We start from the raw sequence: 72,089 nt of genomic DNA on the forward strand, positions 1-72,089 counted from the left end.
TGTTGAACTGTCCTTGTGAATCTGGAAGGAATCCATCTGATCATCATGTATAATCCTTTATATGAATTGCTGGATTAATTTGTTGAAATTTTTCGAGGATTTTTGAATCTCTATTCATCAATGGTATTGGATTTTCATTTTCATTTTTATTTTTTTGGGGATTGTCTTTGAGTTTTTTTGTTATAAGGGTAATGGTGGCCTCATGGAATAACATTGGGAAATGTCCTTACTCCTTCATTTGTTAAACTAGTTAGGGGGAAAGGGGTTTTAGTGAAGGAATCCAGGCATTTTGTTCAAAGGGTGTTTTTAAAATTATAAATTTTATTTAACTTATACTGATTGCTCTACTCAAGTTCTCAGTTTTCTTTTTATTCACTCTTGGCAGGCTATATGTTTTTATAAATTTGTCCATTTCTTTTAGGTCATCCAGTTGGTTGTCATGTAACAGCTTATAGTGCTTTCATAATCTTTTTTTGTATTTCTATAATATCAGATATTATTTCTACTGTTTAATTACTCATTTTGTTTGGGTGCAGTCTCTGTTTTTCTTGATAAGCCTGGCTAAATGCTTTCCTGTATGTTAATATTTTAAGAAAAATTAAAGCTGTTGATTTTATGATTTGTAATTTATTTTTCAACTTCTTTATTTATTTTTGACCTAATCATTAAAGATTTCTCGTTCTACTGCCTTTGGGTTTTGTTTGGTCTTATTTCTTGTGGTTTTGGGTGATATGCTTGGAATTTTGTATGGGGTTTTTCTTGTTCCTTGTAGAAGGCTTGATTTGTTCTCAGCTTACCTCTTAGATTTGTCTTTGATGCATCCCAAACGTTTTATGTAGCTGTGTTTTCATTGTAATTTGTCTCCAGGTACGAATTTATTTCCCCTTTGATTTCATCATTGAACATGTTTTATTGATTTTTTTTAAAAGATGTGGTTTTACCTCATGTTTGTGTTTTCCTATTCTTCTTTCTAGAGTTGATGCATAGCTTCATACTTTTTTGTATGGAAAAATACTTGATATAATCTATAATTGCTTAAAATTTCTGAGGCTTATATCATGTCCTAATATGTGGTTAATTCCTTAGATAAAATCCTGTGCTTACTTGAAAAGTTTATATGTTCTGCTTTTCTGATGCAGTGTCCAATAGCTCAGTTAGGTTCAAATGATTTAATATGCAATTAAGACCTCTGTTTTCTAACAGATATTCTTTCTGAATAATCTGATCATCAGAAGAGTGAGGTGTTAAACTCATCTACTATTATTGTTTTATAATGAATTAATTCTTTCATGTCTACTAAAATTTCTTTTTATATTTAGGATATATGCTGTTGGGCCATATATAATTAACTGAACATAATTCCCAAATTTTTTTCTTGATGTAAATTTCTTTATATTATCTCATATCTCTTTCATTTTGGCCTTTATTTTAAAACGTATTTTGTATGAGTTGAGCATTGCTATCTGCACTTTCTTGTCAATTCCATGGTATATCTTTTCCATTTATTTCCAGACTATGTTTATCTTCCACCATAAAGTGAGAATTTTTTGGGGGGAGGCAAAGATGGTCGAGCAAAAAGATGCTCTTAGCTCACCCTTTCCCACAAATGCACCAAGACTCACATCCACAGACCCACTAAGCTAAAAAGAGAACCTGCAGAACTCTGACAGAACATTGTCCTCTTCAATAGATAAAGATGCAAAAAATCTGGCAGTAGAAAAGTAAGAAAGAAAGAAGAAAAGGCAAAACAGAGTGGGACAGGTACCTCGGGGAGGGAGAAGCAAAGAAGGACTGGTGCTCATTCACTAAGTCTCCTCTCTACAACTGAGATTTCGGTAGGATGGAGGGGGAGCATTCAAGTCTTGGACCTGTACAAAGTATAAGTTGACTAACAGAACTATGATAAACAGGCACAGAGGATCCCTGTGAGGCCCAGCAAATGATGTAGCCTGGAAAATGAGGACAGGGCCACACTGCCTGAGCTGTGTGGTAGATGGGGATGGCTGCACTGTGGCAGCCTGGGGGAATGGTGTGGGCTTTGTGCCATGGTTGTGGGTGCACAGGGCAGAACAACCTGGGCCGTCCATAAAACAACAGCACAGATGTGCCCTGTGGGGGGAAGGTTGCATTCCCCATCTCTGAAAATCCACAAACGTTTCTAGGTGAAGAGAGCTGGGGCTCAGACACAGTCTCCATAGCCTCTGGTGCTTTGTGCCCAGGCAGCAGTGCGGCAAAAACTGCATCTACACCTAAGGAATTAGAAGCCGCAAGTGTCAGATGGAGATTTTCTATACCATGAGGCACATAGGATCCTACTGTAATGGTTCCTCAGGGAACTTGTCTGCCAAGACAACAAGGAGCTGGATTTTGGCCCAGACCATGGACAGGGCAGTCCCTCAGTCTTCCCTCAGCCCACTTCTGTTGTGCAAACCCAAGGCAGAGCGTACAGTGTCACAGAGCTTCAGAGTGATTGGCACACTGAGGGGGCGGGTGGCCCCCACATTTTCTGCTGGAATGCAGCCTCTGACGATGGTGCTGGGAGAGGGCGTGATGCCCAATCCTGACTGGTCAGTCTGCAACATCTGACTGCAGCATCAGGCAGGGCAGTGACAAGACAGCCCAGAGTAAAGAGAGCTGCACCTGACCCAGTGTTGGGTTTAGGAGTGATCTGCTTGCCAACATGCCCTGGGAGCAGCACAGATGAGGGCTCCAATGGAGGGCCTCTGGAACAGGAATATGAGCTTCCAAAACAGGATGAATACAGAAAGACTTCACATTAAAAGTACACAGTCACCAGGAGGACACTGACAACCCTCTTGTTTTAATCTGTTTTTACTGGTTCCATTTTCTATTACTCTCCTAATTTCTAATTCTTATACAATTATATATACCCCCATTATAATCCTATGAAATAATTAAAAATATTTTTATTATTAATATTTTTCAAATCTCTGTTTCAGCTTGCTTTTCTATTATTCATTATACAATGTCTTCAAACATTTATTTATCCCTTCTTTAAAATTCTTTATCTCTCTCTCTCTCTTTTCTATTTTCTAACATGTATTATTACATAGGCATTAGGTAGATAAACTCCTTTAGGACCACAGTAGTTAACTGATACTCCAAAAACCACAGTGCCAGAGAGGTAGGAGCAAGACGAAGGAGGAGAGAAACCATTCCCAATTAAAAGAACAGTAGAAATCCCAAGAAAGTATGATCAGTGAAATAGACACTGATATCCTAGTAGACCAATATTTCAAAAAAGAAGTGATCAAAGTACTGAAGGAAATAAAAGAGATAGTGTTTAGAGATAAAAAAATGTCAAAAATGAAATGGAAGCAATAAGGAAGAGCCGAGTAGAATAGATAAACTCGTTCACTGAGATGAGGAATGCTCTAAAGGCGTCACAAAGCTGACTAGATAACACAGAGGAATGAATTAGTGACTAAGAAGACAGGACAATATAAAGCACCCAATTAGAAGATCTACAAGAGAAACAAAGAGAAACAAATGAAAAAAGCACAAGAGACCTATGGGATAATAGAAAGCATGCCAAACTTGGCGTGGTAGAAGTCCCAGAAGGGGAGGGGAGATCAAAGGGGATTGTAAAGGTGTTTGAAAAATTCATGACTGAGAACTTTCTAAACTTAAAGAAGGAATCAGATATACAAGTACAGGAAGCTCAGTGTCCCAAACAAGAAGAACCCAAGCACACCCACAGGAAGACATATAATTAAGATGGTCAGAGTCAAGGATAAAGAAATGATCCTAAAGGCAACAAGGTCATATCAAATAGTGAGTTACAAGGAAATGCTCAGAAGGCTCCCAGCTGATTTCACTACACAATTTCTACAGGTCAGAAGGGAGTGGCAAGATATACTCAAAATCCTGAATGAAAAAAATGATATACCATAGGATACTTTAACCAGCAAGGCTATCCTTTATGGTAGAAGGAGACATAAAGAATTTCACAGACAAGAAAAAGCTACAAGAGATTAGCAACACTAGACCCATGCTAAAGGAAATATTGAAAGGTCTCCTCTAAAAAGAAAAGAAGCAGGATGCTACAGAAATGTGAAACTCACAGCTAGAAAGATGACAACTCATGAATTACAAATAAAATAAACACAAAATTTTAAAACAAGACATACAAATCATTGAGAGTGGGAGAGGGAGGAAGGAAAATAGAGAATTTTTTTTCTTTCTTTTTAAAATTTTTTGTTCTTGGTAAGATGGGTTTGAGATCATGTTACTATCAGTTTAATAAAAGCAGTTATAATAATGTTCTAAAAGACTTATAAAAAAGAGTAACAAGAAAGCAAAACTTATCAGGGAGTCACTAAAACTAAATAAAACTCATAATAATACAAAGGAAAATTACCTAACCATAAAAGGAAGATGAAAGGAACAAAGAGGAAATACTAAATCACCTGGAAAATAAGGTGAAAATGGCAATAAACTCAAACCTATCATCAACTAAAATAAATGTTAATGGACTAAAGGCTCCAGTTGAAAGTCATAGAGTGGCATGTTGGATAAGAAAGCAAAAACCTTCAATATGCTGCATACAGGAGACCCACTTCAGAGAGAATGACACATATAGATTGAGAGTGAAATGATGGAAAAGAGTATTCCATAAAATTGGAAAAGCCAAACAAGCAGGTGTTGCAGTACTGATTGCAGACAAAATACTCTTTAAAACAAAGTCCATAAAGTAAGATAAAGAAGGACATTTCATAGTGATTGAAGGAGTGATACAATATGACGATAGCACACTCGTTAACACATATGCACCAAATAGAGGAGCAAATAAGTACATAAAATAATTACTAACAGATTTAAAGGGGGATGTATATTTGTAGATTTCAACACTGCATTAACATCACTGGACAGATCATCGAGACAGAAAATAAATTAGGCAACAGAGAAGTTAAATAATAAAATACAAATATTAGACTTGGTGGATATTTTCAGAGCAATGCACCCCCCACAAAATAGGATATACATTCTTTTGAAGTGCACGTGGAATATTTTCCAGGATTCATGATGGATTTGGGCACAAAAGAAACCTCAGCAATTTTATGAAGATTGAAATTACCTCAAGCAAGTTTACTGACAACAATGCATTGAAGCTAGAAATCAACAATGGAGAACCAAAAGGGAACAAAAGGAAAACTTGGAGATTAAAAATATTTTATTAAAAAAACAATGGTTTAATGAAGAAATCAAAGCTGAAATGAAAAAGTACCTTGAGAAAGAAAATGAAAGCAAAACCACACAAAATTTATGGGACACAGCAAAACCAGTGTGGAGAGGGGAGTTTATAGCGATAGGGGCCTTCCTCAAAAAAGAAGAACAATCACAAATAAACAATTTAACCCACAGCAGAATGCACTAGAAAAAGAACAAAAACATCACACGAGGCAGCAGAAGTAAGGTAATCATAAATATTGGGGAGGAAATAAGTAAAATACAGATTAAAAACACTATAGGGAAAAATTCAACGAATCCAAAAACTGGTATTTCGAAAAAGAAAGTAAAATTGACAAACCTCTGCCAAACTCAAATAAAAGAAAAGAGAGAGAGCACAAATTAGCAAAATAAGGAAGGAGTATGGAAAAATTACAACAAATAAAGAAGAAATACCGAATATCATACAAAAATATTATTAATATTATATGGACATAAACTGGATAACCTACAGGAGATGGACAAATTTCTGGAAAAATACTGTCCATCAAGACTGAATCAAGAAGAAACTGACCCCTTGAACAAGCAGTGCACTAGAAATGAAATCAAAATAGTAATGAAAAACCTCCCTACAAATAGCAGTCCAGGACCGCACAGATTCACTGAAGAATTCTACAAAACTTACAAAGAAGAACTCATACCATTCCTTCTCAAACTCTTCCAGAATATTGAAAAGGAAGGAACACTCCCAAAGTCATTCTATGAAGCCACAATCACCCAGATACCACAACCAGGCAAAGACACTACCAAAAAAGGGGATTATAGGCCAATATCACTGATGAGCACAGACGCCAATATCCTCACCAAAATAGTAGCAAATAGAATCCAACAACACAGATAAAAGATTATACTCCATGACCAATTGGGGATCATGCCAGGGACACAGGGGTGGTACAACATATAGAAATTAAGCAGTGTAATACATCACATCAACAAGAGAAAGACCAAAATCACATGATCCTCTCAATATAAGCAGGAAAAGCATTTGTTAAATTCAACACCCAGATATGATAAAAAATCTCACCAAAGAAGGCATAGAGGGAACATATTTCAGCATCATGAAAGCAATAGAAAACAGAACTACAGCCAACATAGTACTCAACGGTGAGAAAGTCAAAATTTTCCAACTAAAATCTGGGACAAGACAAGGATGCACACTATCACCACTCCAACTCAATATAATCTTGGAAGTCCAAGGCCCAGCAATCAAACAAGGGAGAGAATTTATAGGAATGCAAATTGGAAAGAAGAGATAAAAGTCTCACTATATGCAGATAATATGTTACTACATATAGAAAACCCGGCAAGATCCAGACAAAATCTACTACAGCTGATCGAAGAATTCAGCAAGGTAGCAGGTTGCAAGATTAAGGTTCAAAAATCATTGGCATATAATTACGCTAACGATTCAGATAATACTATAGAGCTACAGTCACCATGACAGCACTTTATTGGTAGGAAAACACACATATAATTCAATGGAACACAATAGAGACACCAGAAATGAACCCACAAACTTTTGGTCAATTAATCTTCGATAAAGTAGGCAAGAAAATACAATGGAATTGAGACAGTCCCTTCAGCAAATTCTGTTGGGAAAACTGGACAGCAGCATGTAAATCAATGAAGCTAGAACACTCCCAATGAATCTAGAACACCATACACAAAAATAAACTTAGAATGGATCAAAGACTTAAACATAAGGCAAGACACAATAAACTTCCTTTAGGAAAATATAGGCAAAACGTTATCTGGCATATGTCTCAAAAATCTTCTTGTAGAAGAAATAAAAGCCAGAATAAACAATTGAGACGTAATGAAACTTACAAGCCTCTGCACAGTATAGAAATCAGAAGTAAAACAAAAAGACAACCTACGGAATGGGAAAATAATTTGCATATGAAACCAACAAAGGCTTGATCTTCAGAGTATATAAGCAGCTCATCCAACTGAATAAGAAAAAATAAACAACACAATCCAAAAATGGGCAGAAAACCTAAACAAGCGATTCTCCAAGGAAGACATACAAATGATCAAAAGACACATCAGAAAGTGCTCAATATCACTGATTATCAGAGAAATGCAAATCAAAACTACAGTGAGGTATCACCTCACAGCAGTCAGAATGGCCATCATTCAAAAATCCACAAATGATAAATGCTGGAGAGGCTGTGGAGAAAAGGGAACCGTCTTCACTTCTGGTGACAATGCAGTCTGGTGCAGCCACTGTGGAAAACAGAATGGAGATTCTTCAAAAGCCTAGGAATAGACATACCATAAGAAACAGGAATTCCGCTCCTGGGCATAAATCCAGAAGGAACCCTATTTCAGAATGACACTTGAACCCCAATGTTCATAGCCAGCACTATTTACAATAGCCAAGACATGGAAACAGCCTAACTGTCCATCGACAGTTGACTGAATAAAGTATAGGTGTTATATTTATACAATGGAATACAATTCAGCCATATACACCGACAACATAATGCCATTTTCAGCAACATGGATGCTCCTGGAGAAAATCAGTCTAAGTGAAGTAAACCACAAATAGAAAGAAAAATACCATATGAGATGGCTTATCAGTGGAATCTAAAAACAAAACAAACAAATCAAAAAAAGCACATACTCAAAAAAGAAATAAACTCACAGACATAGAATACAATGTTTAGGTTGCCCAGGGGTCGGAGGGTGGGGAGAGATAGACTTGGAGGTCAAAATTATAGAATAGATAAACAGGATTGTAGTGTATAAGACAGGGAAATATATAAAAGATCTTGCGGCAGCTCACAGAAGAAAAAATGGGACAACAAATTTATCTATATTCATCATAACTGAAAAATTGTGCTCTATGCTGGAATTGGTGACAACTTTGTAAAAAGACTTAAAACCAATAAAAAAAAGTAAAAAAAAGAAAAAAACATGATCCTAAATATTACAAGTGCATATATAAATTATAGAGGAAAAATAACTCTGCAACGTGTAGTAAAACAAAACATTTTGTTTTATGTTTTCTTTTTAAGATGAACAAAATCATAAAACCTCTAGCCAGGTGCATCATGAACAAAAGAGAAAAGCACCAAAGAAATAAAGTCAGAAATAAAAGAAGGGAAATAACAATTGTTCCCTCAGATATACAAATAAGTGTTCATTTTGTCAACAATTATATGCCAATAAACTGGACAACTTAGAAGAAATAGACAAATGTCTAGAAAGAGACAGAGATAAGGAGAAACAAATAATTTGAACAAACTGATTACTAGAAGAAAGAAATATTCTGCATTTAAAAAAATCATTAAACATTAGTTCAGAATTAAACAGCTCCCATGGAGAACTGTAAAATATACAAAGCAGGACTTATACTATTCAAAAATATTGAAGATGTGGGAAACCCCCAAATTAATTCTATGAAGATTTCAACACCCTGATAGCAAAACCAACAAAAAAAGTACGGGCAAAGGGAATTTCAAGCCATTATATTTGATAGATTTACAAGCAAAAATTCTACAAAATATTATTAGCAAACTAAATCCAGCAATACCAAGAATGAATCATACACCATGGTCAACTTGGATTTATTGCAGGGTTACAAGAGAAGTTCAACATTCACAAATCAATCAGTTTGATACACCACATTAACAAAACTAAAAGAGAAAATGACGTGGTTATTCCAATAAATCCATCAAAAGCATTTCACAAATTTCAAAATTTATTCATTAGAACAGCAACAACAGCAACAACAACAACAACAACAACAAAAACAGCAATACAAACTCTTAACATAGTAGGATTCAGAAAATATATCTCAACATATCTAAAGTCATTTATTACAGAACCACAGACAACATAATATGAAAACGTGAAAAAAATCAAGCCAAATTAAGAAATACTACCAGGATGCCACTCTCACCATTTCTATTAAACACAGTATGGGAAGTCCTAGCAACAGCAATCGGAATAGAAAAAGATTATTCAAGTTGGATTGAATGAACTACAACTGTTATTATTTTAGAGGACATAAAAATCTATATAGAGAACCCTAAAGATTCTCCACAGCAAAACAACAAAAACAAATAAAGACATTTAACAAACTTGCATGATTCATGATTGATATACAAAAACTGTCACATTTTTTTACACTAACAATGAAATATTCCATAATTTAAAAAAATCCATATGAAATCAGATCAAAAAATGAAAAACCTATGAAAAAAACAAGATAATAAAATCGAAAGGACACTGAAAAATAAATTTGAAGATGATGCAAAGAAATGGAAAGAAATCTCAAGGTCTTAGTTTAGAGGAATTAATATTGTTAAAATATATATACTACAAAAGATGTCTTCAGATATAAAGTGATTCAGATCGAAATACGTGATATTTTCCACAGAAATTAAAACAGTCCTAAGATTTGTAATTAAGTGCAAAAGATCCAGAACTGCAAAAGGAACAATCAAGAAAAAGAACAAAGTTGGAGGCATAATCCATAACCCTCCCAGATCTCAGATTTTATTACAATAATACAGTAATCAAAGCAGCAATGTGCTGGAAAACAAACAAACATTTATATCACTGGAACAGAACACAGAGGCAGAAATAAAACATCACACCTATGGTCAACTAAATAATGACAAAGGAAAAAATATACAATGATTAAAAGACAGCATTCAGCAAGTGATGTTGAGAAAGCTAGACATCTACATGTAAATCAATGAAATTAGAACACTCCTACACACTGTACAAAAATAAAGTCAAAATGTTGTAAATATCTGAATCTAATACATGACACAATAAAACTCCTGGAAACTAACATAGGAAAAAAATAGATAAATTGTAGTAAAACTTTCCTATGTCACTCTCCCAAGCTGAAAACAATAAAAGCAAAATGATCAAATAGGTCCTAATTAAACATAAATGCTTCTACACAACAAAATAAACAGAATGAGAAGATGAACTTCCAAATGGCAGAAAACATTAGGAAACAATGCAATCAAAAAGAGGATAATTTCTAAAATACCCACATCGTTCATACATCTCCATTTCAAAAATCTACAGATCAGCCAGAAAATGAGCAGAAGACAGTTCTCTAAAAAAGACACACAGATGACAAACAGGAACATAAAAATATTCTCACATTGCTAATCATTATACAAAGGCAAGATAAACATAAGATAATGTTTTACCTCACATTAGTTAGAAGGGTTGTCATCAAAATGTCTACAAATAATAAAGACTGTGGAGATTGTTGAGAAAAAGGGACACTCCAACGCTGTTGTTGGGAATGAAAATTGGTGCAACCACTTTGGAAACATTATGGAAGTTCCTTTAAATAATAAAAATAGACCTATCATATGATACAGCAATCCCACTCCTGGGCATATAAAACATAAAACCTGAAAACAAAGAATCCTAGGATAAATATAAGAAGTACACTTGACTTAATTTGATTCTTCAAATGTCTCCTCTGGCAAATGAAGCAGAAGCAAAACTAACAAAATATGATTGTATCAGTCTAAACAGATTTACACTGCAGAAGAAATGTTCAATAAAATGAAAAGTCAACCAACACAATGGGAGAATATATTTGCAAGTGATATTTTCCTATCAAGTGTTAATATCTAAATATATGTTAAATTCATACACAACAATGAAAAAGACCAAACAATCCAATTAAAAAAATGCCATAGGAACTAAATATATAGATCTGAGTCAATTTTCTGTAGAAAACATACAGTTGGCTAAATGACACTTGAAAATATGTTCAGAGTTATAAATTATTAGGAAAGTCATAAACCAAAAATGAGACAATACCTCACACAAGTCAGAAGGCTCTCATTAATAAGAAAACTAATAGATGTCAGTGAGATTGTGGGGAAAATGTAACACCGTGGACACTGTTGATAGGAATGCAATGTATTGATTCCATTGCATATAAACATCAAATTTTCTTCATACATTTTTCTGTCAAGGGATGTTGTGTTTGTAGGACCCTGTCTGAATGCTCTAGAGAATAAGCCCATGGGCTGAATTGATAAACAAGCTCTGAGGAATGTCACATATCCAGGCTGGATAAGAAATGGCCTATTCAATGTATCAAGTATGGATGGATGGAGAGCCTATGCTGAGTAAGATCCTCAGAGGAGGACAACCTTAGACAGACACAGCCAGCTGGATAAGAGATGGCCTACTTAATGTAGTTCCGTGATGAACTTTAAAACAATCCTTGATCATCGAACATTCTGTGATTACTGTGGGAGCATGGGGACATAAATAGCTTAAGATTATTAACATAGTTGTAACTTAGATGATATGTGAGGCATTGTGCATGTGCCATATATACCCTTTTTCTAAGAATCAATAAAGAGAGAACTGCTCCACTTCTGTCCACACAGTGTTTGTGTGTATATGATATCGTGCTACTGACTGTTAATTTAATTTGTTAGGATTATATTAAAAGGATGTTGCATTATATACAATGCTCTTTCTGCACCTATTGAGATGATTATGTGAGTTTTATTTCTCATTCTATTAGTGTGGCATTTGCCCTTTATTGATTTGAATATTTTGAAGTATCCTTAAACACAGGGGAAAATCCCTTTACTCATGTATGTGTATGATACATTAAATGTGTTGTTGAATTCATTTTGCTTGTATTTTGCTGAGAAATTTGGCACATACATCAGGAATAATATTCTATATTTTGCATATAATGTCCTTTATAGCATTGTTATGCAAATAAAGCTGGTATCATAAAACAAGTTTGGATACTTTCACACCCTTCAAATTCTTGGATGGTTTGGGGAAGAATTGTTGAGAAATTTTCTTCAAATGTATCACAGAATTCACCAGTGAAGTCATCTTGTAAATATTTTCTGGTTTGGGAGGTTTGGATTACTTATTTACTCATACATACTTTTGCTGTATTTAACTTTCTAATTTCTTCTTGATTAAGTATTGGAAGACATATATTTCTGGGAATTTGTCTTTTGTTCTAGGTCATTCAAATTGTTGGCTTGTGGTAATTTCTTATGAAGCTATGCATCTCTACATCAGTTGTAATATCTTCTCTTTTATTTATAATTTCATTTGAGTCTTTATTTTATTCACCAAACTATACGTTTGTCCACATTATGTTTAAAACAAACAGACTTAGGAATTTTTTCTATCTTTTCAAATGTTTCTCTTGTTATTAGCCTTAATCTCATTCATTCAATTTTCATCTTTATTCTTTCTGTTTTCTCCTAGATTCTTGATGTTTAAAGTTAAGTAGTGTGAATCTTTGTATTTCTATTATTATTAAATATTATTTATTTATTTATTTACTTTCTTTCTTACTTTCTGATTTACTTATTTATTCATTTATTTATCATTGAATTACTACCATTTACAATGTGTCAAACTGTGGTGTATAGCACAGTGTAAAACTTCATGCGTATACTTGTGTGCCTATTAAAGGTAACTTCACAATATTTAACATACTGCCATGTGTGATACAAAAGAAATTTTGAAAATATCTATTTTTATATATAGCGGAAAACATTTATAAATCTACAGCTCCCAAATATATCCTCTACTATCCCCTTTCAGAAGTAATCATAAGATTATTAATTAGATCTGCAAGTGTGTTTCAGTTTTGTAGATGAAATCATAGTGTTCTTATCCAAATTTTTTTTTAAGGTTCTACATATATCATGTCATGTATTATTTTTCTTTCTCTTTCTGGCTTACTTCAATTAGAATGACACTTATTGGGGACATTCATTTTGCTCCAAATATCATTGTTTTATCATTTTTTATGGCACAATATTTTTCCATTGCATAAATATGGCATAAATCCTGTATACTGTTATCTATTGATGGACACTTAGGGTGCTTCCATGTCGTGGCTGTTGTATATAGCACTGCTAAGAACATTGGGGTGCAGATGACATTTTGAATTAGGGTTCTCTTTGATATATACCCAGAAGTGAGATTGCTGGATCATATGTTAAGTCTATTTTTATTCTTTTGAGGAATCCCCATCCTGTTTTCCACAGTTACTGCACCAAACTACATTCCTAACAACAGTGTAGGAGGTTTCCCTTTCTCCACAGCTTCCCAAGCATTTATTGTCTGTGGACTTTTGAATGATGGCCATTGTGAATATTGTGAGGTGATACTTCATTATAGTTTTGAATTGCCCTTCTCTGATATTTATTGTGAACAATTTTTTTTTCATATATCTGTGTGGCATTTGTATGTCTCTAACGGAGAATAGCTTGTTTAGGGCTTCTGCCCATTTTCAAATTGGGTTTCTTGTTTTTTTTTATGTATTATTATTAGTTTGTATGAACTCTTTATATTTTGGAAATTTAGCATTTGTCAGTTGCATCACTTCTAAATATTTTCTTTAATTCTGTAGGTTGTCATTTTGCTTTGTTTATGGTTCCCTTTGCTGTGCAAAAGCTTATAAGTTTAATTAGGTTCTATTTATTAATTTTGCTCTTACATCCATTACCTGGGTAGGTTGTTCTAGGGGATCATTGCTGCGATTTGTCTCAGAGTGTTTTGCGTATATTTTCTTCTAGGAGATTTACTTTGTCTTCTCTTACATTTAAGTCTTCAAGTCATTTTGAGTTTATTCTTGTGTATGGAGTGAAGGATTTTTCTAACTCCATTGCTCTGCATGCCGCTATCCAGCTTTCCCAACACCAGTTCGTGAAGAGATGGTCTTTTGTCTGTCATATTCTTGGCTACTCTGTCAAAGATTAATTCATCATAGACCTGTAGATTTATTCCTAGGCCCTCTATTCTGTTCCATTGGACCATATGCCTGTTTCTGTACCTATATCATGACATTTTGATTATTGTAGCTCTGCAATAGTGTATGGAGACCAGGCAGGTTATTCCTCCAGCCTCTTATTTTGTCTTCAATATTCTTTTGGAAATTATGGATCTTTATTGTATCTATATAAATCTTATGATCATTTGTTTCAGTCCTAAAAATAAATGTTATGAATAATTTGATAGGAACTCAGATTTAATCTGTGGATTGCCTTGGGTAGTATGGCCATTTTAACAATATTATTTCTTCCATTACGAGACCATTGGGGATCTTTTCAATTCTTCAAATCTTTCTTGATTTCCTCAATCAATGTTTTCTTTTTCTCCATGTATAAGTCATTCACCACCTTAGTCAGAGTTATTCTTAAGCATTTTAAAATTTTGGGTGCAGTTATAACAGGGGTGGTTTCTATAATTTCTTTTCCCCTTGATTCAATGTTAGTGTAAAGAAATGTAATTGGTTTTTGTACATTAATCTGGCTACCTTGCCTAGTTCCTTTTTAGCCTAAGTATATTTTTGTGAAGCTTTTACAGTTTTCTATATATAGTGTCATGTTTGCATATGGTGACAATTTTACCTTTTCTTTTCCAGTCTGAATACTTTTATTCCTTTTTCTTACCTGATCGTTGTGGCTAGTAATTCCAAGACTATATAGAATTGTAATTGTGAGAACGGGCATCCTTGTCTTCTCTCAGGTTTTTGTGGGAAGATTTCCAGTTTTTCACCATTGAGTATTATGCTGTCTATATGTTTGTTGTAAATAGCTTTCATTATGTTGAGATATGGTTGTACTCTGCCTACTGTGATAAGAACTTTTATTGCAAATAGGTGTTAAATTTTATCAAATGCTTTTTCTGCATCTACTGAGATGATCATATCGTTTTTGTCTTCTCTTTTGTTGATACGGTGTTTCACAGTTGATAGATCGATTTGCATATGTTCAACCATCCGTGTGTTCCTGGGATGAACCTAACTTGTCTATGGTTCATGATCTTTTTTACATGCTTTTGAATTCGGTTTGTTAATAATTTCTCAAGGACTTTTACTTCTTTGTTTATCAAAGATATTGGCCTATAGATTTCTTTTTGGGGTAGTGTCTTATTGTGGTTTTGGTATCAGGTTGATGTTGACCTTATGGTGTGACTTTGGGAGTACTCTCTCCATATCAGTCTTTTGGAAGAGTTTGAGGAGGACTGGTACGGATTTTTCTTTGTATGTTTGGTCAAATTCCCCAGTGAAGCTATTTGGTTTTGAAATTTTTTTGCAGAGGTTTTTTATTTTATTGATGATTCTATTCCATTTCTTGTGATCTGTCTGTTCAAATGGCTAATTTCTCCTTGATGCAATATTGGTGAGCTGAATGTTTCCAAAAACTTCTCCATTTCTTCCTGGTTATCCAGTTTGTTTCCATACAGTTGCTCATGGTATTCCCTTATGATACTTGGTAAATTTGTTGTACTCTTTGTAGTTTCTCCATTTTCATTTCTAATATTATTTGTGTTTTCACTTCTTGTTGGTGAGCCTGTCCAGAGTTTTGTTAATTTTGTTTACTATTTCAAAAAAGAGATTGATTAATTTTTTTCTTTTTTTAATCTCTATTTTAATTATTTCTTCCTTGAACTTTATTTTTTCCCTCTTTCTGTTGACTTTTGGTTTTGTTCGCTCTTCTTTTCTTTATTAGTTAACATTGAATGTTAGATTATATTTTGAAATAGTTCTTCTACTTTGAGGAGGGCCTTGTCACTATGAACTTCCCTCTTAAGCCTGCTTTAACAGTATTCCATAGACTGTATAGTGTTTTGTCATATTTCTCAAGATATTTTTTAATTTCTTCTTTTACTTCATCACCTCCACCCCTTGTTTTAGTACCATATTTTTTAATCTGGATGCTGTCTTTTTTTCTCCCAGTTTTTCTGTGATTGATTTCTAGTTTCATGGTATTATACTCAGAAAAGATGCTTAAAATAATTTTTATCTTCTTAAATTTTTTGAGGCTTCTTCTGTGCCTGAGTACATAACCTTTCGTAGAAAACATACCTTGTGCACAGGAAAAGAATTTATATTCTGTTTTGGGGATATATGGGCACTCTTTTGGATATATCAAGCATCTCCAATTATTTAATAATGTACTTTAGTGTCTTTGTTCCCTTATTAATTTTCTGTGTGAAAGACCAGTCCAGTGATGGTAATGGGAAATTATAGTCTCCTACTTTGATTGTGTTCCCAGGGATTTCTCTTTTTTTATCTATTAGTGTTTGCTTTATGTATTTAAGTGCTCCTATATTGAGGGCATATATCTTAATGAGTATAATACCCTCATTTTGATTTGCTTCTTTAATCATTTTATCATGTCCGAGTTTATCTTTTTCTTTGGCCTTTTTTGTAAAGTCTCTTTGAGTGAAGTCTATACTGCTAGTCCTGCTTTATTGTCATGTGCATTTGCATGGAATATATTTTTCCACCTTCTGACTTTCAATTGATGCGTGTTCCTCTTACTAAAGTGGGTCTCTTCTATGCTTCATAATATACGTTCTTGTTATATTATTCCATCTTACAATATATATCTTTTGATTATATTGATAAGTCATTAACATTTGCGATAATTATTGATAGACTAGTGTTTATTTCCATATTGAACTTCATTCTCCAGTTGATTTGGTATTTTTTTTTGTTCATTTCTTTTTGTTTTTGTGGCTTGATAAGTTTTCTTTTATTATCTTGGTTTCTTTTTGGCTTTCTGACTTCATTGTATGCTTTTGACTTATGGTTACTTTGTTTTGTATGTATATTGAACTGTACTATATTTATTTATTTTATCTGATAAGAATACAAACTCAAACCCATCCTAAAGGGAACAGAAACAAGAAGAAAACACTCTGTATTTTCCTACTTCACTCTGTGACTCTTAAAAATTTTGATGTCCTCTAATACAATATCATATTTATTCTGTTGTAAGTCAATGTAGATATTGCCTTTCTAATTATGCTTTCTCTTTTCTATAACATCCTGCTTCTGTTTATTTAGAGTAGATCTTTCTATATTTCTTCTTCTCTTGCTAAATTCTTAAGTATTTACTTGTGTGGAAGTTATTTATCTCTCCTACTCTTCTAAAAGTTAGCCTTGCTTGATAAAGTATCTTAGATTACAGCTTTCTTTCCTTCAGGACTTTGAATATGTCTTGCCACTGCCTTCTGCCTGCTGTATTTGTGTAGGAATCGAGTTTATGTGTATAATGTATATAATAATATATATATGTAAAGAACACATACAAATGAAGTTAACAAATATGGTGAAAACCTATACGTTAAAAAACAGGAAACATTGATAAAGGAAATAAAAACTGATCCAAAGAAATTAAATGATCTCTTACATTGAAGATGTGAAACAATGTGTTTGAAACAACCATACTACACAAAGGAGTCTACATTTAGTGTGATTCATGTGAAAATACCCATGAAATTTTTCCAATAAATAGAACAAATAATTTTAAAATGTATATGTACCCACAAAGAGCATGAATTGCCAAAATAATCTTGAAAAAGTGTATTAAATCTAATGGTGTAAAATTCTCTGGTGTTAAGCAGTCCTACAATGCTTTACTAATTAAAACAACATGATACCGGCTCAAAAACAGACACCAATCAATGGAAGATAATAGAGCAAACAGATATAATTCCTCATACATATGATCAATTAACCCATTAAAAAGGAAGCAAGAGTATAAAATTAAGAAAAGACATTCACCTCAATAATTACTGCTGGGGAGATTGAAAATGTAAAATATAGATTAGTTTATTTCCTCACATTGTTTACAATCCGTGAGCTCAGAATATCTTTCTATTTATTTCATTTACTTATATTTCTTGCAACTGTAATACATAGATCTATGTTTAGAACTTAAATTTCACTTATCAAATTTATTCCTATTGTATTCTATTTGTTATAAATTTACACACAATAGTTTTCATAATTTTTATTTATGATAATGTGTTGTTATTATACAAAAATACAATGGATATTTGTATATTGATTTTGAATTCTGCAAGCTTACTAAATTTGTTCATTAATTGTAACAGCCACTGCAGGAGTCTATGGAGCTTTCTATCTATGCCTAATTATGTCATCTGTAAAAACTTCACTACTTTATTACAAGTTGGATGAATTTTATATTTTTTCTTGACTAGTTGTTCTGGCTAGGACTTCTTGTAGTGTAATTTAGGACTTGTGAAAATGAGCTACTTTTTCTTATTACTGGCCCAGAGGAAAACCTTCCTGTATGTTAACATTGAGCTTGACGTAAGCCATGGGTTTTTCATATATGGCTTATATTATTCTTAGTTACATTCTATCTAGAGTGAATTTAAGAATATTTAAATATTAAAGTTAAGATCAGATCTGTCAATAATTTTTGCTACATATTTTGAGATTGTTATTTTTGAATTCTTTTTTTTTAAAGGGATGTTATCTCACATATTCATTTGTATATGTTAAATAATATTTATGAATCAGAACTAAGTCCAACTTAACTATAGTTTATAATACTTAAAATATGCCATGATTTCAGGTTGCTAATATTTATTTAAAATGGAAATTACAGATACTGAAGGAAAAATTACATTGTAGTTTGAGGGTACATTTATATATTTAAAAATTTTTTCTCTTATTTTGAATTTGGCTTATGTTTAATGGATTTTATATGTAAATAAATAATATAACTTTTGGTTGAACTGGATTTACTGCAGTTTACTGATACAGAACATAGCTATTATTTACAATTAGTGCACAAGACACTTGCCTTAAAATGCCATATTATACTAACAATGCCAACTGTTTCAGGACTGAGAAATGTATTGTTTCCTATAATGCATTACCTGGTCTTTTCCACCCCAACTGACATAAACTGTTATATCTTTGTTTTTTGAATGTTTGTTTGTTTGCCCCTTAATGGAGGCACTGCTTATTGAACCCAGGATCTTGTGCATAAGTGTATTTATCAACATAATTTTGGAACATTTAACAGAAGCCCAAAGAGTATGGATTAGAAAGATGACAAGAAAATTTATTCCTTCTAGGGACTGAAAACCCTCTGAGTGAAAGAATGGCAAAAATAAACATTTGTAAATATACAATAAGATTGTCTCTTTTGCAATTTTAATGTAGAATATTAAATTACATTTGTTTCAATTATAGCACTGAATTACAATTTAAAACAAAAATTCCCCCTTTCTGATTTCTTAAATTTGATTGATTACTTTAGTCTAATTTTATTTCATAAATATTAACAATTTATTTATAAACATACCAAATAAAATGATATTTATTCTACTCATATTTAGAATATAGTGCTACTTATTGTAAAGTACACAGATAAATACCAACTTCCATTTCCAAATCAAATTATGTATCACTTTAATTACAAATGATGATGAAATAGTTATACCTATTCTGTACAGGTTTTATACAAATTTCGCTTTAAATTCCTAAACTTTAAAATTATTTTATATATTTTCTGCAGTATTTATACTCTGTTCACCAATCCGGTATAAATTTCTGTACAAAAGGATGGAGATTGTTTTTATTTAAAAGACCCCAAAATTAAATTCTTTAAAAATATTTTGTGCAGATAATATTTGCAGATCACACTATAAAAATAAGCATCCTATATGTTTCATTTTTACTGGATAAATGAGAACTAAACACTGGCTAAATGGTACACTTGGGTTGCTAGGAGACCAGTCGTTTTGTGATGTGACATATACTCAGATCGAGAATGATTGTGATGGCCTAGCAGTTTATCTGTGCAGTCCTGCCAAAGCAGCATTTGAAGCTACAGTGCTCAAAATCATGCAGATTAGAATAGTAGCTGTAGAAAAATTTATATGAAGTGGCACATGTTTCTTCAGAAAATCAAGATGTGTCTCGTAAAGAAGGGCCTACTGGTTCAGGAAACTCTGGTAGAACTCTATTGTGTGATCAAACATTCTCTGGGGACTTGGACTTGAGGTCTATGATTGAAGAAAATGCTTTTCACACATTCTCTGAAGGATCCTTAATTAAAAGGCCATGTTACACACATTGTGTCTCTGAACCAGAGAAAGATAATGAGTTTCGTTCTCTGACATTCCCAAGAATACTCTGGAAAATGGCAGGGAGTGACCAGTTTAAATCCATCTGTTGGGATGATAATGGAACTTCCATAGTGATTGATGAAGATGTCTTTAAGAAGGAAATTTTGGAAAGATAGGCCCTCTCAGAATATTTGAAACTTGAAGCATGAAAAGGTTACTTAGACAGCTTAATCTTTATGGGTTTAGGAAAGTGCAGCAGAATTTTCAAAGATCTGCATTTCTACCAGACTTACTGGCAGAAGAAAAAGAAGTCTCTGTTTTAAGCAAGGTATTCAGAAACTTTGGCTACCACTTGGTAACTTATATATAAAATTTTATTTTGTACATCAATCTATGGTAATATAAATGTAAAGCTAGATTTTGAAAATCGTATAAAACTACTACGGCTAAAATCCTTTATTTTTTCTAAAAAAATGAGGACACTGTATAAACTATTCAGATTATAAGAAACTTTGATGGCAACTATGAATCTTACCAGAAATCTAAATAAAGGTATTTAAGCTGCTTTTAAAAAGTGGCATTCACCATTACTGCAAATGCTAACTTCTTATATTTGATGACTATACTATATAAATGTGTATTTTCGAAACAAGGAACTTCAAAATGTCGTCAGCAATGTTAATATTTTGATGATATTATCTTTGCATGGTAAACGTGAAATCTGAGGTTTTATAGGTTAGGCTTATTATAGTGTTGTATTTTGGTTTAAATTATTACTAAAATCTTTCAACTTTGGTTGTAGCTACAGTTCTATCATAACCCAAATGTTAAACGAGGCTGTCCCCAGCTTTTAATGAGAATAAAAAGAAGAGTGGTATTAAAACTGCCTCTCTGTTACCTTCATTGGATGAAGATTTCAACAAGAAGCACTATAATGCAGTGGGTAATTTGGATAATAATAATTCTTTTTTTGTGGGTGACAGTAGTGGAGAAAGTGCATTTTTACCTTCTGTAAATTTAAACATGCCACTAATAAGAAAGCCCTCTACTAGCCACATAATTGGTGATACAACTATCCCGATCAGAGGTGAATTTTCTCCTCCATCATAAATGTCAGTTAGACAACCAGAAAATATTACAGTGGATCAAAGTGCTATTTTAAATCAGTTGACCACTCTCCACGGGCACTCTCAAAGCAGCAGCATTGAAGCAAATGGCCGTGTTGTGAACTTCATTACAACTACAACATGTATTTCTCAGTACAGCAACTTGTCTCCCTTGCAGAGGAATTATTTTGGACAGATGGTGGAGACTTCTATTTTTCCAAATAGATATCTCAACATATCTGCCAATGAAGGTCGTTTTTCTAAACTTCAACCAGGGATCAACCCACGGTCTCCAGCGCCAGTGATAGCTGATGCATCAGCTATCTCTCTTTCAAGGCCAACTCATCAGATATCTTCAGTTTATGAAAGTCATCCTAATCAAAACTGATCTACCAGAGGACTGCCAGATTATGCAGGATAACAAGATTAAAACTGATGTCGGCAAATGTCGACAAATATCTCCAATTTTCTTATTTGAACAATAAACATAGATGTGTACCTGTATTTACCTATTTTTTTAAATAGAGTTAAGAGTTAAATGGGAGACTAAGTTAACATTTAAACAAAAACATATATTTGTTTGATATGATCATTTGATAGAACAATATGGGAGTTAATATAAATAATTTTTTTTGTAAGGAATAAGAGAAAATGGAAGAATTTGGAGAAAGACTAAAACATGAAGAGACGGAAAAGTACTAAGTGGTTTCTGGTTCATCCTGGAAAGTATTCAAAGTGTTAAGTTAGGTTAGGTTGGAACAGGAGTTAAAGGCAGGAACCGGCCCAGGGGTAATGGTCTCTGCTATATCATTCCTAGTATCATAACAGTCCCATGATGTAGTCTCAGAAGGCACATTCAGCATGTGGTAGAATTTAAGAAGTAATTTTATCTATGGTGTTCTTTGTGCTGTTCTCAAAGCATTCCAATTGGTGCTTTCATTTCCTGCCCTCAAGAGTCTACACTATATTTTCTAGTCGATACTTTATGTTGCTTTTATGTTCCAGCCAAAGACAAGCTTACGTCCTCAGGGTGGCACTTAATGCCTTTCCAACTCTAAGCACACAAACTCAACTTAGTTTAGTCATTTCTTTATAAATCTGGCATCTGACTACCTTGGCATATCTTTATGTTTCTCTGTAACTGGAGATTCATCCAGGCAAATTCTGGTCAACTGTGTTATATGAAACCTCACCAATTTTGCTCCAGCTCATCCTTGGATTTTGGGTGTCCTGCTTTTTCAAACTTAGACTTTCCCAGTCTCAGCACAGATACCACCTCATCCAGATGTATTCTGTGTATTCCCCTTTCCTTGTCTAACTTGGATACCAGCACAGTAAGCACAGCACATGCCACAGGATGCATTTTAGTATTTATTGAATGAAAAATGCTTGTTGACTTTAAGCAAAATCTACTTTCCTGTAACAACAAAACTCTCATGGTTTTCAAACTATTTCGTTATTGTCTTTACTCTTCACAACAAACTAGCTCTTTTCATAACCCATGGACTTGCCACTCAAGACAGTAATTGGAGGTAGGTACAGAAGACAAAGTATTATTTTCTACTTAATTCACGCCTCCAGAGGCCTAAAGCATTTCATTCTCATTTGCTGGATTTTTTTCTGACACTTCATCCCCCACCCACCCCAAAATAGCTGATTCTCTTCCCCATACTAATAACTATACTGTCTTATTATTAATTTACTTATTAGAATCAGAGCGTGGACCAGAGGAGACAGTGATATTGCAAATATTTAATGTAGGTTTATGCACACTACATAACTTCTGCCCCTTCTAACCTTCACACAGGAAGTATCAAAGAGGTAATAGCACCTTGGTTGGGGTGGTCATATACAGTAACCAAACTGCAATCTAAATTGTGTGGACTAGAAGGAGGTGAGGGTGGTTGAATTAAAAATTTGTCCAACTGCATGAGTAACAATTTTCTGCAGATATTAGGAAATATAAAATATTCATGGAAGACTTTGACTATTTCCCATTATTTTAAAATAAAAGGTGAAGCATTTACAGAGTGTGAAATGCCCTGAAATGCTGGAAAAATTGTAGGCAAGGTCAGGGTTTCTAAGGCTTCTGCTCATAATCATGCAGCCAGTGTCAGCTGATAAGACTGGAATGGCAAAATTGAGTCCTGAAATATGCCACCTGTTGTGAAGGGAGTCTTTGATAATCTGGAGAAAGAGCAAATGCGCCAGGGTAATCTTTTGCATATCCCACCAATATGACCATTACCAAGAGAAGAAAAGAGCCCACTTGCAGTAGGAGATCTGTGTCTGAACAACAGTGGTTGTTCCTACAACAGAAACATCAAGCTTTAAACTTGTCAGCTGAATTATGATGGTGACTATTTTGTTGCTTAAATTAGCAGTCTGGGGTTTAGATCGGTTGCTTCAGCAGCTAATTTCCAGCTCACTTATCAGACAGTGGGTCTTACCGTGATCATCTTAACAAGGTTCTATACTGATTAGTCAAAAGCTTCAGTTTACTTTTAAAATTAGAAATCCTAAAGAAGAATATTGTTGGTTTCTCCATCTCTAATTTTCTACATGGGAAACCTCGACTATTGGCAAAAGTACAAAAGTTCGCTGGTGATTTGAATACTATTCTCTGAGCTCTGCCCACAGAACTCTTCCCACTAACTACTATAAATCTGTCTACCACTGTTTGTGTGTATGCAAATGCATTGTCAAGCAGTAACTAAGTTTGTCTTAGTTGGGTCATCAGTGAATTCTTCTTCTACATCTGGCAGTATCTCTCTGAATTAAGAGTTTCATTGAGCCACCAAATTTTCTTCTGATCAGGGAGAGTTAGGTGGATTATATTTCACCCAGTATACTAATTGTTAACTTTTCATTGAACCCCGAGCTGATGCTAGGGCCAAGCCACTGAACCCTTGAATTGGACTGAGGCATATTCATTCTCCAGTCCCTAGAGCCCAGCAAAGGACTGTGTCTCCTTTTTAATTTAAGCCTATGTCTAATTTCTTTTTCCTTCTAATTCTCATTGTTGACACAACTTATTTTGGCTTTGATCACCCCTTGACAAATTTATAGAGACTAAACCACTGACTTATTCCCGTTCACCTAGAAATTGCAAAAACATTTCTTTCCTTGGACTACCTGTAATAAAGTGAGAATAGTCATCATTTTGAAAGCAGTCCTCAGTACTAATAATGCAGAACCTTTACACTTCTTTGCCCAGCATTTGAGCAAGAATGTTGTGGATCTCAGGGATTATCCTCACATCCCCTAATGCAACCATGAGAAAACACCACATTGTTATGCAAAATCAAGTCTTTATCAATATTGCATTCCCATTGCAAAACAGTTAAGAATTGTAGGAGTTCTGAGATTTTACCATGCTGAGATTTTTAGCAACCTAACATGTTCATTTCTTACAGAATCTGTTTTGGAGTTGAGACCATCAGTCAGAGACAGTGAACTTTATCACTCACAGCAAGAGCAGCCAGTTTTAAATTTGTATCCATTCCCTAATCTCAGATGAATACACAGAGTGAAATTTTGATGCCTACAGAAGCAGTGGGCTGTTAACATGAAGAAAGTTAAAGGCATGGTAAAGCACTAATTTTATTAGTATCTTTATGTATTATTTATTAGAATCACTCTATTAATATCTTTACCTATGTTAAGTATATCATGGCTCAAGTTTACTTGCTGCAGAAACAATCATGAGAAATGACTTGGGAATAAGTGAATATTGAATTTCCATATTTCCTTCCACTTTTATTGAGATATAATTGGCATAAAACATTGTATAAGTTTAGGTGCACAGGAAACTGATTTGATATACAAGTATCATTAAATAAATATCATAACAACTTTATGGAGAATTCATTATCTCATTTAGATACAATATTAAAGAGATACAATTTGCCTTTTGGTTGTGATGAGAAAACTTAGGGTCTACTCCCTTAAGAACATTCATATATAACATAAAGCAGTATTAACTTTAATTTTCATGTTACTATGGGGCATCCCTAGGACACATTTATTTTACGGCTGGTGGTTTGTAACTTTTAAGTGCAGTAAACAAATCGTCCTTTCCCAACACCTGCCTCTGTTAACTACAAATCTAATATTTTTCTATAAGTGTGTTTGTTTTTGAAATGTACTTTAATCCATAAACTGTGTTAGTTCCTCTTACACAACGTACTGTTTGATATTTTTAGTACATTTCAACCTGATCTCCAGAATATATCTAGTTATTATATGTTGCTATTTAAAGATATTTCATAGTTATTTACTATTCCCAATACAGCACATTTCTTGCCCCTGACTCATTTAATTTGCAAGTGGAAAATTTTCTCTCTTAATTGTCAAATATTTCTTTTTCCTCACACAATTACCCTCCTTCTTCTGAACAAGCTGTTACTTTGTATACCTATATCTCATTTTGTGTTGTGTTATGCTCATTTCTTTTAAATTCATAATATGAGTAAAATCATACATCATTTGTCATTCTATTTGTGACTTTTTTCACTTAGCATATTACCCTCTTGGTCTAACTATTGTTTGCAAATGAAGAAGTTATTCTTTTTATAGCTGAGTAATAACCCATTGTATTTTTATCTGTTTGTGTATATATAGATAGATAGATAGATAGATAGATAGATAGATAGATAGATCGATCTATAAAATATAAAAATAAAAAATATAGATGGGTAGATATATATACTATAAACACACATTTTCTTTATCCATCATCTACTGTTGAACAATTAACTTGCTTCTATATCCTCTCTATTGTAAATAATGCTGCAGTGAATATAGGTTTGAATTTATCTTTTCTAGTTTATGTTTTTATTTTCTTGGAATAAGTATCCAGATATGGAAGTGTTGGATTATATTTCATTTTTAATTTTTAAATAAAACTGCATACTGTTTTCCAAGTGGCAGCACAAATTTACATTCACTCCAGCAGTGCATCAGTGTTGTTTCACTTACATCGTCACCAACAATTGTATTTGATATCTTTTTGATAATATTCATTCTGACAGGACTGACATACAATCTTTTTGTGTTTTAGGCTTGCATTTTTTTGTTGGTTAGTGATGTTGATCGGTTTCATATGCCTGTTGATTACCTTTCACCCACTCTATATTCATTTTTTTGTAATGGGCTAAATGACCACAACTGTCTGATTTCATTCTCAGGCATTCTTTGTGTTCAATTATTTTCTTTTTTCTGTGCCACTACCATATTATTTTTATTACTGAAACTTTGTATTATAGTTTTAAATCAGGGAAAGTGATACCTCCTCTTTTTTCTTTGTCAAATATGTTTGTGTTTATTGTTTGTTTCCTTTTCATTTCTTTTTTTTAGTAATTTCAATTCTTTTGTGTTTACATGTAAATTTTAGTATTATTTATTGCAAATTCTGAAAATGCCCATGGTATTTTTATAGGCAATGAATTTATTTAATGTATTTTCTTGGCTAGTACCATCATTTAAACAATAATTTTTTCCTCATCAATGAACACAGTATATCCTTTTGTCTGATTTATCTTCAATTTCTGTTATAAATATTTTATAGTTTTCTGTGTACAGGTCTTTTACCTCCTTGGTTAGATTTATTTCTAGTGTTTTTTTTTTAATGCTACTGTAAATGAGACTATTCCTTCACTTTCTCTATCTGTTAGCTTGTTGTTAGTGTGCAGAAATGCAATATTTCTGTATGTTAATTTTACATTCTGAAATTTTTCCAAATGCATTGATAAGTCCTAGTAGTTTTGAGGTGCCATCTATAGGATTTCTGTTTAAAGTATGTCATGTGCAAACAGATACTTTTACCCCTATTCTTAATTAGCTATAATATATTTCCATTTATTTTGGATAGCTATGACTAGAATTTCCAATACTATACTAAATAAAAGCGGTAAGAGTGTTCATTCTTGTCTTCTCCCTGCTCTTACAGGAGATGCTTTCAGCTTTAAATCAGTGAGTGTCATGTTAGCTGAGTTCTTGTCATATATGACCTTAACTGTGTTAAGGTATGTTTCCTCATGTTCACTTTGAGGAGAAATATAATCTTAAATAGTTAATGAATTGTCAATATATTTTATGACACTATTGATGCGACTATATAATTTTTATTCTTTAATTTCTTTCTGTGGTGTATCTTATTGATTAACTTGTAGGAAATGAATCACTTTTAATTTCTTACTGTGGTGTATCTTATTGATTAACTTGTAGGAAATGAATCACTTTTGCAGCCCTGGATTAAAATGGACTTAATGATAATATATAATTCTGTTAATGTATTTTTTGCTTTGCAAACATTTAGTGATGAGTTTTTCATCAATGTTTATCAGTAGTATTTAACCTGTAATTTTTTGAGGTATTTGTTCCAGTTTTAGTAGTAGTGTGATAAAGAAAGTTGGGGTAGGAAGCCTTTTCTCCACTGCAAATTTTTGGAATTCTTTGAGAAGAATAGGTGATAGCTCTTCTCAAAATGTTTGGCAGAATTCACCTGTGAAGCTATCTAGGCCTGGAAATTTGTTTCATGGGAAATTTGTTTAATTGCTTATTCAATTTCGTTAGTAGTAATCTGTTCATATTTTCTGTTGCTCATTCCTGTATCTTCTTATGATGCTTTGTATTTCTTTGATATAAACTGTAGCTTCTCATTTATTTCTGAGCATATTAATCTGTACTCTTTTTTTCTCACGTGTCTGGTTAACGTTTATCTATTTTATTTATCTTTCAAAAGCCATTATTTAGTTTGATTGAATGTTTCTATTTTTAATCTTCATTTTAATTATTTATGTTCTGACCTTTCAGATTTCTTTCCTTCTACTAACAATTTATTTCTTATTTTGCTACATCTTTTGTTTGTAAGATTATGTTATAAGAGAGAGATGTTTCTTATTTTTATAAGTGGGGTTATTTTGCTATAAGTATCCCTATTAATTCTGCTTTTGCTAAACCCCATGGACTTTGTTTTTGTTGTCCTTTTTCTTTATATATATTTCCTTTGATTTTTACAGCAATCCACAGGTTGTTTAATATTGTATGATTTATCCTCCAAATTTTACTGTTTTTCTTAGGTTTTTACTTTTAATAAATTTCTATTCTCACAAAATCCATATGTTTCTTCTCTAAACAAGGTGAAAAACAATAAAATTTAAAAATAGGAAAGACCCAAATTTTCTAGAATTATCTTTGAAAAATGAACAAAGATGTGGGTATTATCCTCCCTGAATTTATAACGTACTACAAAGCTACAGTAATCAAAACATCAAAATATATCCCTGAAAGAGACACGTAGATCAATGGAACAAAGTAAAGATTACAAAAATAATCCCACACACATAAGGTCAATTAGTCTACAATGAAGGAGGCTAGAGTATACAATGGAAAAAAGGCAGTCTCTTCACCAAGTAGTTCTGGGAAAACTGGACAGTACATGTAAAAGGAAGATTTATGAGCACTTCCTTCCATAGGATACAAAATAAGATAAAAATGGAATAATTTCCTAAATGTAAAACCTGAAACTGTACAATTTCTGACCAAAAATATGAGGAGAACTGACTTTGAGTTAAATCATAGCAATATTTATTGGTGATCTGTCTCCTAATTAAAAAAAAAATTATCAATAATAGTTTTAAATTTATGTAGAAAATATTAGATGTACTTCGGGATACAGGGATTCTACTTCTTGTATAAGTGTGAAGTGTGAAACCATTTGCAGAGCAAAGGAAACATTCTACAAGACATATGACAACACACAGAATAAATGGAAAAATTTCAGACAATGAGATCAACAAGGTGTTAATATCCATAGTATATATGTAGCATATTAGAGTCAATATTTTAAAACACAGGCCCCAACTTTAAACAGTTTAAGAATCTTCATGTAAACTTTTCAAAAACAGACATGTGGGTGATTTTCATTTACGTAAAAAGAAACATAACATTGCTATTCATTAGGAAATCTTAAATAAAACCAGAATGAAATATAATCTCACAGCAAACAAAATGGCTATTAAAAAAGTCTTCAAATGACAAACATTAATAAGAATGTTGATAAAAGGGAACCCAGGTGCATGTTGGTGGAAACATTAATTGATTCATCCACTAATATAAAAGTGTAAACAGTGCACAGAAAACTAGAAATAGTAGTATTATATGTTACAGCAATTCCAGTTTTTGACATAAATCTGTAAAAACATGAAAACATTGACTTTAAAGGATATATTACCCCCAATGTTCTTAACATCATCATTTAAAATAGCCCAGGATAAATACACAACTCAACTGCCCATCAACAGATGATTGGCTGAAGTAGATGTGAGATATAGATAACATAATAAATACTTAGTCATTGTCATATCAAAAAATAAAATTCTTTCGTTTGGAAAAATGTGACTGGACTCAGAGAGTGTTTTACATATGAAAATAAATCACACTGAGAAAAATACTCTAAGTTATCACTTATATGAGGAAACTAAAGATATAAGGGAAATAATCAAAAAGAAACAGGAACAGAATCACATATATATGAGTAGTGTACCAAGTAGTGTTTTCATTTGGGGACAGGCAAGAAGGATGGTGAAGACAGTAATGTGCAAGCTACCAGTTATAAATTAGAGAAGCAACAGTGTTATATTTACAGCACAGAGATATATTTTAATAATTTAAATGATTTTAAAGAGATTATAGGCATATATTTTAGTAAAATGTGCATGTATGTGGGAAAAACAATGAAGAAAATAACCCAGGAAACTCAGAATATTTTGTAGTACTATGACCTTAAGGGAGGTGATTTGTTCACTTTCTTTAATGTTCTTATAATGTTCTAATTAGAATTTAAGCTTTTAAATGAAAATGTATATTCTTTGAAAAAAGTGACATAAGTTTAAACTATTTTTATCTCTCCCCTTACAACTTCAGTTCACATCTCAACAAAAATGACTACATCACAAAACAATACTCCAGAACGCATGTGTAAAGCTGAAGTTTGGTGGGCTAAAACACATAAAGGAGGCTCAACTGAGGGAAGAGCAATTTTGGTGCCTGTAACCAAGGCCTACTTACTAGGGTATCTGAGTCCACAGGCTCAGAGATCCCAGAAGAAACTGCATCTCAGTGGTCACACAGCTTCGGCCTCCAACTGCACCAGTACTCATGGTCACAGGTAACTAGGAGGGAGCCACAATGGAGACAGAAAATCCATCCTTCAGACACTCAGACATTCATGACACTGTCCTAATTCCCCATTCACATTGGTGGAGACAAGTTACCTTGCAAAACTGGACATGGGAAAGGCACTTGCTTGATTCCAAATACCCACCTGTCTTTACACATTTCCTCAATATGTAAACTGAGTCTCAAGGGATATCAGATAAAAGAAAGAGTTCACTATACCAGTGACAACAGTGGCATTAACTACCAGAGAAGTCTAAGAAGTGACAATGAAAGCATATCTTTATCCAGACAGTAGCAACTGGAAAATGACATTTTGAAATATTATCAGAGGAAGCTTAGGTAAGTAAAACCAAAAATTGTGCAATATTGCAAACTACCAGAAAAGAAAAGCAAGGGCTCCAACTCCAGAAGTGTTATTTAGTGTCATCAGAGCAATAATTTACCAAGATCATGACCAATCACTGTAACATTATAGTTCACGCACACACACAGATACACAGCCACAGACACCAAAACAGACACAGACACACACGAATAAGCACACGCACACAGACACACAATGTCAACCGTGCAGAAAACAAACCAAAGTTATGGTATATTGCCATATAACTAATAGAGAATCCAAATAGGTGTCATAGAGAAACTCAATACAAATAACAAAACTCAGATAGCAGTTTAGTGAGCTTAGGAATAAATCAAATGCTGATAAGGAATATATTACCAAAGAGACTGAAACTAAAAAATAACCAAATATTATTGGAGGACCAAATGAACTTAATAACTGAGATGAAGAATGCAACAGAAAGCATTGGGAGCAGACTGCTTCTGTGGAAGAGACTTTAGCAAACTCACCAATACAAAACTTGAAATGATGGAGGAGCGCAGGGATACAAGATATTAAAAAGTGAGGAAATTATACACTAGCCAACAGACTTCTTCAGGAAGTGCACTTTAGACTGAAATCCTGGAGGGAGAAGAAAGTTAGAAGGTAGCTGATGATTTAAAGAAGTAATAGTTGATAACTTTCTGAACCTGTGTAAGGAACTGATATACAAGTCAGTGAGCCAAAAAACACCAATAAGTTTAAGGCAAAGAGAACTCCTTCAAGATACATCATATGCAAGTTGGCTAGTCAATGACAGAGGAAAATTTTAAAGGTAGCCAAAAAATGTTATGATAATCTACAAAGGAACCCCCATTAGACTTTCAGCAGATTTCTAAGCAGGAAACATAGGCCAAGTTTAAATTAAATGGCATTTTCAGACTACTGAAATAAGAAATCTCTCACCCAAGTATACTCTACCTTGCACAGTTATCACTTAGATATAAAGTGAAAATAAAGACTTTACCAGATAAACAAAACATGAATGAGATGAAAAATACAAAACTGAGACACCTTACACGGGGTACAGAAAAGAGCTCTTCTGAGAAAAATAAAATGGCAAAAATATGCATAACATTGAACAAAATGCTAAGCAGACACGAGAAATTTGCAACTGTTTCTTTGGGTATGTTCTTAAATGCTATTATAATATATGGATTAATGAGAGAAAAATAGGATATCAGGGGCAATAAATATATATACACCAATCTGGTAACATGTTCACAAGAGTAATAGAAATTATTTGAGACAGTAATCATAAAAGGTAAAGAGTAAAAATATATCAATATTAAAGGAAGCCTCTATCAGTGGAACAATTACTAAATTATACATGAGATGTTTTATTTTTAATTGAAGTAGAGTAAATGTATTATATTGTGTAGTTTCAGATGTACAGCATAAAGTTTCCAAACTCTTTGTGGATTATATTGCATTATAAATTATTAGAATACCTTTAACATTCAATTATTATAAGTTATTGTGTATAATTCCCTGATCTATACAGATTATCCTTGTTGCTTCTCTCGTTTATGTATACTACTTTATATGTCTCAATATCGTATCATAAAATTGTCCTTCCCTTCCACTTTGGTAATCATAAATTTTTTCCCATATCTTTCAGTCTGTTTCAGTCTTGCCTATCTAATCTCTCTCTCTTTACCCTGTCTCTATCAATCAATCTATCTATCTATCTATCTTTCTATCTATCTATCTATCTATCTACCTTGTATCTATGTGTCTATCCTTCTATTTATCTGTCATCTATCAATAGATACCTATAGATAGATGTAAATATATATTTGTTATTCTTTAGATTCAACATATTAATTATATTAGATACTTTTGTCGTTGTCTAATTTTCTTCACTAAGCACAAAATTTACTAGGTCCATTCAGGATGCTGAAATAGCAATGTGTTGTACTTTTTAATGTCTGACTAATATTCCATTGCATATTCATAGAATCATGATATCTTCTTAAGTCCATACTCTACTATGTACTCTTGGATTGTCTCCCAGTCTTTCATGTTAAAAACAGTGCTGTTGTGAACATTGTTTCTTCTCAATTTAGGGTTATTTCCCCAGATTTTTCCTAGGAGAGGTATTGCTGTTTCATATGGTAGTTCTGTTTTAGGTTTTAAAGAAATCTGAATACTGTTTTCCATAGAAGCTGTACCAATTTACATTCCTACCAAGGGTATACAAGAGATTTCTTACCTCCACATCGTCTCCAACACTTTCCATTTGTAGACTATTTGATAATAGCCGTTTTACCAGTGTGAAGTGATACCTCATTGTGGTTTTGATTTGCAATTACCTAATAATTAGTAAAGTTGAGCAATTTTATCACCTACCCATTACTCATCTGTAAGTTTTCTTTGGAAAAATATTAACTCAGTTACTCTGCTCTTGTCTTTGATTGGGTTTTTGCTTTTCACAATGAGTTGTGTAAACTAAATCCATGTTACATCTATTAAAACCTGGTCACTTGAATTATTTGCCAAAATGTTCTCCAATTACACAGGCAGTGTTTTCATTTCATTCATTGTTTCCTTAGCTGTGCAGAAGTTTTGAAGTTTGTTTTGGTCTCACTTGCTTATTTTTGCTTTTATTTCTTTTGCATTAGGAGACTGATATAAGAAAATATTCCTATGATATTTTACCAATATGGTATCACCTATATTCCCTTCTATCAGTTTTATATGATCAGGTCTTACATTTAAGTCCTTAATACACTTGGAGTTTATTTTTGTGTATGATGTCAGGGAATGCTCTCATTTCACTGTTTTACATGTATATGTCCAGCTTTCCCAACACCAAACATTGACGAGACTGTCTTTATCCATTGTATACTTTTGCCTCTTTTATCATAGATTCATTGCTCATATGTGTGTGGAATTGTTTCTAGGCTCTCTGTTTTTATTGATTATGTCTCTGTTTCAATGTCATGCTGATTTTATTACAGTAGGATTTTAGTATAGTAAGGTATCTGGGAGGGTTGTATCTCCAGATTTGTTGTTTTTTCTCAAGATCAATTGGACTATTTTTAATGGTTTCATGTAAAACTTAGAGTTATTTTTTTCTGCTTCTTTGGAAAATTCTACAGCTTCATAACATTAATTTCACTAAATCTGTAGGTTTCTTTCTGTATTACGGCCATGTTAACAATATGAACACTTTCAATCCAAGGGCACAAGACATCTTTCCATTTCTTTGAATCATTTTTATATACTTTGTCAATGTTTTATTATTTTCAGTGTGTAGATCTTTCACATAGGTGGTTACATTTATTCCAAGATATTCCATGGAATGGGATTTTAAATAGTATTGCTTTAAATGTCAGTTTTAGGGTATTTCATGATTAATGTGTAGAAATGCAAGAGACTTCTTTACTTTAAACTTGTACCCTGCTCCCTTACTGAAATTATTTATTATTCATAACAGTCAGTGTGGAGCCTTTAGGACTATCTGTGTAGATGATTATGCCATTAGTACTGGTGACAATTTTGCTTCTTTCTTTCCATTTTGTGTTTCTTTTACTTCTTTTTCTTTTCCTTTTCCTTCCTTGTATTACTATGGAACAGAAGTGGTGAGAGTTGGAGTCCTTGCCTTCTTCCCTAATTTACCCAGAAGGCTTTCAGCTTTTCCCTCTGAGTAGTATAAATTGTTATAAATGGCCTTTACTATGCTGAGAGATGTTCCCATTATACACACTTTCATGAGAGTTCTGGTCATGAATGTATGTTGAATTTTGTCAAATCTTTTTTCTGTGTGTATTGACCTGGTCCTGTGAATTTTGTCTTTCCTTTATTAGATATGTGTCATGCTGATTGACTTGTGTATGTTGAACCATCCTTGTGACTCTGAAAGAAATCCAACTGATCATCATGTATAATCGTTTCTATGTATTGCTGGATTGATTTGTTGATGTTCTTTTGAGGATTTTCATGTATATTCATCTAGGATATTGGATTTTCATTTTCATTTTTTTTTTTTTGGTAATGTGTTTGGTTTTGTTATCAGGGTAATGGTGGCCTAATGGAATAACTTTGGGAATTGTCCTTCCTCATTCATTTTTTAAACTAGTTGCGGGGAAAGAGGTTTAAGTGAAGGCGTTCAGGCATTTTGTTCAAGGGGTGTTTTCAAAATTATACATTTTATTTAGCTTATACTGATTGCTCTTTTCAAGTTTTCTGTTTTCTCTTTATTCAGTGTTGGTAGGCTTCACGTGTCTAGAAATGTATCCAATAGATTTCGGTCGCCCAATTTGTGGTCACGTAACAGCTCATAGTGTTTTCATAATCTTTTTTGCATTTCTGTAATATCAGATGTTATTTCTGCTCTTTCATTTCTTATTTTGTTTGGGTCCACTCTGTGTATTTCTTGATAAGCAGGGCTAAATGCTTACCAGTTTGTTAATATTTTTAAGAAAATAACTGCTCATGATTTTAGGATATTTAACTTATTTTTTGATTTTTATTTCATTTATTTTAAACCTACTAATTAAAGATTTCTCATTCAAATGCCTTTGGGTTTTGTTCTTATTTCTAGTTATTTTGCGTGGTATGCTTGGTCCTTTGTGTGAGGTTTTTCTTGTTCCTTGTAGAAGGCATTAATTGTCCTAAATTTCTCTCATAGATTTGTCTTTGCTGCATCCCATACGTTTTATGAAGCTGTGTTTTCATTGTAATTTGTCTATACGTATGATATTATTACCACTTTGATTTCATCTTTGACCTTGTTTTATTTTATTTTTTTAAAGGATGTGGTTTAATCGCATGTTTGGGCTTTTCTTGTTGTTTCTAGAGTTGATGCATTGTTTCATACTTATGTGTATGGAAAAATACTTGCTGTAATCTATACTTGCTTAAAGATCCTGAGGCACATTTCATGACATAATTTGTGGTTATTTCCTTAGATAACATCCTGTGCACACTTGAAAAGTTTATGTGTTCTGCTTTTCTGATTCAGTGTCCAATAACCCATTTAGGTTTAAATGATCTAATATATTATTAAGACCTCTATTTCCTTACAGATATTCTTTCTGGATGATCTGGCTATCAGAATATTGAGGTGTTAAATTCATCTATTATTATTGTTTTATAATCAATTAATTCCTTCATGTCTACTAATATTTCTTTATATACTTAGAATCTATGGTGTTGGGTCCATATATAATTGAATGAGTGTAAACCCTATTTTAATATTGATCTCTTTTTCATTATATAATCTCAGATATATCTTTCACTGTGGCCCTTATTTTGAAATGTATTTTGTATGACTTGAGCATTGCAATTTGCACTTTCTTATCATTTCCATGAAATGTCTCTTCCATCTACTTCCAGGCTGTGTTTATCTTCCACCATAAAGTGAGCCTTTTTGGGGGTGGAGGCCAAAGTGGTGGAGTAGAAGGATGCTCGATACTCACCCTTTCCCACAAATGAACCAAGACTCACATCCACAGACTCACTCAGCTAACCAGAGATCCTGCAGAAATCTGGCAGAACATTGTCCACTTCAAAAGGTAAAGATGCATGAAATCTGGTAGGAGAAAAGGAAGAAAGAAAGAAGAAAAGGCAAAACAGAGTGGGACAGGTCCCATGGGGAGGAAGCTGCAAAGATGGACTGGCACTCATTCACTCGGTCTCCCCTCTCCAACTGAGAGTTTGGCAGGATGGAGGGGGAGCCTCCAAGTCTTGGATCTTTACAGAGTATATGTTGACTGACAGAACTAAGTTAAACAGGCACAGACACCCAGCCCAAGATTCAGCCCCGAAGATGAGGGCTGGGTCATGCTGCCTGAACTGGGTGGTGATGGGGATGGCTGCACTGCAGCAGCCCAGAGGAATTGAGTGTGTTTTGAGCCATGGCTGTGGGTGCACAGGGCAGAACAACATGGGCCCTCCCTAAAACAACAGGGCAGATGTGCCCTGTGGGGGGAAGGGTGCAATCCCCATCTCTGAACTGCACAAAAGTTTCTAGGTAAAGAGAGCTTGGGCTCAGACACAGCCACCATAGCCTCAGGTGCTTTGCACCCAGGCAGCAGTGGGGGCAAACCTGCATCTACACCTAAGGACTTAACAGCATCGAGGGCCAGACTGAGACTTGTCGACAGCATGAAGCAAATATGACCATTCTGTCCTGGTTCCTCAGAGAACTTGTCTGCCAAGACAAACAAGGAGGTGGATTTTGGCCCAGACCAGGTACAGGGCTGTTCCTCAGTCTTCCCTGAGCCCACTTCTGATTTGCAGACCTGAGGCAGAGTGCATACTGGCACAGCAGCAGAGCGATCGGCAACATGAGGGCGCGGGTGGCCCCTCAACTTTTGAGCTGGAATGCAGCCCCTGACCATGGTGCTGGGAGAGGGCGTGATGCACAATCCAGCCTGGTCAGTCTGCAACATCTGACTGCAGCATCGAGCAGGGCAGTGACAAGCCAGCCCACAGTAAAATGAGCTGAAGTTGACCCAGTGTTGGGTGTAGGAGCGATCTGCTTGACAACATGCCCTGGGAGCAGCAAAGATGAGGGCTCCAATGGAGGGCCTCTGGAAACAGCAAGCTGAGCTTCCAAAACAGGATGAATATAGAAAGACTTCACATTAAAAGTACACAGTCTCCAGGAGGACACAACCACCATCTTGTTTTAATCTGTTTTTGCTGGTTCCATTTTCTATTACCCTCTTAATTGTTATTTCTTAGGCAATTATATATTTCAATCCTTTGAAATTTTTTAAAATATTTTTATTATTATTATTTTTCAAAACTCTGCTTCAACTTGTTTTAATATTATTCAGTATATAACGTCTTCAAAGCTTTATCTCTCCCTTCTTTAAAATTCTTATTGTCTCTCTCTCTTTTTTCTATTTTCTAAGTTGTATTACTACCTAGGCATTAGGTAGATATTCTCATTTAGGACCACAGTAGATAACTGATACTCCATAAACCACAGTGCCAGAGAGGTAGAAGAAAGATGAAGAAGCAGAGAAACCATTCCCAATTAAAAGAACAAGAGAAATCCCCTGAAAGAACGATCAGTGAAATAGACATCGATATCCTACTAGATGAAGATTTCAAAAATGGAGACATCTAAATACTGAAGGAAAGAAAAGAGATAGTGTTTAGAAATATAATATATGTCAAAAATGGAAATGGAAGCTATAAAGAAGAGCCGAGTAGAATAGGTAAACCCGTTGACTGAGATGAGGAATGATCTAAAGGGTTCACAATGCTGACTAGATAATGCAGAGTAACAAATTTGTGACTTAGAAGACAGGACAATAGAAAGCACCCAATCAGTAGGGTGACAAGAGAAACAATGAGAAACAAATGGAAAAAGCGTAAGGGACCTATGGGATAATAGAAAGCATGCAAAACTTAGCATAATAAAAGTCCCAGAAGGGGAAGAAAGATCAAGGTGGATTGCAAAAGTTTTTGTTGAAATCATGACTGAAAACTTTTGAAACTTAAAGAAGGAATCAGATATCCAATACAGGAAGCTCAGGGTGTCCCAAACAGGGAGAAGACAAATACACCCATAACAAGACATATAATTAAGATGGCCAGAGTAAATGATAAAGATATGATCCTAAAGACAGCTAGAGAATAGCAAAGAGTGAGTTACAACGGAATCCCAATAAGGCTCCCAGCTGATTTCACTACACAAATACTACAGGACAGAAGACAGTGGCAAGATATATTCAAAGTCCTGAATGATAAAAATGTTATATCCTAGGATACTTTACCAGCAAGACTATCATTTCTGGTAGAAGGAGACATAAAGTATTTTACAGACAAGAAAAAGCTTCAAAAGTTCAGCAAAACTAGACCCATGCAAAAAGAATAATTGAAATGCCTTCTTTAAAAAGAAAAGCAGCAGGATGCTACAGAAATGTGAAACTCACAGCTAGAAAGGGGATAACTCATGAATTACAAATAAAATAAACAGAAAATTTGAAAACAAGACATACAAAACATTGAGAGTGGGAGAGGGAGACAGGAAAATAGAGAATTTTTTTTATCTTTCTTTTTAAAATGTTTTGTTATCGGTAGGATGGTTTTGAGATCATGTTACTATCCATTTAATAAAAGCAGTTATAGTAATGGTATAAGGGACTTTTAAAAAAGGGTAACGAGTAGAAAAAAACTTATCAGGGAGTCACTAAACTAAAGAAAATTAATGATAATATAAAGGAAAATTACCAAACCATAAAAGGAAGATGAAAGAAACAAAGAGGAAATACCAAATCAACTGCAAAGATAAGGTCAAATTGGCACTAAACATAAGCCTATCATCAACTAATGTAATTGTTATTGGACTAAATGCTCCAGTCGAAAATCATAGAGTGGCAGGCTGGATAATAAAGCAAGAACCTTCAAATGCTGCATACAAGAGACTCACTTCAGAGAGAAGGACACATAAAAATTGAGAGTGAAAGGATGGAAAAGGGTATTCCATAAAATTTGAAAAGCCAAAAAGCAGGTGTTGCAGAAATGATTTCAGACAAGATAGTCTTTAAAATAAAGGCCATAAAGAAAATAAAGAAGGACATTTTATAATGATTTAAGGAGTGATAGAATATGAGGATAGCACACTCGTTAATACATATGCACCAAATACAGGAGAACATAAGTACATAAAGTAATTACTAACAGATTTAAAGTGGGATTCATATTTGGAGATTTCAAAATTGCATTAACATCACTGGACAGATCATCGAGACAGAAAATAAATTACGCAACAGAGAAGTTAAATAATACAATAGAATTATTAGACTTGGTGGATATTTTTAGAGCATTGCACCACCCACAAAATAGTATATACATTCTTTTCAAGTGCACGTGGAATATTTTCCAGGATTCATGATGGACTTGGGCACAAAAGAAACCTCAGTAATTTTAAGAAGATAGAATTTACCTAAAGCATGTTTACTGAACACAATGCCATGAAGCTAGAAATCAACAACAGAGAAACAAAGGAGAACAAATGGAAAACATGGGGATTAAAAAATATGTTATCAAAAAATAAATGGAAACCAGGCAAAGACACTACAAAAAAAGAGAATTATAGGCCAATATCACTGATGAACATAGACGCCAAAATCCTCACCAAAATTTTAGAAAATAGAATGCAACAACACATAAAAAAGATTATACATCATGACCATGTGGGGTTCATCCCAGGGACACAAGGCTGGTTCAACATATGCAAATCAATCAATGTAATACATCACATCAACAAGAGAAAGGACAAAAACCACATGATTATCTCAACCTATGCAGAAAAAGCATTTGATAAAATTCAACACCCATTTATGAGAAAAATTCTCACCAAAGTGGGTATAGAGGGAACATATCTCAACATAATAAAAGCTATATATGACAAACCTATAGCCAGCATAGTTCTCAACGGTGAAAAACTCAAAAGCTTCCCACTAAAATCTGGGAAAAGACAAGGATGCCCACTATCACCACTCCTATTCAATATAGTCCTGGAAGTCCTAGCCACAGCAATCAGGCAAGAGAAAGAAATAAAAGGGATCCAAATTGGAAAAGAAGAGGTAAAAGTGTCATTATATGCTGACGACATGTTACTATATATAGAAAACCCTAAAAGGTCCACAATAAAAGCTACTAGAGCTGATCGAAGAATTCAGCAAGGTAGCAGGTTACAAAATTAATGTTCAAAAATCAGTTGCCTTTCTTTACACTAACGATAAATCCACAGAAATAGAATGTAAAGAAACAATCCCCTTTAAAATAGCACCCAAAGTAATAAAATATCTGGGAATAAATCTAACCAAGGAGGCGAAAGAATTATACACAGAAAACTATAAACCATTGATGAAGGAAATTAAAGAAGAATTTAAAAAATGGAAAGATATTCCATGCTCTTGGATTGGAAGAATCAATATTGTTAAAATGGTCACACTGCCCAAGGCAATCTACAGATTTAATGCAATCCCTATCCAATTACCCAGGACATATTTCACAGAACTAGAACAAATCATAATAAAATTTATATGGAACCATCCAAGACCTAGAATTGCTAAAGCACTACTGAAGAGAAAGAAAGAGGCTGGAGGAATAACTCTCCCAGACTTCAGACAATACTATAGAGCTACAGTCATCAAGACAGCATGGTATTGGTACCAAAACCGACATATAGACCAATGGAACAGAATAAAGAACCCAGAAATGAACCCACAAACTTTTGGTCAACTCATATTCAACAAAGGAGGCAAGAATATACAATGGAATAAAGACAGTCTCTTCAGTAAATGGTGTTGGGAAAACTGGACAGCAGCATGTAAAACAATGAAGCTAGAACACACCCTTACACCATATACAAAAATCAACTCAAAATGGATTAAAGACTTAAACATAAGACAAGATACAATAAACCTCCAAGAGGAAAACATAGGCAAAACCTTAACTGACATACATTTCAAAAATTTTCTCCTAGAAGAAATAAAAGCAAGAATAAACAAATGGGACCTAATGAAACTTACAAGCTTCTGCAGAGCAAAGGAAACCAGAAATAAAACAAGAAGAAAACCTATGGAATGGGAGAAAATTTTTGCAAGTGAAACCGACAAAGGCTTGATCTCCTAAATATATAAGCAGCTCATACGACTCAATAAGAAAAAAATAAACAACCCAATCCATAAATGGGCAGAAGACCTAAACAAGCAATTCTCCAAGGAAGACATACAAATGATCAAAAAACACATGAAAAAATGTTCAATATCACTAATTATCAGAGAAATGCAAATCAAAACTACAATGAGGCATCACCTCACACCAGTCAGAATGGCCGTCATTCAAAAATCCAAAAATGACAAATGCTGGAGAGGCTGTGGAGAAAGGGGAACCCTCCTACACTGCTGGTGGGAATGCAGTTTGGTGCAGCCACTATGGAAAACAGTGTGGAGATTCCTCAAAAGACTAGGAATAGACTTACCATATGACCCAGGAATCCCACTCCTGGGCTTGTATCCAGAAGGAAATCTACTTCAGAATGACACCTGCACCCCAATGTTCATAGCAGCACTATTTACAATAGCCAAAACATGGGAATAGCCTAAATGTCCATCAACAGGTGACTGGATAAAGAAGAGGTGGTATATTTATACAATGGAATACTACTCAGCCATAAAAACAGACAACATAATGCCATTTGCAGCAACATGGATGCTCCTAGAGAATGTCATTCTAAGTGAAGTAAGCCAGAAAGAGAAAGAAAAATACCATATGAGATCACTCATATGTGGAATCTAAAAAATAAAAACAAACAAATAAACAAAAACAAAGCATAAATACAGGACAGAAATAGACTCATGGACAGAGAATACAGACTTGTGGTTACCGGGAGGGGAGGCGGGGTAGAGGGTGAGAAGTGATAGACTGGGATTTCAAAAATGTAGAACAGATAAACAAGATTACACTGTATAGCACAGGGAAATATACACAAAATGTTATGATAAATCACAGAGAAAAAAATGTGACGAGTGTGTATATGTCCATGTATGACTGAAAAATTGTACTGAACACTGGAATTTGACACAACACTGTAAAATGATTTTGAATCAATAAAAATGTAAAAAAAAAAACAAACACAAAAGCCAAAAAAGACCAACAACAAAAAAAAATCTGCTATCACTAATGCTGGAAGGGCAAAACAGACCCCTTCTCTTATGGTCCTTTCACAAACAATGCTGAGCCCTTTTGGAATTGCCTGGTTAAGGGAAGCACTCTTATTAGAAAATAAAGCTGAAATCATAAGTTAGAAAAATAAATATAAAAATAAATGGGTCAATGAAGAAATCAAAGCTGAAAAAATAAAGTTCCTTGAGACAAAAGAAAATGAAAACAAAACCCCACAAAATTTATGGGACACAGCAAAAGCAGTGCTGAGAGGGGAGTTTATAGTGATACAAGCCTTCCTCAAAAAAGAAGAACAACCACAATTAAACAATTTAACCCATCAACAGAATGAACTAGGAAAAGAAGAACAAAAACACCCAAAAGGCAGTGGAAGGAATGAAACCTAAAATATTGGGGAGGAAATAAATAAAACAGAGATTAAAAAGACCATATGAAAATATCAACCAATTCAAAAGCTGGTTTTTCCAAAAAGTGAGAAAATCCAAAAAAACTTCTGGCCAAACTCAAAAAGAAGAAAAGACAGGGAGCACAAATCACCAAGACAAGAAAGGAGTATATAGAAAATACCATAAAAAATTAGAAATACAGAATATCTTATGAGAATATTATGAAAATTATATTGAACCAAAAAGTATAACCTAGAATAGTTGGACAAGTTTCTGGAAACATACTGTCCACCAAGACTGAATCAATATATAACTAACCCATGGAAAAAGCAGAACACTAGAAATGAAATCAAAATAGCAATATAAAACCTCCCTACAAATAGCAGTTCAGGACTGGATGGATTCACTGAGGAATTCAACCAAACATAAAAGAAGACTTCATAACAGTCCTTCTCAAAATCCCCAGATGATTGAAAAGGAAGGAATACTCCCAAAGTCATTCTATGAAACCACAATCACCCTGATACCACAACCAGGCAAAGACACTACCAAAAAAGAGGATTATAGGCCAATATCACTGATGAAACCAGACGCCAAAATCCTCACCAAAATAGTAGCAAATAGAATCCAACAACACAGAATAAAGATTATACACCATGACCAAGTAGGGATGATGCCAGTGACACAGGGGTGGTTCAACATATGCAAATCAATCAAAGTAATACAGCACATCAACAAGAGAAAGAACCAAAACCACATGATCATCTCAAAAGGTGCAGGACAAGCATTTGATAAAATTCAACACCAACGTATTATAAAATCTCTCACCAAAGTGGGCATAGAGGGACTATATCTCAGCATCTTGAAAGCTATAGATAACAAACCTACAGCAAAAATAGTACTCAATGGTGAGAAAGTCAAATCCGTCCCACTAAAATCTGGATCAAGACAAGGATGCACACTATCACGACTGCTACTCAAGATAGTCTTGGAAGTCCTAGCCACAGCAATCAAACAAGAGAAAGAAGTAAAAGGGATGTAAATTGGAAGGAAGAGGTAAAAGGCTCAGTATATGCAGAGAATATCTTACTATATATAGAAAACCCTGCAAGATCCGGACAAAATTTACTACAGCTGATCAAAGAATTAAACAAGGTAGAAGGTTACAAGATTAAGGTTCAAATATCAGTGGCATTTCTTTACGCTAACGATTTAGATAATACTATAGAGCTATAGTCAACATGACAACACTGTATTGGTAGAAAAACATGCATATAGGTCAATGCAACAGAATAGAGAGCCCAGAAAAGAACCCACAAACGTTTGGTCAATTAATCTTCGACAAAGGAGGCAAGAATTTACAATGGAATAAAGACAGTCTCTTCAGCAACTTGTGTTGGGAAAACTGGACAGCAGCATGTAATTCAATGAAGCTAGAACACTCCCATGAAACTAGAGCACCATACAAAATAATAAACTCAAAATAGATAAAGCACTTTAACATAAGACAAGATACAATAAACCTCCAGGAGGAAAATAAAGGCAAAACGTTGTCTGACATAAGTCTGGAAAATTTTCTCATAGAAGAAATAAAATCAAGAATAAACAAATAAGACTTAATGAAACTTACAAGCTTCTGAACAGTAAAGAAACTGGAAGTAAAACAAAAAGACAAACAACGGAACGGGAAAAAATTTGCATATGAAACCGTCAAAGGCTTGATCTCCAGAGTATACAAGCAGATAATCCAACTGAATAAGAAAAAATATACCCAATCCAAAACTGGGCAGAAGACCCAAACAAGCGATTCTCCAAGGAAGACATACAAATGATCAAAAGGCACATCAGAAAATGCTCAATATCAATGATTATCAGAGAAATGCAAATCAAAACTGCAATGAGATATCACCTCACACCAGTCAGAATGGCCATCATTCAAAAATCCACAAATGACAAATGCTGGAGAGGCTGTGGATTTAAGGGAACTGTCCTTCACTGCTGGTGGCAATGCAGGTTGGTGAAGCCACTGTGGAAAACAGGATGGAGATTCCTCAAAAGCCTAGGAATAGTCACACCATGTAACCCAAGATTCCCGCTTCTGGGCATAAATCCAGAAGGAACCCTACTCAGGTAGACACCTGCACCCCAATGTTCATAGCCAGCAATATTTACAAAAGCCAAGACAAGGAAACAGCCTAAATGTCCATCAACAGTTGACTGGATAAAGAAGTTGTGGTATATTTATAGAATGGAATAGAAGTTATTCTTATAAACTGACAACACAATGCGATTTTCAGCAACATGGATGGTCCAGGAGAAAATCAGTCTAAGTGAAGTAAGCCAAAAAGAGATAGGAAAATAACATATGAGATGGCTCATGAGTGGAATCTAAAAACCAAACCAAACCAAACTAAAAATGCATAAATACAAAACAGAAATGCACTCGCAGGCAGAGAATACAAAGTTTAGGTTACCAAAGCTTGGGGTTGGTAAGAGATAAACTGGGAGGTCACAACTGTAGAATAGATATACAGGATTCTACTGTACTGCACAGGGAAATATATAAAAGATCTCAAGGCAGCCCACAGTGGAAAAAATGGGACAACAAATGTATATATGTTAATTGTACCTAAAAAATTGTGCTCTACAATGGAATTTGAGACAACTTTGTAAAATAAATAAAAATCAATTTAAAAAATATTAAAAAAAGAAAAAAACATAATCCTAAATATTACAAGTGTAAATATAAATTAGAGAGTAAAAACAACTATGCAAAAGTGTAATAAAACCAAAGATTTTGTTTTTTGTTTTCTTTTTAAGATAAGCAATATCAAAAAACCTCTATCCTGGTGCATCATGAAGAAAAGAGAGATGCTCCAAAGAAATAAATTCAGAAATAAATTTGTACAAATAACAATTGTTCCCTCAGATATACAAAAAAGGGATCATTTGGTCAACTCTTAAATGCCAATAAACTGGACAACTTAGAAGAAATAGACAAATGTGTAGAAATAGACAGGGATAAGGAGAAACAAATAATTTGAACAAACTGATTACTAGAAGAAAGATAGAATCTGCATTTAAAAAAATCTTGAAATATTAGGGCAGATATAAACAGCTCACGTGGAGAACTGTACAAAAATAAAAAGCAGAACTTATACTCTTCAAACTGTTCAAAAATAGTGAAGATGTGTGAAACTCCCAAATTAAATCTATGAAGCTTTCATTACCCTGAAAGCAAAGCCAACAAACAAAATACAAGCAAAGAGAATTTTAAGCCAATATCTTTGATTGATATAGAAAAAAAAGTCAAAATAATATTATTAGAAAACTAAATCCAGCAATACTTAAAGTGAATCATACAACATGATCAACTTTAATTCATTGCAGTGTCATAAGAGGGGTTGAAATTGCATGAAATCAATCAGTTGATTCACCACATTAAGAAAAGCAAAAGGGAAAATGAAGTGGTCATCCCAATAAATCGATAAAAAGCATTTCACAAACTTCAACTTTTAGTCATTAAAACAGCAGCAACAACAACAACAAGAAAACCAGAATCAACAAAAACAGAAACCTCTTACCAAATTAGGATTCAGGAAATATAGCTCAACAAAAATAAAGTCATTAATTACAGACAGACAACATAATATGCAAAAGTGAATAACTCAAAGCCAAATTAAGGAATAAATCAAGGATGCCCACTCTCACCATTTCTCTTAAACACATTATAGGAATTCCTGGCAACAGTAATCGGACAAGAAAAAAAGTTATTCAAGTTACATTGAATGAAGTAAAACTGTTATTATTTTAGATGACATGATAATCTATATAGAGAACCCTAAAGATTCTCCACACCAGAACAATTAAAAGTAATAAAGACCTTTAGCAAAGTAGGATGATTCATGATTAATATACAAATACTGTCACATTTCTTTACACTAACAGTGAAATATCCCATAATTTTAATAAATCCATATGAAATCAGATCAAATGAAAAACCTATGAAAAATCCAAGATAATAAAATGAATAGGACACTGATAAATAAATTTGAAGATGATGCAAAGAAATGGAAAGGAATCTCAAGGTCTTAGTTTAGAGGAATTAATATTAAAATATACATACTACAAAAGATGTCTACAGATATAAAGTGATTCAGATCGACCTACAAGATATTTTCCACAGAGCTTAAATCTGTCCTAAGATTTGTATGGAACAGCAAAAGAACCAGAACTGCAAAAGAAACAATGAGGAAAAAGAATAAAGTTGGAGGCATAACCCATATCCCTCCCAGATCTCAGACTATATTACAGAAACAGTAATCGAAACAGCACAATGCTGGAAAACAAACAAAAATCTATATCACTGGAAACGAACACAGAGGCAGAAATAAAACATCACACCTATGGTCAACTAAACTATGACAAAGGAACCAAAAATATACAATGCCGAAAGACAGTCTTCAGCAAGTGATTTTGAGAGATAGACAGCTACATGTAAATCAATGAAATTAGAACACTCCCTCACACTGTACAAATATAAACTAAAAATGCTTTAATTATCTGAATCTAATGCATGACACAATAAATGTCCTGGAAACTAACATAGGCAAAACAAGACATAAATTGTAGCGAAATTTTCTTATGTCACACTACCAAGCTGAAAACAAAAAAAAGCAAAATAATCAAACAGATCCAAATTAAAGTTAAAAGCTTCTCTACAGCAAAATAAACAGAATGAAAAGATGAAATTCCAAACGGGAGAAAACATTTGCAAACAATGCAATCAATAAGAGGCTAATTTCTAAAATACACACATCATTCATAAAACTCCATTTCAAAAATCTACAGCAACAGCCAGGAAATGAGCAGAAGACAATTCCCTCAAGAAGACGTACAGACGACAAACAGGAACATAAATACTTGCTCACATAGCTAATCATTATAAAAAGTCAAGACAAAAATATAATAATGTTTTAACTCACACTAGTGAGAAGGGCTGTCATCCAAATGTCTACAAATAATAAGTACTCGGGAGGTTGTGGAGAAAAAGGGACTCTCCAATGCTGTTGGTGGGATAAAAATAGGTGCAACCACTTTGGAAACAGTATGGAAGTTCCTTTAAATAATAAAAATAGCCCTATCATATGACACAGCAATCCCACTCCTGGGCAACAAAGAAAACAAAGAATCCTTGTGTAAAATATAAGAAGTACATTCTGACATTGGACTTAATTTGATTCTACATATGTCTCCTCTGGCAAGGGAAGCAGAAGCAAAACTAACAAAATATGATTGTATCACTTTAAACAGATTTACACTGCAGAAGAAATGAACAATACAATGAAAAGTCAACCAACACAATGGGAGGAGTGATATTTTCCAATCAAGTGTTAATATGCAACTATATAGCAAACTCATACACCACCACAACAAAAATGACCAAACAATCCAATTAAAAAAAATATACGCAGGAACTGGATAGATAGATCTGAATCAATTTTTTGTAGAAAACATACAGTTGACTAAATGACACATGAAAATATGTTCAGAGTTATATATTATTAGGAAGGTCATAAGCCAAAAATGAGACAAGACCTCACACTTGTCAGAAGGCTCTCATTAAAAAGAAAATATATAGATGTTGGTGAGATTGTGGAGAAAAAGGAATACCGTGGACACTGTTGATAGGAATGCAAAGTATTGATTACATTGCATATATACATCAAATTTTCTTCATCCACTTTTCTGTCAAGGGATGTTTGGTTTGTAGGCCCCTGTCTGAATGCACTAGAGAATAAGCCCATGGGCTGAACTGATTAACAAGCTGTGAGGAATGTCACATATAAAGTCTGGATAGCAAATGGTCTTCTCAATATATCAAGTATGATTGGCTGGATATCCTATTCTGGGTAAGATCCTCAGAGGAGGGCTACCTAAGACAGGCACAGCCATCTGAATAAGAAATGATCTACTTAATGAAGTTCCGTGATGAACTTTAAAACAATCCTTGATCATTTAACATCCTGTGCTTACTGCAGGAGCATGGGGACATAAATAGTTTAAGATTATTATCATTGTTATAACTTAGATGATATGTGAGGCATTGTGCATGTCTTATATAAACCCTTTTTCTAAGAATCAATAAACAGTGAACTGCTTCGCTTCTGTCCACACAGTGTTTGTGTATATATGATATCGTGCCACTGACAGGGTAAATTTAATTTGTTGGCAGTTTCTGAAATGGATGTTGCATTATATATAATGCTCTTTCTGCACCTATTGAGATGATTATGTGAGTTTTATTTCTCATTCTATTAGTGTGGCAGGTCACTTTTATTGATTTGAATATTTTGACTTATCCTTAAACCCAGGGATAAGTCCCTTTACATATGTATGTGTATGATACATTAAATGTGTTGTTGAATTCATTTTCCTTGTGTTATGTTGAGATTTTGGCACATAGGTTCATCAGGGATAATGTTCTATATTTTGCATCTAATGTCCTTTTTTATGCAAATAAATATAGCATCATAAAACAACTTTGGAATCTTTCACCCCCTTCAAATTCTTGAAAGTTTTGGGGAAGAATTGGTGAAAAATTGTCTACAAATGTATGGCAGAATTCACCAGTAAAGTCATCTTGTAAACTTTTTCTGGTTTGGGAGGTTTGGATTACTGATTTACTCATACACACTTTTGATGTATTTAACTTTCTAATTTCTTCTTGATTCAGTGTTGGAAGACATATGTTTCTGGGGATCTGTCTTTTGTTCTAGGTCATTCAAATCGTTGGCTAGTGGTAATCTTTTATGATGCTATGCACCTCTACAACATCAGGAGTAATGTCTTCTCTTTTATTTCTAATTATATTTGAGTCTTTATTTTCTTAGCCAACCAAAACATTTGTCCACTTTATGTTGAAAAGAAACAGACTTAGGTATAATTTTTTTTTATCTTTTCAATTGTTTCTCTTGTTATTTTCTTTGCTCCCATTCATTCAAATTTCTTCTTTATTCTTTCTGTTTTCTCCTAGATTTTTGATGTGTAAAGTTATGTAGTGTGAATCTTTGTATTTCTTTTATTATTAAATATTATTTATTTACATATTTATTTCTTTATTTACATATTTATACATTTATTTATCATTGAATTATGCCATTAACAATGTGTCAATCTGTGGTGTATTGCACAGTGTCCCCGTACAAGCGTATATTTCTGTGCCTCTTAAACGTTACTTCACGATATTTAACTTACTGCCCTGTGTCATACAAAAGAAATTTTGAAAACATCTATTTTTGTATATAGTGGATAAAATTTATAAATATACAGCTCCCAAATATATCCTCTACCAGTCCCTTTCTGCAGTAAACATAAGATTATTAAGTAGATCCGCAAGTGTGTTTCAGTTTTGTAGATGAAATCATAGTGTTCACATCCAAATTTTTTTTTAAGTTCTACATATATCATGTCATGTGTTATTTTTCTTTCTGTTTCTGGCTATCTTCAATTACAATGACACTTATTGGAGCATCCATTTTGCTGCAAATGTCATTGTTTAATCATTTTTTATTGCAGAATATTATTCCATTGTGTAAATACAGCATAACTTCTGTATAATGTTATCTGTTGTTGGACAATTAGGTTGCTTCCATGTCGTGGCTGTTGTATATAGCACTGCTAAGAACATTGGGGTGCAGGTTTCTTTTTGAAATAAGGTTCCCTTTGATATATACCCAGAAGTGGGATTGCTGGATCATTTGTTAAGTTTATTTTTATACTTTAGAAGTATCCCCATCATGTTTTCCACAGTGACTTCACCAAACTACATTCCTACCATCAGTGTAGGAGGGATAACTTTCTCCACAGCTTCCCCAGCATTTATTGTTTGTGGACTTTTGAATGATGGCCATTGTGACTATTGGGAAGTGATACTTCATTAGAGTTTTGAATTGTCCTTCTCTGATAATGATAGTGAGCAATTTTTTTCATATATCTGTGTGGCATTTGTATGTCTCTATTTGAGAATTGATTGTTTAGTTCTTATGCCCATTTTCAGATTGTGTTTCTTGTTTTTTTATGTATTATTATTATTAGGTTGTATGAACTCTTTATATTTTGGAAATTTAGCCTTTGTCAGTTGCATCAATTCAAAATATTTTCTTTAAACCTCTAGGTTGTCTTTTTGCTTTGTTTGTGGTTCCATTTGCTATGCAAAAGATTATAAGTTTAATTAGGTCCCATTTATTAATTTTGCTCTTATATCCCTTACCTGGGTAGTCTATTCTAGGAGATCATTGCTGAGATTTATGTCAGAGTGTTTTGCCTATATTTTCTCCTAGGAGATTTACTGTGTCTTGCCTTACCTTGTAGTCTTCAAGCCATTTTGAGTTTATTCTTGTGTACGGAGTGAATGATTTTTCTAGCTGCATTACTCTGATGCTGATATCCAGTTTTCCCAAAACCAGTTGGTGAAGAGATGGTCTTTTCTCTGTCATATTCTTGGCTACTGTGTCAAAGATTAGTTCAACATAGGCATTTTGATTTATTCCTAGCCTCTCTATTGTGTTCCATTGGTCCATATGCCTGTTTCTGTACCAATATCATGTCATTTTGATTATTGTAGCTTTACAATAGTGTATGGAGATCTGGTGGTTTATTCCTCCAGCCTCTTTCTTTTTCTTTAATATTTCTTTGGAAATTATGGATCTTTTATGACCCTATGTAAATCTTAGGATCATTTGTTACAGTCCCAAAAAGAAAAGTTTTGCATAATTTGATAGGAAATCCCATTAAGTCTGGGGATTGCCTTTGGATGTAGGACCATTTTAACCATTTTGTTTCTTCCATTATGAGACCATTGGGTATCTTTTCAATTCTTTTTTGATTTCCTCAATCAAAGTTTTCTAGTTCTCCATGTATAATTCATTCACCTACATGGTCAGATTTATTCTTAAGCATTTTATAGTTTTGGGTGCAGTTATAAAAGTGGTTGTCTCTATAGATTGTTTTCCTGTTGATTCAAAGGTAGTGTAAAGAAATGTGTTGGAGCCAGCCGACAATTGATCAGGTCCAGAAACCTGTGCTGCAGGACTGAGAAAAGAAAGACAAGACTAAAGACAAGACTAAAAGGTGGGGCTGAGAGGGTCTCACTCTAGCCCGCAAGACGCTAGGTCAAGAGTGGACCTCGAGTTTATTTCCAGCAGTTAATTTATATGCTTTTAACCCATAGGCAACGGTATCGTAGGCAACGGTATTGTTTTTATTATCTATTAACAATGTGTACTAAAATCATTAACTTGTGTATTGTTACATACATCATTATTGTTTATAGTTCTCATCAATCAAGACTAACCGTTCCCCAAGAGCCAACATCATTAATTACGGTTATTGTTCCTCTAGGCTAACATCGTGACTTGTGTATTGGTAACTCAGGTGATTGTTACTAAGATCACTAACTTGTGTGACTTGTGTATTAGTAACTCAGGTGATTGTTACTAAGATCACTAACTTGTGTGACTTGTATCTCTCTTTCCAGAAGCCCCTGTTCTTAATAACTCAATGGCACCTCAGAGCCTGACGCCCCGCACTCTGGGAGTTTAGGCCCAGTTTCTGTGCTCGGCAGCCCTCAGGTCATGAGTGGCCCCCCGCAGAAATGCAATTGGTTTTTTGTACATTACTCTGGGTACCTTGCCCAGTTCCATTTTTAGCCTAAGTTTTTTTTTGTGAAGCTTTTACAGTTTTCTCCATATGGTGTCATGTCTGCCTATCATGACAATTTTACCTCTTCTTTTCCAGTCTGTATCCTTTTATTTCTGTTCCTAGCCTGATTGCTGTGACTAGGAATTTCAAGACAATTTTGAATTGAAATTGTGAGAATGGGCAACCTTGTCTTGTCTCAGGTTTTTGTGAGAAGTGTTTCAGTTTTTCACCATTGAGTATTTTGCTGGCTATATGTTTGTCATAAATAGCTTTCATTATGTTGAGATATGGTCCCTTTATGCACACTGTGATAAGAATTTTATTGCAAATAGGTGTTAATTTTAATCAAATGCTTTCTCTGCATCTACTGAGGTGATCATGTGGTTTTTTGTCCTCTCTGTTATTGATATGGTTTATCACAATTTATTGATTGATTTGCATAAGTTTAACCACCCTTGTGTTCCTGGGATGAACCTAACTTGACCATGGTGTATGATCTTTTTTACATGTTGTTGGATTCTGTTTGTTAATACTTTCTTAAGGGAATTTACATCTATGTTTATCAATGATATTGGCCTGTAGGTTTCTCTTGGGGTAGTGTCTTTGTCTGGTTTTGGTATCAGGTTGATGTTGGCCTCACCGTGTGAGGTTGGGTGTACTCTCTCCATATCAATCTTTTGGATGAGTTTGAGGAGGACTGGTATGGATTTTTCTTTGTAAGTTTGGTCAAATTCCCCAGTGAAGCTATTTGGGTCTGAATTTTTGTTTGCAGAATTTTTTTTATTTTATTAATACTTCTATTCCATTTCTGGTAATCTGTATCTTCAAATGTTTAATTTGTTCTTGATGTAATACTGTTGGGCTGAATGTTTCCAAAATCTTGTCCATTTCTTCCTTGTTATCCACTTTGTTTCCATACAGTTGTTGATGGTATTCAGTTATGATACTATGCAAATTTGTTTTGCTCTTTTTAGTTTCTCCATTTTCATTTCTTATGTTATTTGTGTTCTCTCCATTTTCTTGTTGTTGAGACTGATCAGAGTTTTGTCAATTATGTTTACCATTTCAAAAAAGAGTTTGATTGATTTTTTCTATTTTTTAATGTGTATTTCAATTCTTTCTTCTTTGATCTTTCTAATTTCTCTCTTTCTGCTGACTTTTGGTTTTCTTTGCTCTTCTTTTCATGATTAGTTTACATAGAATGTTAGATTATTTATTTGAAATTGATTTTCTACATTGAGGAGGGCCTTGTCACTATGAACTTCCTTCTTAAGCATCCTTTTACTGTATTCCATAGACTTTGTGTAGTGTTTTGACATATTTCTCAAGATATTTCTTAATTTCTTCTTTTACTTCTTCATCTCCCCCACTTGTTATAGTACCATGGTGTTTAATTTATGTGCTGTAATTTTTTCTCCCTTTTTTTCTGTGAAGGATTTCTAGTTTCATGGTATTATACTCAGAAAAGTTGCTTGAAATAATTTTTATCTTCTTAAATTTGTTGAAGCTTCTTCTGTGCCTGTGTACATAATCTTTCCTAGAAAATATTCCATCTGAACTGGAAAAGAATGTATATTCTCTTTGGGGAGGAGTTCTGTTTTGAAAATATCAACGAACTCCAATTATTTTATCATATATTTTTGTATCTTGGTTTCCTTATTAATTTTCTGTCTTAAAGACAAATCTATTGATGGTAATGGGGAGTTATATTCTCCGACTGTGATTGTGTTCCTATCCATTTCTCCCTTTTATCTATTAGTATTTGTTTATGTATTTAGGTGCTCCTATTTTGAGTGCATATATCTTAATGAGTTTAATAACTTCATATTTTATTGCTCCTTTAATCATTGTGTCATGTCCTTGTCTATCTTTCTCTATGGCCTTTGTTGTAAAGTCTATTTTGTGTGAAGTCAGTACTGCTAGTCCTGCTTTCTTGTCATGTCCCTTTGCATGGAATATACTTTTCCATCTTCTGAATTTCAATTAATCTGTGTTCCTTTTACTAAAGTGAGTCTCTTCTCTGCATCATAATGTAGAGTGTTGTTATATTATCCCATCTGACAATACATATCTTTTGATTGAAGTGCTAAGTCCATTAATAATTGTGATAATTATTGATAGACTGGTGTTTATTTACATTTTGAACTTCATTTCACAGTTGATTTGGTATTTCCTTTTTGTTCATTTCTTTTTCTTTTTTGTGGCTTGATAAGTTTTCTGTTATTATCTTGGTTTCTTTTTGGCTTTGTGACTTCATTGTAAGATTTTGACTTATGGTTACTCTGTTTTGTATGTATATTGACATATTACAATATCTTTTTATTTTAACTGATAGGAATAGAAATTCTAACCCCTCCTATAGAGAACAGAAACAAGAAGAAAATTCTCTGTATTGTTCTGTTTCACTCTCTGACCCATAAAAATTTTGATGTCCTGTTTTATAACATCATGTTTATTTTATTGTAATACATTGTAGATATTGCCAATCTAATTATGCCTTTCTCCTTTCCACAGCATCCTGCTTTTTGTTTCAGAGTAGATATTACATTATTTTTTTGTTGTTGCTAAATTCTTTTAGTATTTGCTTTTGTGGAAGTTATTTATCTCTCCTTCTAATCTAAAGGATATCCTTGCTTGATAAACTATCTTAGATTACAGGTTTCTTTCATTCAGGATTTTGAATACGTCTTGCCACTGCCTTCTGCCTGTTGTATTTGTGTAGGAAATGTGTTTCCAAATATAATATATATAACTATATATATATGAATAGAATATATAAAAATGAATTTAACAAGTAAGGGGAAAATTTATACATTAAAAAAAAGAAAATATTGATGAAGGAAATTAAAACTGATCCAAAGAAATGAAAAGATCTCTTATGTTAATGATGTGAAACAATGTGGTTGAAACAACCATACTACACAAAGCAATCTAATTTAGTGTGATTCATGTAAAAGTACCCATGAGATTTTTCCATTAAATAGAACAGATAATTTCAAAATTTATATGTAACCACATAGATCGTGAGTTACCAAGATAATCTTGAAAAAGTGTATTAAATCTAATAGTGTCTATTTCTCGGATGTTAAACAGTCCAACAAAATTTTAGTAATTTAAATAACATGATACTGGCTAAAAAACAGACACCAATCAATAGAAGAGAATAGAGCAACCAGATATAATCCCTCACACCTATGGTCAATTAACCCATGAAAAAGGAAGCAAGAGTATAAAATGAAGAATAGACATCTCTTCAATAAGTAATGCAGGGGATACTGAACATGTAAATGATAGATTAGAATAGTTCCTCAAATTGAATACAATCCATAAGCAGCGAATATCTTTCTATTTATTTTGTTTACTTATATTTCTTGCACCTATAATTTATAGGTCTATGTTTAGTCCTTTTATTTCACTTAGCAAATGTATTCCTAGTTTATTCCTTTTGGTATAAATATACACACAATATTTTTCCTAATATCACTTTCTGATAATTTGTTGTTACTATATACAAATGCAACAGATATTTGCATATTGATTTTGTATTCTGCAAGTATACTAAGTTTGTTCATTATTTGGAACAGCCACTGGAGGAGTCTATGGAGTTTTCTGTCTATGCCTAATTATGTCATCTGTAAAAATTTTACTGCTTTTTTACAAGTTGAATGCCTTTTATAATTTTTCTTGACTAGTTGTTCTGGCTAGGACTTCAAGTAGTGCAATTTAGTACTTGTGAGAATGAGCTACATTTTCTTATTAATGGACCGACCAGGGAAAAACCTTCCTGTATGTTAACATTGAAGTTGATGTTAGTCATGGATTTTTCATATATGGCTTTTATTATGTTTAGTTACATTCTATTTAAAGTGAATTTGTTAAGAATATTTTTATAAAATAGTAAAGATCAGATCTGTGAATAATTTTCCTACTTTTTTGAGAAAGTTGTTTTTGAATTCTCTGCTTTTTAAGGGATTGTATCACATATATTGATTTGCATTTGTTAAGTAATATTTATGAATTAGGACTAAACCCAGCTAAACTATAGTTTACAGTACTTATAATATGCAATCAATTCTGGTTGCTAATGTTTAGTTAGAATGGAATGTACACAAAATGAAAGAAAAATTTACATTGTAAATTGAGTGCACATTTATTTATTTAAAATTTTTCCCTCATTTTGAATTTGGCTTATGTTTAATGGAATTTATTTCTATATAAAGAATATAACTTTTGGTAGAACTGGATCTTCTACGGTTTACTGATACACAACGTAGCTATTATTTACAATTAGTGAACAAAACACTTGCCTTAAAATGCCGTATTTTACTAACAATATAAACTGTTTCAGGACTGAGATACATATTTCTTCCTAAAATGCATTACCTGGTCTTTTCCACCCCAACACACATATAAAGTTATTTCTTAGTTTGTTGATTGTTTGTTTGTTTGCCCCTTAATGGAGGCACTGCTTATTGAACCCAGGATCTTGTGCATAAGTGTATTTATGAACATCATTTTGGAACACTAAACAAAAGCCACAAGAGTATGGATTATAAAGATGACAAGAAAATTTATTCCTTCTAGGGACTGAAAACCCTCTGAGTGAAAGAATGGCAAAAATACACATTTGTAAATATACAATAAGATTTTCTCTTTTGTAATTTTAGAGTAGAATATAAAATTACATTTGTTTTACTTATAGAACTGAATTATAATTTGAAACAAAATTTCCGCCCCTTGGGATTTCTTACATTTGATTCATTATTTTTATCTAATTTTATTTCAGAATTATTTACCATTTATTTATATACAAAACAAATAAAATGATATTTATTCTGCTCATGTTCTGAATATAGAGCTACTTATTATAAAGTACACAGAAAAATACTTACTTCCATTTCCAAATCAAATTATGTTTCAATTTAATTACAAATGATATTGAAATAGGTATACATATTCTGTACATGTTTTACACAAATTTAACTTTAAATTCCAAAACTTTAAATTTATTTTATATTTTTTGTGCATTATTTATACTCTGTTCAACAATGTGGTATAAATTTCTGTACAAAAGAATGGAGATTGGTTTAATTTCATAGACCCCAAAATTAAATTATTTTAAAAGATTTTGTTAGGAAAATTTTTGGAGATCACACTGTAAAAATAAATGTACTATATGTCTCATTTTAACTGGATGAATGAGAAATAATCACTGACTGGAAGTTAAACTTGAGTTGCTAGGAGACCAGTCGTTTTGTGATGTCACAGCTACTCAAGTTGAGAACCATTGTGAAGGCCTAGCAGTTTATCTGTGCAGGACTGCCAAAGCAGCATTTGAAGCTGCAGTGCTCAAAATCATGCAGATTAGAAAAGTAGCTGTAGAAAAAGTTATTTGAGATGGCACATATTTCTTCAAAAATTCAAGATGTGTCTCATAAAGATGGACCAACTGGTTTAGGAAACTCCAGTAGATCTCTATTGTGTGATCAAACATTCTCTGAGGACTTGGACGTGAGGTCTATGATTGAAGAAAATGCTTTTCAGACTTTGTCTGAAGAATCCTTGATAAAAAAGCCATGTTACACACATTGTGTTTCTGAACCAGGTGAATATAATGATTTTCGTTCTCTTACATTTCCAAGAAATCTCTGGAAAATGGCTGGGAGTGGCCAATTGAAATCCATCTGTTGGGATGATAATGAATCTTTCATAGTGATTGATGAAGATGTCTTTAAGAAGGAAGATTTGGAAAGATAGGCCCCTTTCAGAATATTTGAAACTGGAAGAATGGAAAGTTTACTTAGTCAGCTTAACCTTCATGGGTTTAGGAAAGTGTGGCAGAATTTTCAAAGGTCTGCTTGTATATCTGACTTTCTGACAGAAGAAAAAGAAGTCTCTGTTTTAAGAAAGGTATTCAGAAATTTTAGTTACCACTTGGTAACTTACATATAAAATTTTATTTTGCACATCAGTCAATGGTAATATAAATGTAAAGCTAGATTTTCAAAATTTTATAAATCTACTAAGACTAAAATACTTTATTTTTTTCTAAAAAATGAGGACAGTGCCTTAAGTAGTCTAGATGATGAGAAACTATGCTTGCAACAATGAATCTTTCCAGAAATCTAAATAAAGGTATTAAGGCTGCTTTTAAAAAGTGACATTCACCATTAAAGCAATTGCTAACTTCTTAAATTTGATCAGTATACTATTTAAATGTGTAGTTTTCAAATAAGGAACTTCAAAATGTCGTCAGCAATGTTCATATTTTGATGATATTATCTTTGCATAGTAAACTGGGAATCTGAGGTTTTATACGTTAGGATTATTGTAGTCTTGTATTATGGTTTAAAATATTACTAAAATGATTCTCATTTTGTTGTAGCTGCATTTCTATCATAATCCAACTTTTAAACGAGGCTTTCCCCAGCTTTTAGTGAGAATAAATAGAAGAGTTGGGATTAAAAATTCTTCTCTGGTGTCTTCATTTGCTGAAGATTTCAACAAGAAGCACTTTAATGCAGGGGGCAATATGGATAATCATAATTGTGTTTTTGTGGCTGACACTAATAGAGAAAGTGCATTTTTATCTTCCGCAATTTTAAACATGTCTCTAATAAGAAAGCCCTCTACTAGCCACATAATTGGTGGTACAACTACCCCGATCAGAAGTGATTTTTCTCCTCTGTCATCAATTTCAGTTAGACCATCAGAAAAAATTGCAGTGGATCAACGAGTTATTTTAAATCAGTTGACCACTGTCCACAGGCACTCTCAAAGCAGCTACAATGAAACAAATGGCCGTGTGGTGAACTCCATTTCAACTACAACTTGTACTTCTCAGTACAGCATCTTCTGTCCCATACAGAGCAATTATTTTGGACTGATGTTGGAGCCTTCTACTTTTCCAAATAGATATCACAACATATCTGCCAATGAAATTCGTTTTCCTAAACTTCAACCAGGGATCAACCCACGCTTTCCAGTGCCAGTGATAGCTGGTACATCAGCTACATCTCTTTCAAAGCCAACTCATCAGACATCTTCAGTTTATGAATGTCATCCTAATTACAACTGATCTACCAGAGGACTACCAGATTATACAGGATAACAAAGATTGAAATTGATGTTGGCATATGTTGACAAATAACTGCAATTTTCTTATTTGAACAATAAACATAGATGCGTACCTGTATTTTCCTTATTTTTTTAAAATATAGTAAAGAGTTAAATGAGAGGCTAAGATACCATTAAAAGAGAAAAATAGATATTTGATTGTTATGATATTTTTATTGAACAATATGGGAGTAAATTTAAGTAATTTCTTGTAAGAATGAAGAAAAAATGGAAAAATTTGGAAAAAGAATAAAACATGGAGAGAGGGAAAATTACTAATTGGTTTCTGGTTCAACCTGGAAAGTATGAAATGTGTTAAGTTTGGATAGGTTTGACAGTACATAAATGCTGGAACCGGCCCAGGGATCGTGGTCTATTATGTCATCCCTGGAATCAAAAAGGTCAAATTATGTAGTCTTAGATGGCACATACAGCATGTGGTAGAATTAAAGAAGTAATTTTATCTATGGTCTTCTTTGTGCTGTTCTCAAAGCATTCCAATTGGTGCTTTCATTTCCTGCACTCAAGAGTCTACACTACATTTTCTAGTCAATAATTTATGTTGCTTTTATATTCCAGCCAAAGACAAACTTGCATCCTCATGGTGGCACTTAATGACTTTCCAAATCTAAGCCCGCAAACTCAACATAGTTTAGTCATTTCTTTATAAATCTGGCAACTGACTACCTTAGCATATCTTTAAGTTTCACTGTATCTGGAGGTACATTAAAGGAAATGCTTGTCAACAGTGTTAGTTCCAACCTCAATACTTTTACTCCAGCTCATCCTTGGACTTTGGTTGTTCTCCTTTTACCTACTTAGACTATCCCGGTCTCAGCACAGATACCACCTCCTCCAGATGTTTTCTGTCTCTCAACCTCTCCTTGTCTAACTTGGATACCAGCACAGTAAGCACAGCACATGCCACAGGATGCATTTTAGTATTTAGTGAGTGAAAAATACCTGTTGACTTTAAGCAAAATTTACTTTCCTGAAACAAAAGAACTCTCATGATTTTCAAACTATTTCGTTATGGTATATACTCTTCACCACAAACAAGCTCTTTTCATAGCCCAAAGACTAATCACTCAAGACAGTAATTGGAGGTAGGTACAGGAGACAAGTTATTATTTTCTTCTTAATTAATGCCTCCAGAGGCCTAAAATATTCCATTCTCATTTGCTGGATATTTTCCTGTCTCTTCATCACCCACCCATCCCAAAATAGCTGATACTCTTCCCCATAACAATAACTATACTGACTACCAATTAATTTGCTTCTTAGAATCAGAGATTTGTCCAGAAGAGAAAGTGCCATTGCAAGTATTTAATATAGGTTTACACACCCCACATATCTTGTGCCCCTTCTAACCTTCACACAGGATGTATATAAAATGTAATAGCCCCTTGGTTGATGTGGTCGTATTCAGTAACCAAATTGCAATCTACAATGTGTAGACTAGAAGGAGATGAGGGTGGTAGAATTAAAAATTTGTCCAACTGCAAGAATACCAAATTTATACTGATATTAGGAAATATAAAATATTCATGGAAGTCTTTGACTATTTCCCATTAATTTAAAATAAAATGTGAAGCATTTTCAGAATTGGAAATGCCATAAATTGCTGGAACAATTGTAGGCAAGGTCAAGGAGCCTACTGCTTCTGCTCACAATGATGCAGCCAGTGTCAGCTGATAAGACTGGAATGGCAGATTTGAGTTCTGAAAACATGTCACCTGTTGTAAAGAAAGCCTTTGATAACCTGGAGAAAGGACAAATGGGCCTGGGTGAACTCTAGCAACATGCCACCAATATGATATTTACCAAGAGAAGGATAGAGACCACTTACGGCTGGAGAACTGTGTCTGCACAGCAGTGGTTCTTCCTATAACAGAAACATCAAGCTTTAAGATTGTCAGCAAAATTCTGATGGTGGCTATGTGGTTGCTTACATTAGCATTCTGGGGTTCAGATGGGCTGGTTCAGCTACTTTCCAGTTCTCTTATCAGAGAGTGGGTCTTACCGTGATCATCTTAACAAGGTTCTATGCTGATAAGTCAAAAGTTACAGTTTACATTCAAAGTGAGAAATCCTAAAGAAGAATCTTGTTTGTCCATCTGTAGTTTTCTACCTGGGAAAATCTAGACTATTGGCAAAACTACAAAAGTAGGCTGGTGCTTTGAAAACTTTTCTCTGAGTTCTGCCCACTGAATTCTTCCCACTAAATACTACAGATCTCTGTACCACTGTGTGTGTGTGTGAAGATGGATTGTTAAGCAGTAACTAAGTTTGTCTTAGTTGAGTCATCAGTGACTTATTCCTCTGCATCTGGCAGAATCTCTGTGAATTAAGAGTTTCATTGAGCAACCAGATTTTCTTCCGATCAGGGAGGGGTAGGTTATATTTCTCCCAGTATACTAATTGTTACATGTTCATTGAATCCCAAGCTGATGCTATGGCCAAGCCCCTGAACCCTTGAATGGGATTGAGGCATATATTTTTTCCAGTCCCCAGGGCCCAGCACAGGACTGTATCACCTTTTTAATTTAAGCTTATGTCTGATTTATTTCTTTTAATTCTCATTGTTGACACAACTTATTTTGGCTTTGAACACACTTTGACTAATTTATATAGTCTGAACAACTGACTTATTCCCGTTCACCAAGCAATTGCAATAATCTTTCTTCCCTTGGTCTACCTGGAACAGAGTGAGCACACTCATCATTTTGAAAGTAGTCCTCTGTCCTAATATTGCAGAAATTTTACACTTGCTTGCCCAGCACTTGAGCAAGAATGTTTGTTGTGGATCTCAGGGATTATCCTCACATTCCCTTACGCAACCATGAGAAAACCCCAAATTGTTATCCAAAATCAAGTCTTGTCATTATTGCATTCCCATTGCAAAACAGTTAAGAATTGTAAGAGTTCTGAGATTTTACCATGCTGAGATTTTTAGCAACCTAGCATGTTCATTTCTTACAGATGCTGTCGGGGAGTTGAGACCATCGGTCAGAGACAGTGAACTTTATCACTGACAGCAAGGGCAGCCAGTTTTAAATTTGTATCCATTCCCTAATCTCAGATGAATACACAGATTGAAATTTTGTTGCCTACAGAAGCAGTGGTCTGTTTACATGAAGAAAGATTTAGGCATGGTAAAACAATAATTTTATTCGTATCTTTATGTATAATTTATTATAATCACTTATTTATTAGTATCTTTAGCTTGGTTAAGTATATCATGACTCAAGTTTACTTGCTGCAAAAACAATCATGAGAAATGACAACGGAAAAAATGACCATTGACTTTCCATTTTCACTTCCGCTTTTATTGAGATATAACTGGCATAAAACATTGTGTAAGTTTAGGTGCACAGGATAGTGATTTGATTTATAACTATCATGAAATAAATATCATAGCAACTTTAGGGAGAATTCATTACCTCATTTTGCTAAAATTTTAAAGAAATACAATTTATCTTTTGGTTGTGCTGAGAAACCTTATGGTCTACTCTCTTAACAACATTGATATAGAACATAATGCATTATTAATTCTAATTTTCATGTTATTACATGGCATCCCTAGAACACGTTTATTTTATGGCTGGAAATTTGTAGCTTTTGAGTGCATTAATCAAATTCTCCTTTTCCAACCCCTGCCTCTGTTAATTACAAAACTAATTTCTTTTTCTATAAGTATCTTTGTTTGTTTTTGAAGTGTACTTTAATCTATAACACTGTGTTAGTTTCTCCTACACAACATACTGTTCGCTATTTTTAATAAATTTCAAACTGTTCACCAGAATATATCTAGTTATGATATGTTGCTATGTAAGTATATTTCATAGTTTTTGACTATTCCCCATACAGTATATTTCTTGTCCCTGATTCATTTAATTTGCAACTGGAAAATTTTCTCTCTTAATTTTCCTCAAATTTTTCTTTTCCTCACCCCATTTCCCTCCTTCTTGTGAACAACATATTGCTTTCTATGTGTATAACTCCTTTTCTGTGTTCTTATTTTCATTTATTTAAAATTCAAAATGTGATTAAAATCATTCAGCATTTGTCATTCTCTTTCTGGCTTATTTCACTTAGCATATTACACTCTTGGTCTACCTATTTGTTGCACATGACAAAATCTTATTCTATTTGGAGCTGAATAATAACCCATTGTATTTTTATGTGTGTGTGTGCATATATATATATATATATATAGAAATATAGATAAATCTGTAGTTAAGATGGGTAAATATATTATAAACACTCATCTTTTTATCCATCATCTATTGATGAACAATTAATTTGCTTCTATATCCTATCTACTGTGAATAATGCTGCAGTGAATATAGGGTTGAATTTATCTTTACTAATTAGTGTTTTTATTTTCTTGGAATTAGTATCCAGATATGGAAATGTAGTATTATATTTCATTTTTCTCCATGTTGCTTTCCTCAGTGGCAGCACATATTTCCATTCACTCCAGCAGTTCGTCAGGGTTGTTTTTCTTACATCCACACCAACACTTATGTTTGTTGTCTTTTTGATAATAATCATTCTGACGGGAGTGACATAAAATCTCATTATGTTTTGGACTTGCATTTTTCTGATGGTTAGTGATGTTGATCGGTTTCATGTGCCTGTTGGTAACATTTCCCCCACTGTATATTCATTTTTTCTAATGGGCTAAATGATCATAACTGTCTGATTTCATTTTCAGGCATTATTTGTGTTCCATTATTCTGTTTCTTCTGTGCCACTACCATAATATTTTTATTACTGTAGCTTTGTATTATAGTTTTAAATTAGGGAAAGTGATACAACTTCTCTGTTCTTTGTCAAATATTTTGTGTTTATTGTTTGTTTTCTTTCTTTTCTTTTTTTGTGACTTCAAATGTATTTAAATGTAAATTTTAGAATTATTTCTTGTAAGTGTCTGAAAATGCCTGTGGTATTTTGTTAGGCACTGAATTTAATTTGTGTATTTTCTTGGCTTATGCTGTCATTTAAACAATATATTTTCCTCATCAATGAACACAGTATGTCCTTTCATCTGTTTGCATTATCTTCAATTGCTGTTATAAATATTTTATAGTTTTCTGAGTACATGTCCTTTACCACCTTGCTTGGGTATATTTGTTGATTTTTTTTTGAAATGCAGCTGTAAATGATACAGTTCCCTCACTTTCTGTATCAGTTAGCTTTTTGTTAGTGTGTAGAAATGAAAGATTTCTGTATGTTAATTTTACATTCGGAAATTTTACCAAATGTATTGATAAGCCTTACTAGTTTTGTGGCACCATTTTTAGGATTTCTGTTTAAATTATGTCATCTGAAAACAGATATTTTTACTCCTTTTCTTAATTACCCATATTTTACTTACTTCTATTTTGAATAGGTATGGCTAGAATTTCCAATACTATAATTAATAAAAGTGGTTAGAGTGAGCATTCTTGTCTTCTTCCTGCTCTTATTGGAGATTCTTTCAGCTATTAATCAGTGAGTGTCATGTTAGCTAAGTTCTTGTCATATAAGATCTTAGATTTGTTGAGGTATGTTTCCTCATGCCCACTTTAAGGAGAAATTTATTCATAAATAGATACTGATTATGTCATAACATTTTATGGCTCTACTGTTGTGACCATATAAATTATATTCTTCCTGTTTTTAGTGTGGTGTTACATACTGATTAATTTGTGGGTATTGAATCACTTTGGCATCCCTGGAGTAAAATGGACTTAATCATATTGTATAATCCTCTTAATGTATTGTTTGACTTGCTAACAATTTAATGATGATTTTTTCATCTATGCTTATTGATAGTATGTAACCTGTAATTTTTGAGGTATTTGTTCCTGTTTTAGTAGTAGTGTGATACAGAAATTTGGGGTAGTAATCCTCCCTTCCTCTCGAAATTTTTGGAATACACTGAGAAGTATAGGTGATAGCTCTTCTATAAATGTTTGGCAGAAATCATCTGTGAATCTGTCTAGGCCTGGAATTTTGTTTCTTGGGAGATTTTGTTTAATTACTGATTCAAATTCATTAGTGACAATCTGTTCATATTTTCTTTTTCATTCCATTCTATAGATAAGTTCTTTCTTAGAAATTGTCCATTTCTTCTAGGGTTTCCATTTTACTAGCATATAATTTGCTGTATCATTATATGATGCTTTGTATTTCTTTGATATAAGCTGTAACTTCTCATTTATTTCAGAGCTTATTAATCTGTACTCTCTTTTTTGCTCATGTGCCTGGTTAAAGATTATCAACATTATTTATCTTTCAAAATCCATTACTTAGTTTGATTAAATGTTTCTGTCTTTAATCTTTATTTTATTTAATTATGTTCTGAACTTTCAGCTGTCTTTCCTTCTACTAAAATGATTGTTTACTATTTTGCTACAACTTTTGTTTGTAAGAATATTTTTTTAAGAGAGACATGTTTCTTATTTGTATAAGTGGGATTATTTTGCTATAAGCATCCCTATTAATACTGCTTTTGTTATAGCCCATGGATTTTGTTTTTGTTGTCTTTTTTTATATATATTTTTTCTTTGATTTATACAGCAATCCAGTTGTTGTTAATATTGTATGATTTATCCTCCACACTTTAGAATTTTTCTCAGATTTTTTCTTTTAGTATATTCCTATTCACACAGATTCCATTAGTTTCTTCTCAAAACAAGGAGAAAAATAATAAAATTTATACAAAAATCTGAAACACCCAAATTTTCTAAATTTATATTTAAAAATGAGCAATGCTGTGGGTATTATCCTCCCTGAATTTATAACATAAAACAAAGCTACAGTAATAAATGCATCAAAATATGGCACTTAAAGATACACATAGATAAATGGAACAAAATTAAGAGTCCTAAAATAAGCCCTCACACATATGGTCAATTAGTATAATATGAAGTATGCAAGAGCATACAATGGAAAAAAAGCAGTCTCTTCAACAAGTACTTCTGAGAAAACAGGACAGTACATGTAAAAGGAAGATGTAAGAGCACATACTTCCATAGTATACAACATAAGATAAAAATGGATTGATTTCCTAAATGTAAAGCCCGAAATTGTACAATTTCAGACAAAGAAAACGAGCAGAACTGACTTTGAGATAAATCATAGCAATGTTTATTTTTGATCTGTCTCCAAATTAAAAAATAAAATGAAAAGTAACAATTACAGTTTTTAGTTTACTGAGGAAAAAATAGATGTACTATGCGATACAGGGATTCTACTTATTGTATATGTGTGAAGTGCAAAACCTTTTGCAGAGCAAAGGAAACCTTCAACAAGAGATATGATAACAGACAGAATAGAAGGAAAATTTTCACACAATTTAACCAACAAGACATTAATATCCATATTACATATATATAATATTAGACTCAGTATTTAAAAAACAAACCTCCAACTTAAAAACAGTTGAAAGATGTTAATGGAAATTTTCAAAATAAGACTTGTGGATAGTTTTCATGCACATACCAAGAAACATAATGTTCCTATCCATTTGGTAAACATAAATGAAAACCAGAATGAAATATAATCTCACAGCAACCAAAATGGCTATTAACAAAAAGTCTACAAATGACAAACTTTAATAAGAATGTTGAGAAGAGGGAGCCCAGGTATACTGTTGGTGGAAAAAAATGATGCATCCACTATTATAAAATTGTGGACAGTGCACAGAAAACTAGAAATAGAAGCATTATATGTTGCAGCAATTCCAGTTTTTGGTATAAATCTGAAAGAAATGAAAACATTAACTTAAAGATTTATTACCACAATGTTCTTAACATCATCATTCATATTACCCAAGGAAAGAAGTACAGTTCAACTGCCCATCAAAAGATGATTGGCTGAAGTAGATGTGAGATATAGATAACATAATAAATAATTAGTCATTGTCATATTAAAAAATAAAATTCTGCCATTTGGAACAATGTGACTGGACCCAGAGAGTGTTGCTTATAGGAAAATAAGTCATACGGAGAAAAACACTCTATGTTGTCACTTAAATGAGGAAAATAAAGATATAAGAGAAATAATCATAAAAAAACAGGAACAGAATGACATATATATGTGTAGTGTACCAAGAAGTGGTTTCCTGTGGGGACAGGGAAGAAGGATGGAGAAGACAGAAATGTGCAAGCTACTAGTAATAAATTAGAGAACCAACAGGGCTATATTTACAGCACAGAGAAATATTTTAATAATTTAATTGATTTTAAAGAGAGTATAGGGATATATTATAGTAAAATGTGCACGTAGGTGGGAAAAAAGTTAAAAAAATAAACCCAGGAAAATCAAAATATTTTGTAGTACTCTGATATTAAGGGAGGTGATTTATTCACTTTGTTTACTGTTTTCATAATGTCCTTAGTAGAATTTAAGCTTTTAATTGAAAAAGTATATACTTTAAAAGTGACATAAATTTAAACAATTTTTGTCTCTACCCTTACATCTACAGTCAATAAAACGTTCACATCTCAACAAAAAAACACAACACAAAACAATACCCTGTAATGCATGTGTACAGCTGAAGTTTGGTGGGCTAAAACACATAAATGTGGCTGAACTGAGGGAAGAGCAGGGTTGTTGCCTGCGTCCAAAGCCCACTGACTAGGGTATCTGAGCCCACAGATTCAGAGTACCCAGTAGATACAGGGTCTCAGTGATTCACACAGTTTTAGCCTCCAAGTTCACCAGTACACATGGTCGCATGTAACTAGGAGGGAGCCACAATGGAGACAGAAATTCCATCCTTCAGACACTCAGACATTCATGACACTGTCCCTACTCCCCATTCACAGTGGTGGAGACAAGATACCTTGCAACACTGGACATAGCAAAGGCACTTGCCTGATTCCAAATATCCCCCTGTCTTTATACATTTCCTCAATGTGTACACTGAGTCTCAAGGGATATCACATAAAAGGAAGGGTTCACCGTCCCAGTGAGAACAGTGACATCAACTATCAGAGATGTCTAAGAAGTGACAATGAAAGCACATCTTTTATCCAGACAGTATCTACAGGAAGGTGCCATTTTGAAATATCAGTGGTAGCTCAGGTAAGTAAAACCAAAAATTGTGCAATATAGCAAACTACCAGAAAACAAAAGCAAGGACTCCAACTCACAGTTTGTTATTAAGTGTCATCACAGCAATAATTTGTGAAGATCATGACCAATCACACTAACTTTATAGGGCACGCACACACACAGATACACAGTCACAGACACAAACACAGACACAGACACACATGCACATGCACCTGAGCACACGCACATACACATAATGTCATCCATGCAGCAAACAAACATAAAGTCATGGTACATCGCCATATAACTAATAGAGAATCCAAATAGGTGACATACAGAAATTCAAAACAAAAAAAAACTAAGAAAGCATTTTAATGAGCTCAGGAATAAATGAAATGATGATAAGGAATACATTACCAAAGAGACTGAAACTATAAAATTACCAAAAATTATTGGAGGACAATGAGAACTTAATAAATGAGATGAAGAATGCAACAGAAAGCATTGGGGTAGAGTGTCTTTGTGGAAGATAGATTAGCAAACTCACCAATACAAAACTAGAAATGATAGGAGAGGGCAGAGATTCAAGATATTAAAAAGTGTGTAAATTCTACAGTAGCCATCAGACTTCTTCAGGAAGTGCACATTACAGTGGAATCCTGGAGGGAGAAGACAGTTAGAAGGCAGCTGATTGTTTATTTAAAGAAGTAATAGTTGATAACTTCCCAAACCTGTGTAAGGAACTAATATACTAGTACGTGAGCCAAGAAAACACCAATAACTTTAAGACAAAGGGACCTCTTTTAAGATACGTCATATGCAAATTGGCAAGTCAATGACAGAGTAATATTTTAAAGGCAGCCAAAAATAGTTATGATAATCTACAAAGGAACCCCCATTAGGCTATCAGTAGACTTCTGAGAAGAAAACACAGGCCACGGTAAATAACATTACATTTCAATCATCTTAAATAAGAAATCACTCACCCAAAAATACTTACACAGTTATCACTTAGATATAAAATGAAAATAAAGACTTTACCAGAAAAACAAACCTGAATGTGACAGAAAAACAAAACTAAGAATCCTTATAAGAGGTACAGAAAAGAAGTCTTCTAAGAAATATAAAGTGGCAAAAATTGGCAAAACATTGACCAAAATGCTAAGGAGAGACCATGAGAAATTTGCATCTGTTCATTTGGGTATGTTTTTAAATGCTACTATACCAAATGGATTAAAGAGAGAAAAATAGGAAATCAGGGGCAATAAATATAGATAATTAAACTGGTAACATATTCACAAGAGTAAAAGAAATAATTAGAAATGTAATCATTAAAGGTAAAGAGTAAATTAAAACAATATTAAAGGAAGCTTCTATCAGTGGAAAAAGGACTAAATTATACATGAGATGTTTTATTTATAATTGAAGTACAGTACATGTAGTGTATTGTGTAGTTTCAGATGTACAGCATAGTTATTCTAATCACTTTGTAGATTATATGCATTATGAATTATTACAATAATTGTAACAAACAATTATTTTAAGATATTGTGTATAATTCGATGATCTATACAGATTATCAATGTTGCTTCTCTCCTTTATATATACAACTTTCTATCTGTCAATATTCTTCCGTTAAAATCTCTTTCCCTTCCACTTTGGTGAACATAAATTTTTTCCCATATCTTTGAGTCTGCTTAAGTCTTGTCTATCTAATCTCTTTACCTCTACAACATGTTTCTATCTATCTATCTATCTATCTATCTATCTATCTATCTATCTATCTATCTATCTATTTATCTATCTATCATCTATCTATCTATCTATCTATCTATCATCTATTTATCTATCTACCTAATTATCTATATATCTATCTATGTATCTATTTATCTATCTCTCTATCTATCTATCTATCATGTATTATCCTTCTATCTACCTATTATTCTGTCATCAATCAATAGATAGCTATAGATATTTGTACACATATTTTTGTTATTCTTTAGTTTCCACATATAAATAGTATTATATACATTTGTCTTTGTCTAAGTTACTCCATTAAGCACATTTTTATTTGGTGCATTCAGGATACTGAAATAGCAATGTGTTATACATTTCCATGGCTGAGTTTTATTCCATTACATATTTATAGAAACATCATATATTCTTAAGTCCATACTCTACTGTGTACTCGGATTACTTCCCTGTCTTGCATATTATAAACAGTGCTGTTGTGAACATTGGTTCTTCTCAATTTAGGGTGTTTTCCCCAAATATTTCCCAGGAGAGGTATTACTGGGTCATATGGTAGTTAACTTTTTAGTGTTTAAACAAATCTGAATACTCTTTTCAAAAGAAGTTGTACCAATTTACATTACTACCAAGAGTATACAAGAGATTTCTTACATTCACATCTTCTGCAACACTTACTATTTGTAGACTTTTTGATAATAGCCATTTGACCAGTGTGAAATGGTACCTCATTTTGGTTTTGATTTGCAATTACCTAATAATTAGTAATGTTGAGCAATTTTATCACTTACCTGTTACTCATCTGTATGTTTTCTTTGGAAAAATATTAACTCAGGTACTCTGTTCTTGTTTTTGATTGGAATTTTGTTTTCACCTTGAGTTGTGTAACCTAAATCCTTGTTACATCTATTAACCTACATCTATTAACCCCTGGTCACTTGCATTGTTTGCAGATATGTTCTCCAATTACACAGGCAGTCTTTTTATTTCATTGATTCTGTCCTGAGCTGTGCATAAATTTTTAAGTTTATTTAGGTCCCACTTGTTTATTTTTGCTTTTGTATCATTTGCCTTAGGAGACTGATATAAGAATATATTCCTATGATTTATATCCAATAGGGTATCACCTATATTCCCTTCTATCAGTTTTATAGTATCAGGTCTTACATTTAGGTCCTTAATACACTTGGAGTTTATTTTTGTATATGATGTCAGGAAATGCTCTCATTTCGTTGTTTTACATGTAGTTGTCCAGCTTTCCCAACACCATCCATTGATGTGACTGTCTTTTACCCATTGTGTACTCTTGCTTCTTTTATCATAGATTCATTGCTCATAAGTGTGTGGAAATATTTCTTGCCTCTCTATCTGTTTTTATTGATTATATCTCATTGCCAATGTCATACTCTTTTTATTACTGTAGGTTTCGTGTATAGTAAGGTATCTAGGAGGGTTATGCCTCCAGATTTGTTGTTGTTTCTCAAGATCATTTTGGCAATTTTTAATGGTTTCATGTAAGACTTAGAGTTATTTATTTTCTGGTTCTGTGGAAAATACTACAGCTTCATAACAGGAATTGCCCTAAATCTGTAGGATTCTTTGTGTAGTACAGAC

At 33.4% G+C, this 72,089-nt stretch overlaps 1 pseudogene; it reads left to right on the forward strand.

The window, feature by feature from the left end:
• Positions 1-19,756: 19,756 nt before the first annotated feature.
• LOC140693378 (heat shock transcription factor, Y-linked-like) lies at positions 19,757-59,754 on the forward strand (annotated as a pseudogene).
• Positions 59,755-72,089: the final 12,335 nt, after the last annotated feature.

Source organism: Vicugna pacos, unplaced genomic scaffold, assembly GCF_048564905.1.
Source record: "Vicugna pacos unplaced genomic scaffold, VicPac4 scaffold_19, whole genome shotgun sequence".
NCBI lineage: Eukaryota > Metazoa > Chordata > Mammalia > Artiodactyla > Camelidae > Vicugna > Vicugna pacos.